The sequence below is a fragment of the Phaenicophaeus curvirostris genome, chromosome 23, assembly GCF_032191515.1.
Source record: "Phaenicophaeus curvirostris isolate KB17595 chromosome 23, BPBGC_Pcur_1.0, whole genome shotgun sequence".
NCBI classification, from domain to species: Eukaryota; Metazoa; Chordata; class Aves; order Cuculiformes; family Cuculidae; genus Phaenicophaeus; species Phaenicophaeus curvirostris.
The window spans coordinates 3,865,117-3,934,808 of record NC_091414.1 but is presented as its reverse complement, the minus strand read 5'-3'; the positions used below and the strand labels follow the sequence as shown (position 1 = coordinate 3,934,808).

Below are 69,692 nucleotides of genomic sequence, written 5' to 3'. Positions count from 1 at the left end.
GGAAGGGAAGGAGGAAGGGAGGAAGGAAGGAAGGGAGGAAGGAAGGGAAGGAGGGAGGGAAGGAGGAAGGGAGGAAAAGAGGGAGGAAGGAGGAGGGAAGGAGGAAGGAAGGAAGGAAGGAAGGAAGGAAGGAAGGAAGGAAGGAAGGAAGGAAGGAAGGAAGGAAGGAAGGAAGGAAGGAAGGAAGGAAGGAAGGAAGGAAGGAAGGAAGGGAGGGAGGGAGGGAGGGAAGGAGGAAGGAAGGAAGGAAGGAAGGAAGGAAGGAAGGAAGGAAGGAAGGAAGGAAGGAAGGAGGAAGGAAGGAAGGAAGGAAGGAAGGAAGGAAGGAAGGAAGGAAGGAAGGAAGGGAGGAAGGGAGGAAGGCAGGCAACCCACAGCCCTTTCTTCCCTCTCCCACTCCTGTGGGTGTGACGGACCCGCAGCACCAGCGCGCTCACCCCCGTGCTGGCATCAAGAGCCCCTTGGGATGGAAATAAACCCCCAGGCGGGACCCCCCGGGCACCCTGGGCACCGATACCCAGCGATGTCCCCGGGCTGCGTCAGGCACCGCTGCCGCGCGGCGGGGATGACGCCGGGGACTATATTGGTCAGTGAGAGACCGAAAAGGAATCCATGGAGGGATGCCAAGCGCAGGCTCCTCTTGGCTCTCCCCGTCGCCTCTTATGGAGAGGAGCAGGAGGGAAGAGGGGCCGGGAGCAGCTCCCGTTATGGAGAAACCCTGGGGAAGCCCTGGCTCACACGGGCACCCAGTGGGGCCCCAGCAGGATAACGTGGGGGACAACGTGCTTGGGACGTGCCATAATCCATGGGGACAGACCTGAAAGGTGGCTTGAAGCTGCAGGACAGGGAGTCCTGCATTCATTGAGCTGCTCCCCTAGGGTTTAGGGGTTTCCCCTAGGGAAAAGGACTCATTGCAATAAAGCTCAGAGGGATTTAAACACCAGGAGGACCATGGGCAGGGCTGACACTTTTTATACTACGGCTGATGCCTCCTGGAGAGGAGGAGGAGGAGGAGGAAGAGGTCAGACCAGGTGTTGGTGACCTGGCTGGGAGTAGCCAAGCCATTAACCTGGCCTCACCCTGGGGATTTCCCTTTTCCTAATATTCAATTAGCACTATTATTTGATGCTCAGGGGTCAACCAGTTTCTAGCAAGGACCTGATAGGTGGATACGGGGCACTCGCTGCCGCTGCATCAGACCTCGCCTTTCGAGTAGGCTTGTTCCCATGTGGATTCCAAGAAAAACTGGGAAGATGGGGAGCACACAGCTCCTGCAGTGATGGAGCAGCATCGGGCTAGTGTCACCATCCCCGTGGTGTCAGGGCAGGAGGGGTTTTTGGACCTAAGCCACGGTCTAGGATGGTTCTGGTTTATAAGTGATGGAAAATGATGCTTTGAGATACTGCAGCTACAGGGAAGATCCGGAGGATATGAACCCTGGAGAGACTAAATGGTATGTGGGACCTTCCCAACCACATCGTGGCCGATGACACCAGTGATGAAGGGTGGCCAGAGTCCAGTGTGCGATGCCCCGCTCCGGCCAAGAAGGCCAAGGGCATCTTGGCTTGGATCAGACACGGCGTGGGCAGGGCCAGGGAGGTTCTTCTCCCTCCGTACTCGGCACTGGTGAGACCGCTCCTCGAATCCTGTGTTCAGTTCTGGGCCCCTCACCACAAGAAGGATGTTGAGGCTCTGGAGCGAGTCCAGAGAAGAGCAACGAAGCTGGGGAAGGGGCTGGAGAACAAGAGGAGCGTCTGAGAGAGCTGGGGGTGTTTAGCCTGGAGAAGAGGAGGCTGAGGGGAGACCTCATTGCTCTCTGCAACTCCCTGAGAGGAGGTTGTGGAGAGGAGGGAGCTGGGCTCTTCTCCCAAGTGACAGGGGACAGGACGAGAGGGAACGGCCTCAAGCTCCACCAGGGGAGGTTTAGACTGGACATTAGGAAAAATATTTCATGGAAAGGGTGATTGGGCAGTGGCAGAGGCTGCCCAGGGAGGGGGTTGAGTCACCTTCCCTGGAGGGGTTTAAGGGACGGGTGGACGAGGTGCTGAGGGACATGGGTTAGTGTTTGATGGGAATGGTTGGACTCGATGATCTGGTGGGTCTCTTCCAACCTGGTGATTCTGTGATTCTATGATAGCTCAGTGCTGCAATGTGCAATGTTCAACTTCATGCACAGAATACTTTTGGGGTAGATTTGGGGTCCTGCAGGAGCTCTGAGCATCTTTGGCACAGGTGGAAGGACAGAGCCCTGGCAGAGCCAGGCACTGGTGCAGCCCAGGTCCTCCCTGACTCCCCTGCCTGGTGACCAGCAGGGCTTCCCAGGACAAGTTGAGAGGGAGGTCCTTTTGCTGGGGTGCAAATCAAACACCTCTTTGTGCAAACCCGCAGAGCATAAAGAGAGTTGAAACCTGGGCAGCTCAGCATGGTGACAGGTCAGGGTGTAGCTGAACCCCCCCCCACTCCCAGGATTGAGTCCAGCTCCCCAGGAACCTCCCCTCAGAGCCGGGGAAGCGAATGCCCCTGCTCTTTCCCACGTGTTATTGTGCTGTGCAAATATTTGCTTTGGAAAGTGCTGCCTTGCCCTGAGCCCCACAGCCAAGGCTGGACCTGGCAGTTGAGTCCCCTTCCCTGGAGGGGTTTAAGGGACGGGTGGATGAGGCGCTGAGGGACATGGGTTAGTGATTGATGGGAATGGTTGGACTTGATGATCCGATGGGTCTTTTCCAACCTGGTGATTCTATGATTCTATGAAACAACCATCCTGGAGCAGCCTCATGCTCCGGGGATGCTCTGTGGGGGCTCAGGACATTCCTTGGGGAAGGCTGTGGAGATGCTGTCGCAGCCCATGGGGCTTGTGGCTTCGTGGAGGCGACACTCCTCACCCAACCTTTCCTTGGCCACATCCACAGCTCGGACAGCACCCAGCAGAGCTGGAGAGGAGGTCAGCACCCCATCCCACAGCACCCTGGGGTGCAGAGAGCATGGAGACAGGCACGGGGAGCGCTCAGGGTGTCCACACTGGGCTCAGAGAGCCCAGATTCCTAGCAGATGGGCTGGGAAGAACCTTGGAAAGGGCTTGGAAGCTGCTTGAAGGTCTTAGAGGGGAATCCTAGCCTTATTTGTGCTATTTTTCACCCCCTCTTTGCTCTCAGAAAGGCCCTTTTGGCTGGCAGGCAACAGGAGAGGGGTTTATGGATGGGAGCGGTGAGCGGCTGGGGGGTTCAGGGCAGGATTTTGGGGCAGGGGCCCCTGCAGTGTCCGCGTTTCTGGCTCTGCTCGCGCTCCCCAGCCCTGGCCTCCGCGCTGCCGGGAGCCGGACCAGCCCTGGGTGTCTGGGACACTGGCCTTTGTTTCGGAGAATAAAGTTAGCGCTGTTACTCAGCCTGTCGCTATTCCAGCAATTCCTGCCTCCACTTTTTGCTCGGCAGCGAGAAAACATTCCTGCCTGGGGGCTGCCAAGAAAAATACGCACGGGAGGGGGGACACAGGGGTGGGAATTGTGGGATTGTGGGTCCCTCTGGACGAGCATCACACCCCAGCTGTGGGCTGGTGCCTGCTTTCCATCCCCTTCCCAGTGAGCGACACCAGTAACTCATCCCATTAACGCAACGAGTGGTCCCCTGGGTGATCAAACAGCACCCGGGGCACATGGGGACAAGCTGTGTCACCTCTGGTGTGTCCCAGAGGTGAAGCCTTATCGCCCGGTGCCACCGGTTTCCATGGAAAGTTTTGCTGATGCCAACAAGGCTCCCACAGCCCCACTCAGCCACGTTATTTTTCTTACCTGCTTGCGATAGGCAAAGCCAACAGCCCTGCCCTGGGTCATCCCCCCTCGTCCCCAGAACCTGCCACGTCCTCCCACTGCTCCCTCCTGAGTGGAAAAACCCTGATAACCCAGGATGAAAGAACCACCTCAAGAAAAAGCTGTGGCCACTGCTAGCTGAGTTCTGGCTACCAAGCAGCGAGGTGGTGGCTGCAGGCAGGGGATGCGGGTAAGAGCTCGGCGAGGCTGTAGACCATGAGCTGTGGAGCTTGCAATGAAATCGTCGCCTGGTTTCGCTGGGAAAGAGGATGTGGGAGGCTGTGGGCTGCCAGATTTGAGGGGTTCGGCCACTGGCTGCCTTGCCACAGCTGAGCGCATCCAGCCCGTCTGCGGCAATTCCTCTTTCAGTTCTCCCCGGTGCTGGTGGGACGATGAGCAGATGGAGACTTGGAAGTGAAACCCACCAGCAGTGGTTGCACCAGCACCCATCCCATCCTCTGCACGAGGGGAGCCCTAACAGAGAGATTTAGGTGCTACCAACCCCTGTCCTGGCTGGTACCTCCTCCCCACACTGGACTGGAGCTGTAGGACACATCAAACCTCGTGAGAGCTGAGAGTAGGTCCTGCTCCATCCTTTTTCTGGGGCATGGTCCTCTCCGCTCCGCTCCCTCTTATCCCTGGGAGATGCTGGCATTGCATCCTCACCCCATTCTCTGAAAAAACCCGGAGAACAGAACCCCTGCTGCATCCCTACTCCTCCAACCCACTGGAAAGCCTGGTGAGCACCAACAGTTTTGATGTGGCCAAGCAAGGACTCAGCGTTCAGCCCGGGGCAGCACACCCGCAGCTGGGGCTCCGCGCTACAGTGCCCGATCCAGGAACAAAGGGAATTCGGAGAGACCGGGAACGTCCCTTCCCAGCCCCAGGGACATTAAACAAACCCCAAGAGACCATTCTCTCTTTGACAGCCCCGCAGGTCACCCGAGGTTTGATCTACAGCCCAGCGTGGCCCATGGAAAAATTCCCAGTGAGTTTTTTGGATCAGGTCCCTGCTGTTTTCTCCCAGCGGGAGGGTTGCCACAAAGCTGCTGGGACACCACTTGTAGGGATGCAAACCCCCCCAGAGCCTCACTTGTCCTTTCAAAGCCCCTCTGGAGTGGATCGGGGGGTTGTATTTTCCCCACTGCCCTTCTTGCTAAAAGCTTTTAATTACTTCCTACATGTGAGAATATTTGAAGCGTGGCTGCTGAACCAGATGTGCTCAAAGCCTGGAACCATCCTAAATCGAAGCCCAAGGAGCACCGTGAGTTCCCAGGGTCACAACCCCCCGAGCCCCACCACTTACTCCACTTTCAGCTCAAGATTTTAGCCCAAATCAGCACTTGTTATCAAAATATTGGCCAAGGTGAAGCTGAACTTCCACTAGAGAAGAGCTGGTGAGCATTTTGGAGAGAAAATCTCCCAGCCTACGGTGCCCATGGGTCTGGCTGAGCGCGGGATCCACAGGGATCTGCTCATGGGTCTGGCTGAGCTCAGGATCCACAGGGATCTGCTCATGGGTCTGGCTGAGCTCGGGATCCACAGGGATCTGCCCATGGATCTGGCTGAGCTCAGGATCCACAGGGATCTGCTCATGGGTCTGGCTGAGCTCAGGATCCACAGGGATCTGCTCATGGGTCTGGGTGAGCTCAGGATCCACTGGGATCTGCTCATGGGTCTGGGTGAGCTCAGGATCCACTGGGATCTGCTCATGGGTCTGGTTGAGTGTGGGATCCACAGGGATCTGCTCATGGGTCTGGCTGAGCTCGGGATCCACTGGGATCTGCTCATGAGTCTGGCTGAGCTCGGGATCCACAGGGATCTGCTCATGGGTCTGGCTGAGCTCGGGATCCACAGGGATCTGCTCATGGGTCTGGCTGAGCTCAGGATCCACAGGGATCTGCCCATGGGTCTGGCTGAGCCTGGAATGCACCAGGACCCACGTGCAGAGGGAAAAAGCCACATAGTTTTCTTCTTACCACTCTAGCCTGTCAAAGCAGGCAGTAAAACGCTCAAAAACCCAATTAAAGATGTAAAAGCCTCACTTGGCTTTGCACGGCTGCAAGGTTTGCCTATCCTGAGCGAAGCAAAGAGCACGATATTCACATTTTCTGGGGCTTGTGCACTTTAGAAACCCACCAATTTAACTTTCTGATTGCATTATAGCCAAAAGTTATGTTAATATTTCCACCTCTCTCTCCTCAACTCTTTTGATAACCCCCAAGTTATGTACATAAATAACACTGGGATCTCCTGTACTGCACACAGAGCTGGGAGAAAGCGGCCAGGACGCAAAGGTTGCTGTAATCTTGAAATACCTGAAGAACAGGGCACAGTGAGGAGAATTTATTACCTGCTGTCTTGACCTGCTCTGGCCGGGGCTGCCTGAGCCGCAGAGTCACCAGCAAGAAATTCAAACAGAACCACAGAATCACTAAAGCTGGAAAAGTCCTCTCAGCTCAATCAACCCAACCGTCAGCCCAGCCCCACAATGCGTATTAAACCATGTCCCAAAGTGCCACGTCTACAGGGTTTTTGAACCTCTCCAGGGATGGAGACTCCACCACTGCCCTGGGCAGCCTCTGCAAGAGCTTCACCATTCAGTCAGTGAAGAAATTTTTTCCTAATATCCAATATAAACCTCCCCTGGTGCAACTTGAGGCCATTTCCTCATGTCCTATCACTTGTTACTTGGGTGGAGAGCCCAGCACCTACCTGGCTTCAACTTGCTTTCCAGGAGCTGAGGAGAGCGATGAGGTCTCCTCTCAGCTCCCTCTTCTCCAGGCTAAACAGCCCCAGGTCCCTCAGCCGCTTTCATAACCCTTGTTCTCCAGCCCCTTCCCCAGCTCCATGGCCAAATAATCCCACTGAGACCAAATTAGTTGGCTCTGCTGTGGCTTTCCAGGTTTTGGGATGTTTTGGCGCGGGGCACCAGTATGTCCAACCCAGCATGAGCGTGGCATGAGCCAAGTGGTTTAGTGACTGATGGGAATGGTTGGACTCGATGATCCCATGGGTCTTTTCCAACCTGGTGATTCTATGATTCTAAGCCTGGAGACAACAGAGTGGACTGGAGCACAGCACAGGGTCCAGGGACTGATGGGTCCTTATCTCGGCTGGGTCCACGTGCTGACTGCTGCTCCGAGGATGGGCACAGGCTGATCCCACACAGATCCAGCAGCTCCAGCTCCAGCAGCATCTGCTGCAGACGAGGATTTGGGCAGGTGAGTATCTCGAAGCACCTCATCACCTCCTTTTATTTTCCAGCCCATGTCCTGCAAAGGGACAATTAAAAGGTCTTCCCTGGGCGTGACACGTGGCGTGGGGACTCCCAGAGCCACCCAGTCCAGTTTGGGAGGGTGATGTTCCCTACCTGCCACCTGCTCCAGGCTGTCCTCCTGTCCTGGCTGTGGCAGCAGGCTGGTGACAGCCACATGCCCTGCTGATGTGGCTGAGAAGGCAATTCCCACCGGGATGATGCAAACCCTGGGTGCGGGATGACGAGGTGCTTAAGGGATGGGTGGACGAGGCGCTGAGGGACATGGTTTAGTGTTTGATCGGAATGATTGGACTCGATGATCCGCTGGGTCTTTTCCAACCTGGTGATTCTATGATTCTATGAACCTCTGGATGGAGCCATGGGTGACCCCTGCCACCTGGGAGAAGAGCCCAGCTCCCTCCTCTCCACAACCTCCTTTCAGGGAGTTGGAGAGAGCAATGAGGTCTCCCCTCAGCCTCCTCTTCTCCATGACTAGGAGCTCACAGAGCTGCTCCTGTCTAAACAAACTTCTTCATCCTTCCTGATGGACCTCCCTGTGCTGGAACTCCTGGAAAGCCCGGGCGCAGGAGGAGACCCTGGTGAGCGTCCCGTCATTCCAGGGAAAACACCACACCGGTGTCTCCTCATCCCGCAGCCAAGTCCTCCCTGGAAAAGGCCCCGAGAGCACCGGCCTAGCCCAGCCGGGCAGGGCTAATTGAGCTGGCCCGTCTCCCAGCTCCCTGGCCGAGATCACTCAGGGTCAGGCTCGGCTCCGAGCTGGAAGGGCACCCCCTCTCTGGGAACCCCCTCCCCGGCTCCTCCCCAGCCTGCGAGGGGCTGCCAGGGGGCTTTCATAGAATCATGGAATGGGTTGGGTTGGAAGGGACCTCAAAGCCCATCCAGTCCCACCCCTGCCATGGGCAGGGACACCTCCCACTGGATCAGGCTGCCCAAGCCCCATCCAACCTGGCCTTGAACCCCTCCAGGGATGGGGCAGCCACCCCTGCTCTGGGCAACCTGGGCCAGGGCCTCCCCACCCTCACAGCAAAACATTTCTTCCTAAGATCTCATCTCAATCTCCTCTCTTTCAGCTGAAAACCATTCCCCCTCATCCCCTCCCTGCCCTCCCCAGAGCCCCTCCCCAGCTTTTCTGGAGCCCCTTTTAGTACTATGAGGCTGCTCTAAGGTCTCCCCAGAGCCTTCTCTTCTCCAGGCTGAACAACCCCGACTCTCTCAGCCTCTCCTCATACGGGAGATGCTCCAGCCCTTGGATCATCATCGTGGCCTCCCCTGGACTTACTCCAGCAGCTCCATGTCCTTCCTGTGCTTTCAGTTGTAAGCAGGGGGCAGGAGAAGGGCCACAATTCCAGGAGAGCCCAGCACAGTTCCCCTCCTAGGCAGATGTGCCTCATCTGGAAGTCACTGGTGAAGCTGGACTTGGATCCGAGTCCTGTTACAGGCACACTCAGACACTGGGCAGATGATCAGGCTGCCCAGGGAGGGGGTTGAGTCCCCTTCCCTGGAGGGGTTTAAGGGACGGGTGGACGAGGCGCTGAGGGACATGGTTTAGTGATTGATGGGAATGGTTGGACTCGATGATGCGGTGGGTCTCTTCCAACCTGGTGATTCTATGATGCTGGAGCACAGCCCACTCTCTGCTCTCCGAGGGACACCCCGGCACACATGGGTGCGAAGAGAAGGCTCAGCAGCACTCGAGCTCCTTCTGGGAGGCGCAAACTCCTGCTGATGGCTCCACCAAGGAGAAAACCTTGTGCAGGCGATTAAGCTTCACCCCAAAGCAGCCCGGAGGCAAACGCAGGAAGCTGCCAACCTGCAGTTAGAACAGAGAGGAGAAAAGAAACCCAACCCAACCCCTTTTATACCGCAGCCCTCGTGGCATGAGCTGGTGGCCGAGGGAAGCCCTGTAGTCACCTTGCCGGGTTCTCCATCCCGGTGTGGAGCCAATGGCACCTTTGGTGGGGTTCGGGAAGAGGAGGGTGGTGAAGGGAAAAAAGGAGGAAAGGGAACAAGGCAGCAGCCACCGATGGGGCTAATGAGAGGGTGGATTTCCTCAATTATAGGATAATGCCGGTAATCCCGGCTTTCGAAGGTTTAGGCAAGTGACAACTGCTGTGGGCTGAGCCCGATTCCTCCCACCCACGCGACGGCTGAGGAGCCCAGCACCTTCTGTGCTGCGAACCGAGAAGTGGAGCAGCTCCCCGTCTGCCTGTGAACACAAGCCCTGGCACCCATCACCCTCTCTTCCCAGGGGATCTTCCCTTGGCACCTGCTGGAACCCACCAGCTGCCCTGGTGGAGATGGACCCCCCATGCCAGCCCGTCGTGGTGGCTCCTGGGTTCTAGCCGCTGGCGCACTCGAGTCAGCAGTGTCCTCTCACCTCTCCTAGAGGCAGCAGCTGGCTCTTCCCAGCTGCTGGTGGGTTTTCATAGAATCATAGAATCACCAGGTTGGAAAAGACCCATCGGATCATCAAGTCCAACCATTTTTTACACTTACCTGAGGCCACAGGGAGCTGCTGGAGCCACCAAGGAACAACTGCACTGGTGGGAAAGAGCAGCGAGCCCCAGAAACCAGGTGCATCTCAGTTTCTCCTGGGGTCATTGCCTTACGTGGTTGGAATTTCCTTTACTCCATCCAAAGCGATGCCATCGCTATTGCTCCGGCAGCAGGAGAGGCACTTATGGAGCCAGATTTGAAACCTCGTGCTCCCTCATAGTCCTAAAAAAGCCTTGAATGACTCTTTTCTTCTTCCCATGCCAAGGAACGAAGAAAGAGTTGTTTGAAGATAAGAAATGGGATGGATGGCTGAGAGATGGGGCTTGGTTTTGGCATCGGATAAACCACGTTCATCCAGCCAGGAGCCAGCTGGAAAACACCACTTGTCCCTGCAGACTCACCTGTGCAGCTCACGATGGCCTCGGGGTGGATGGGTTGAGGTTGGACATAAGGCAGCCTGCCTGGATCAAACAAATCATCAACTAAATAACTACCAGGTAATTATGGCTATTACTAATGTCTCCAATTCCCTGGGCATTAATGGGAGGCGGAGGGTAGCCAGCCCCTCCCAGGGGTAGGTCACCAGTGACGTGCGATGGTGGTGAGGATGTGCTAACTCACGTTGCTCTGCACCCTCCGTCACGGGCAGCCCGGCAGCACCCGCCGAGCACGAGCTGGACCAGCAGCATCCAGCCCCAGAGGAGCAGGTTGGGTTCAAAGGCTGCGTTCTTTGGGAACGCACGATAAAAAAAAAACCCTGAGCTTCGTGGTAGGAGCGAGCCCAAATCTGCAAAGGACACACACGTTCTGCAGTCCCTCGTAGGGTGGTTGGTGCTGCTGGGAAAGGCTTCATCCCTCCTGCATTCCCACCATCCCCAGTGGAGGGTTTCTTAGCCTTCCCAGAACAGCCGGTGTGGACTAAAACACCCTCAGCGTGACGATGATTCCTTCAGGGACTGATTCTTCTGCGAAAGGGCGTTACTGCGTGGATGCTCAGCCTTTGCAGGGACCATCTTCAGCTGGAGGGGAGGAGGAGCAGGGGAAGAAACTGGCTGAACTCGTTACACTGGTGATAGATGAAAAGGGTGGTTAGTAAGGGCACGTTAACATCATGTCCAGTCTTTAAGGCATGCATCCCGGATCCATTAGGGGAACAGTAGTTAGGTGAGTCACGCTGCGGACATGTGGATTTAACCGGGATTTCAAGCCCAAGCGACCTGTAATTGCATATTAGTAGAGGGATGCTTAAAGTAATCAGCTGTTTCAGCCACGCCAGCCCCACGGGGTGGGGGAAGGGAGGAGGGCTGGAGGGGTGTCCTGCATCCCAGCCCCTCCTGGGATTACAAGGCAAAAATATAGGCCATGCAAACACCCCGGGGAACGCGCTGCTTGGTGGCTTTTCCTTTGAAGGCAGGTTGACACTGCTCTTGCTGAAACCGGGAGGTGATAGCGGCGAGATAAGCAGGGTAAATATGCTGTGGTGGCAGGAGGGGGCAACGATCAACCGCCTGAGCCCCAGAGAGCTGGTCCTGCGCAGAGCGACTCCGAAGAGGGATGTCCCCATCCATCAGCGAAGAGAAGGAGAGGTGGGAACAGCCCTTCCGTACTCAACTCTGACACCCTGGAAAAACTATGTGAGCTCTTAGGAGTGCGAATGCATGTTCTCGCTTGTACGAGGAGAGAGATAACGCATCGCACACCGCCCCGCGCCTCCCCTGGCGCTGCTCCAGCCTAATCCCTGTCTCCAAACCACGGTCCCACCTACAAGTCGTCTTCTGTCCTAGAAATGCCATTATTTCCTCCCTCCGGCATCGCTGAAGGAATGTTCAGTGGGTTGGGGTAGGGGGACACATGGAAACCCCGTCCCATTTCATGTTGTGCAACAGCTCAAGGCTGTAGGGTGACATTTTTACTTCCTTTCCTAAGAAAACATGACTTCACGACCGCTGTCAGTCACTCTCCTTAATAACTTGGGGTGCCAGCAGATGATTTCAACCAAATTTGTCAGAGCCATCAAGTTTCTACAAGCTGAAATGGGTGGCCGGGCACAGGGATCCGCCCAGGCGAGGGAGCAGCACAGCGACCGCAGCTCCCAGCCCCACTTGGCACGCGTGCGGCTCTCATCAGCTACGACTGATGCCGTGACTCGCTCCACCAAAGCGGGAGCTGCTAGAAGAGAAGGAGCAGGGAAGAGCAGGCACCTGGTGAGCCCGTGTTGGCTTTTGCAGAAGCACGTAGGGTTTCTAGGGAGCTGGACGGCTGTCCCATCAGTCATAGAATCATAGAATAACCAGGTTGGAAGAGACCCACCAGATCATCGAGTCCAACCATTCCCATCAAACACTAAACCGCATCGAGCTCTTCTTGAAGGGAACAGGCTGCCCAGGGAGGTGGTTGAGGCACCTTCCCTGGAGGGGTTTAAGGGACGGGTGGACGAGGTGCTGAGGGACATGGGTTAGTGATTGATGGGAATGGTTGGACTCAATGATCCGATGGGTCTTTTCCAACCTGGTGGTTCTATGAACACCTGGGCTTCTGATTCAATGCTGGATGCAAGAAGTCAGAGGTGGGGGAATGAGGCTGATCCAGGGGATTCATGGAACTTCCCACTGCGTCTCCTTGCCGTTAGCCAAAAGCTCTGCAGCAAATCGCATTTGGAGCCGAACCGTGAGAATCCCACGTGTACAGGACAAAAAGAAAGCATTTTAAATGCTCCTCCACCTCCACAGCAGCTCTAACATGAGCTGAAATCCTATTTGTCATACACCCTCCTGAACCAGAACCTCCAGCAGCTGGAGCCAGGAGATAGGAGGGTTCAATGACAGCACATCTCGCACACTGCACAGTTCTATAAACCCTCAGCCCCTAAAGGCTCAGGACCGCGGCAAAAAGGACTGAGTTTGTGCCATCCTCCAGCAGCTCAGCTCCATCCCCACGCCGCAGGGAGCAAACTGCCCTCCCGGTATGTACATCTCAATGAAGCATTTGTCTCGTGCTTGGCACCAGGCACCGGAGCACAAGGGCCCGTGTGCTGCATCGCCTAAACACAGCTATAAATGGAAAGAGGAGCCGCACAGACAGACTGTTCTCTCATTCTGCATGAGCTCAAATAGCAGAGTTAACACCCGCGCTGCCTGAGCTGCTACCGAGGAGGATGGCAGCCGAGAAGAAACGTCTGCGTACTACAAGAGAGAAGCTAATTAGAGAGATTGAGATGCAATTTGAATGCCACGCTGGGTCTAGCTACTCGCCTGCACAGAGACGGTGCCACCCTCGGCATTGAGCTGGCAGATTAAGGACAGCTTAAAGCAGAAAGGTTGGAGCAAGATGCTTCTTGCGTTCTGGAGATTCAAGACAAATTCCTCCCGTTTCAGTGATTTTGGAGCTCTGCCAGATGTCATTCCAGGAGAAAAAACTGCTGTGGGCGAGTCTGCAGATGCAAACCCTGCAGCGCAAGCCCTGGAAACGACCTCAACTGATACAGCACTGAGTATTTTTGGATGTGTCTCAAAGCATCGATCACCCACCAGCTCTCTGCAGAGGTGCCGCAGGGCACGTGCCGTAGTGTCCTGCCCTGCTCAGACTGCAGGATGGGCTTCTCGGCTCCTGACCGCAGTCAGCCTGCCCCTATAACCCAGCCCAGAGCCACGGGCACAGCACCCATGGTCTAAATATAGGGAATTGCTGGGGCAGAGCCACAGACACCAACCCACATCTTTCCTCGGAGCAAAGCCCCAGAGCCAAGGCAGAGAGAAGCGCCCTGGCACCCAGCACACACCAACACACCCATCGCTAGAGTCCAAATCTCATCCAGCAGATACTCAGGCACATCCTGACTTGTTCATCACCCTCTGATCAAAGAGAGAAAGAAATGACAGACTACAAACTGTGAGAAAATATACGCGGGGTTTTTTTTTTATTCGACAATTAACAAAAGAGGGATCCAAATCTCAGTTGTAAACATTGATAGCTCCTTTCTGATCACAACTAGTACTTTCCACGAACATCCCTTTGTATAGTCTGATCCGCTCCAACAATGACAAGCCGACTCTGTCAGGGCTTTTGCTGCTCTGCTCAGGGTCACAAATCCCGAGGCAGCTTATTCACCAGAGCATCAACAGGACCCACCACTGGCACTGAGAAGACAAGCTGACAAACTAAGCAGATATTTCAGAGCCACTCCCATGTGCCAGACGCTCAGGGAAGGCAGGAGCTTCACGCTGGGTTGCGTGCCAGCAAGAGGTAAGCATCCCATTTCACTGCAGATAGGTTTAGGGAGCAATCAGCCCTGCAAAAGCAGAGTCTTAGCCCGAGAGGAAACAGGCACATGGTCTTAAATGGTGCCAACCCAGAAAGAACCACCCAGCCCTGTTGTCAGATGGAAGCTTGGCCCCAGACCGTAAAAATCTGGAGATGCAGAGCCAGCAGGTTTGTCCCAAAGAGGGACTGGCAGCTCATCAGCTCGATTGTTGCAGTGGAACCAGAACTGCCTGTAGCTTGACAAGGGGAAGTGAAACCTCATCTTAGGCTGGAGGGCAGCCAGAGTTGGAGGAGCTTCTTGCACCTAGCTACAGGCAGGCAGCTTCCAGCCATCACCCCAGCATCTGGCCTGGACATCAGCAGATCCAAGCTTTTTAGGGGGAGATAAACCTTTCAGAGCCTCTCACCCTCCCCTTTCCAAGAGGAACCACTTTGTAGGTGGCTTGGGTACACAGAATAAGTCAATTACTCAAGCAGCTTTTTGCTGCTCATGACCATCAGCAGAAAAGAATGAAGTCACAGAAAGGCAGCAGCAGCGAGAGGCTCCCAGCACCAGCCCCACAGCAGGGACCTCAGCTCAGCACCTACACCGAGCCGGCTGCCCCATTGGGCACCCTCCCCCACCAGCAACTTGAGGAGCTCCCAGGAAAAGGGAAGATGCACAACACTAAAGAACAGTGTTATAAATAGAAACCTCTCTCAGCCACCAGAGTGACCTGCCAACACGCTTCCCAGGCTCCACGGCCACTTCGGTTTGAGGGACTGAGCCCGATGGACAAGCAGCACTCAGCCAGGTCCAGAAGCAGGATCCCAGCTCGCTCCTCTCGAGGCAACCAGCTGGTTCAGAGCCTGGTTCTTGGTGGGAGTAGGGTCACCCCTCTCAACATCACACTACCCAGAGGAACAAGGAAATAAAAAAAAAAAATCTGACAGATTTGAATACACTGTATTTATTTGTAACAGATTCTAAAGAATCTAGTGAGTCTGTCAGGCCCATTGCATGACAAGTGATACAGGTGTAGGAAAAAAAAACATTTAAAACAAAATCAAGTGCCATTCAAGCTACTGGAATCTTTCAATTGCCCCCTCACAGGAGGAGGCAGCACAGTATCACTGCAAGGTCTAGAAAAATTCAGATTCAACCCATTCACAAGAGTCCCACCACACACACGCTGTAAATCAAAAAGTGCAATCTCAACATAAGTTGCCCTGCCGAGCTGTTGGCTGTAGGGAATCTTTTTTGACATCTTGAACGGGAAGGAGGGAATCTCAGTTTAGTGCGTCTACGTGGGTAGAGGGTAAGCAGCCTGTAAAAAGCAAGCCACATGTCATCTCTGTTCATCTGAAGTTTAAAATGCAGGATAAAATATCTTCCCTTGAAGCCATGAAGGTGGCACACTTTGGATCTCAAAAGCAGCCCTCAAACCAGTTGTACCTTGCGCTCTGAAGCTCCCACCATGGGGATCAAGCTCCAGAAGCCAGGGAGTTATCGGGCTGCGGCAGAGTCTGCGCCAGCCTTGTCCATGAAGACAAAGCTGTTCTACAGGCAGGCAGTTAAATCTGTAAGAACTAAATTGTTAGTGACACTTCATCAGCTCTGACTGGGTAGGAAGCAAACTGGACCAATTCCAAACGGGTTAGTCCATGTCAAGAGCCCCGAAATCGCTTCCCCCCATCCCCTTACTCCCATTCCACACTGCCCCTACCCCAAAAACAGGAGCAATCTGGCTATACACATTCCAAGGATCTAATCTTTATTAGAGCTTTCAGTCTGCCCAGCTAATACAGTTTCATCACAAAAACAAAAAAACCCAAGTCGGTAAAGATTCTCAAGTAACATCAGCCTGGGAAGAAGCACCAGGAAGCCGTGGTGTTCCCAGAGCAGCATCTCTAGGGAGAGCCTGCCTGCTCGCCCAACTCTGCCTCTGTGCATAGTTAATCTGAGATGATGCTTCCCGAGAATGGGCACAGCAATCCAGGCACCTCAATCAAAGACTCTTTGTGCTCTGGACACCCAACAGCTTCAAAGCCACACTGGACTAAGAGAGCCAAACCCTCAAGACAAGAGGGTTTGTTTAGAAAAGACATAACTTCTTCCAACGGCAAACTAACTTTTCCACACATGCACCCCCCAGCTCCATTTCTGGCTAGAGAACGAATTTCAAACACTATCAGTGGCTCACATGTGGAATCATGTAGCTGGAAAGAGGCTGCTTTTGAAGATAGGACCTGCCTGAGGGCAGAGGGAAGATCTCCAGCCACCAGAGGCTGGAAGAGGTCTGCAGTTCTCCTAGAAGGACATAAGCTCCAGCACCCATCACAGCAAGAGCTGGAGATAACTACCTAGTGAACTAGGTTTGTGCTTCAAAGGACAAGCCTCACCTTCCCAGATAACCCAGTCAGCCTCTGACTTTGTGCATTAAAACCACACTGCATGCCAAAAAAAAAAAAAAGAAGTAGCATTTCAAATTTCCCTAGAAAATACAGGATTAGGGTCAGTAGCCTGGGGCAGGCGCCTGGGCAGACCTTCTGCCTCCTCGTTTATGTACATGATTAGTTTGGCACTGCAGACTTGGGAGCTTGAGTAAATTCATGTTAGGTCCCTCCTGCCTTTTCTCCGAAGCTCTGCACAGCATTTTCCACCATGCACTCCCCTCCCTCCCGCCCCAATCCCAGTTTTAGGCGTTTACACGCAGTCATTCAAAGCCCTCCCCGTTTACACAACTCTGATTTGACAGCTCTTTGCAACAGCTGGTCCTTCACAGGCAGCAAAAGCCATGCCAAAAGTCCTCAGCGATACAGAACCTGCCATCCCTTTCTTGCTTCAGCGAGGTTATTAGAAATGATCTTACGACAACCCACCCCACCCCAAACAAACATCTTCCTCTTTCGGACATCCCCACTCAAGCTTTTGGGATGTCAATCCCTGCAAAAAAAAAAGAAGGTTTACAGTACAGTTGTTTATATTGTTACAGGCACTTAAACAGGATTCTTTGGTCCTTCAAAGGAATTAACCACTCTGGCTTGTGGCTTCAGAAGCCACAAGGCTGGACACCCAGAACACCTCCCGCACTAAAAAAAAACCCAACCAATTCGGATCCATATCAGGGCAGCGCAGCTCTACCTTAGTATAATTCTACAACCTCCCCCCTCACGCACCCCCCACCCTCCCCCCAGTTGCCTCCAGAATTCAATAAAGCAATCGAGTCTTCCTGTAAACGTCCAAGTCATCCTAGTTTCCATAACACTGCACTTCCCATCACAGTGTACAGCAGACAGGTCTCGTTCCGACAACCCCAGGAACAAGACACTCAAAGAGTCCAGGAAGTTTCCTTTTTGTTGAAGTTCTAGGAAGGTTTTTTTTTTCTGTATTCTTTTCTCCCCTCCTCCCCATCCTCCTCCCCCCCCAAGGCAAGGAAATACCTTGGAGGACAGACCCTGAAGTTTGTCCTGGCTCAGTTACAGGGAAGCCACGTTGGGTAGGACTGATTGCAAGGCAGGAAGGGTTGCACGTGGGTGACGTAGTAGTTGAAGTTTATTTCACTGACGTAAGGAGCTGGCTGGTAGTAGCAGGTAACGTTTGTGACCGTGGGGATGATGTTCTGCTCAGCCAAGACTCTCACAGCCAGCATGGCAATGAGGTTCAGGGTCTGCCTCCTTTCGTGTCCCATAAGACAGACTGTGCTCTCATTGACCACCCTGTGGAGGGTCATCAAATAGTCATATCTTTTGCTCTCCATCCCAACAAAGTGGCTCTGAAGGTAGCATTCCAGCTTCCTCTGCTGCTCACCGATGTCAGAGAAGTCTATGAAAAACCTGGAGCACATGTATCTCTGTAGTGCCTTCATATCCACTTCCGACTTGGGCTTAAACCCCCTCACCAAGAGGTTGCAGTATTTCAGAAGCCCCCCACCTCTGATCTCCTCTGGGTTCCTTGTGGCGATGACCCTGTTCCGGAGATGGTCCATTGCCTCCTCAAAGTCCCCATACATGCTCTCCCCGGTAACCGTGGGGTGAAAGTTCTCCGCCATGGGGTTCTCTGAACACTCCCCAAACAGCAGAAGCGAATCCAGGATGATCTGGAAGGAGTCCACGCTGAACTCGAACTGCCGTCTGAGAGAGTCCACGAATTTGAGTTCCACGTTCTTCCCGCTGTTGTTGGAGAGCGAGATGAGGCTCCAGCGGTCGGTTTCATTGCACACCTTCACAAGCTTCTGCACGTAGGCCTCCTTCAGAGTCATGGGGGTGATCTTGTCTTTGTTGACTCCTTCTGGAAGGAAGTCTAGAAGGCAGTCCATGACCACATCTTTAACGAGCTGGAAGACATCTTCAGTCTTTAGATCTACACCAAAGATGAGATCTAGGTCTTTGTACCCCAAGCCACTGTCCTGATGTAGAACATGGCTGGCTGCTGAGCCATTCAACCTTACGTTATGGACTGCGATTCCTTTCTTCTCCAGGCGACTACGAACAACCTGAGATATAAAGAGAGGCAGTGAGAAGCAAGAAAGCATTCTTGGGACAGCTTGGTTATAGCAGCAGGATTCACTCCCTGTGCTTATATGGGTCACTCCAGTGCAAGACAGCGAAATAAAAAGCTAATCCATTAGAAATAGGTCACTTTGGAAAGCATCCAGAGTCTTGCCAGCAGCTGGGGGTGGCTCGCCTGTACTTATTCTCTTGCATTAGAGGGCTCTTACTGCACAGGAACAGCTGTTTCTGCTTCCAGTACAGCTGTTTGCCCTTCTCTTCCTTCCTCCCAAAGGCGAGAGGTCATCCAAACCCATCCTTTGGGTTCATCTCTGCCCCCCTTCATCTCCCACGGTTGCAGCCAGCCCTGCCAGCCATCAAGTCAAGACCAGCCAACCCAAAAAGGACCCTAAATACAAGGTGGCAGCACAGTCTGCAGCAATCCCTGCGGATTTAATCAGGGTGGCTCACTCCTTTTTGCCAGCTCCTTTGCCTTGTCAAGATTCATTAATGCCAAATCAAGATGTCAGAAGAGCTCAAAAGCTGCAGCCAGGCGTATGCAAGTTCAAGTCCTAACTAGTAAGTGTATCCTAACAATTTCCAGTGTGTCAGAGCTTCGTGCTGGACTTGGCACGCTATCAAGCACAATAGGCGGCTTTCATCTTACGGGTGTTACTCCAGCGATTTCAACGCTGCCTGCTCAGGCCTGGCACACCCACCAGTGCCTCCAAAGCTTTGTTCATTTAGAGCAAAGCTGAATCATTTGCCCGATTACTTAACATGCAGGAGGTCGAAATAACCCCAAGACCATAAAATAAACAATCCGGACACCAGCTTATAATTTGAGTTTAACTGAGCTCAAAGATCCCAGGAAGATTAAGTTCACGTCTTCCACCAGAAGCTCTTCCCATCTCTCATCCTGCTTTCATGTTTCTCTAGCAACTACCCATTGTCCTAGGAGTCCCAGCGAGCCGGTCTGCTCACCCATTGCTTGAAGCATGGTTAGAGCTTGAAAGAGCCAAAGCTTGGGATATAAGATGGACAAATTATATCACCAGATGCCAGTTTGACCGGGCTATTCAGCCCTGCAAGGCTGCCCTAGATTGAGAGGCACAACCACAATTTAAAACCTTATCAGTGGGGCTGAATCCCCTGTGTGGCTGACACAGCCCTGAGGGGTCCTCGGGGACATCAGAGCAGGGCAGCTCCAGTCTCGGGAGCTCCAAAACAGCCCCTCCGTGAGTTTTGTTTAGAAGAAACAACACAAAGGTGAAGGATTGCAGTTTGCACCCTTCAGCACAACACAAACCCCACCAGCGAGCTCCTGGAATGCCGAGGTGCCCCTGCAAACAGAAGATACCTGGATGCAAGTTTAGGGATGTTTTTAACTTGATAATCAGGATTTCAGGAGGCTGTTAAATCTCCTGATGCAGCTTCTCTGCTGGTATTACTCCCTGACATGAGCCACTCCTGCTCAGGCTAGAAATGCACCCGGGCTCCTTGCCAAGGGAATGGTGACAGTCACATGTCAGGCAACAGTTCACCACGAGCGATTCACCATCGGAAGCCCCAGGTCCCCACCAGCACACTCAACAAAGCCACAAACACTGGTGTGGCTCAAAGGGAAACCATCTGAAAACGGAGTTTACTCCTAAAAAGGAGGCACCGGGTTATTCTCCCACATAGAACAAATCTCAGCCAGTCAATCCAAGGGAGTTCCTGGTGTACGGTTGCTGCCAACCGATCCCTGGAGTCACTCACCCAAGGCACAGCTCCAGCACCACTCAGGGAGTGAGTTTTGCGCTATCAGGCTTGGAGCAAGACAAGATATAGGTGACAATGTCAGATCCAGAGCTAGGACCAGCACTTGGAGAAGATCTCACTTCAGACCGATTTCCTAGCCCCAAAGACTCCCTGCTTAACGCCCTTCTGGGAGGAGCTCAGGAGCTGCACATTTCAGACCCATAAGCTACAGAGCTTCCCAGGTTTACAGGTCCAACCAAACAAGATATAGCCGGAAAACAGGGGGAAAAAAATCCAACTGCTCAAGTCACTCTTCTCCCAAATCACCCAAGGAAGTGCCAACCTGCCTTGCTGCTCCCCCGAGGCTTCAGCCAGTCTCAACCTGAAGCACGCATCTCTCCAGCTGCAGCCAGTGGGCTCAGGAATGCGTTTTCCCCAGAGGGTTGGATATTTCCAGGGTTAGGCAGCTGCTGACCTGCTTCCCAAAACAGCAGCTCATGTTCCGTGCGGTTCGGATAATTGAGTCTGACAGCCAGGCAGGAGCAAACCCTGCCTGCATCCTGACCTGCCACTTCCCACCTCCCACAACAACAAGAGCAACACAATAAATAACTGCCTTTTAGGTTACTCGTTTCAGATTAGTCAGCCCTAAATACAGGGTCTGCCAGCATGGTTGGTCAGCGTTACGGCCCTCAGTTATTTGGTGTTTGAAGTTGCTAGTGGCAACGACATCCTTTTCAGCAGCTCTGAGACCAAACTGTGGAACCAAAGAGTCATAACTGGTGGAATATTTGATGCTGAGGTTTTACCAGTGCCGAGCTTCGCTGGCCTTGCACAACCCAAGGGCAGCGTCCCGACGGTAGCTCTCAGCTGTCACTCAGCTCAAAGCTTTCCAGCCAAGATCGAGCGCTTCTGCCCTCCTCCTGCAGCAGGAACTCGAGGAATTTGGAATCAGCCGACGCTTTCGTACAGCAGCGTCTTTCAAATGTCACCTTTCTGCCTTCCACACTTAAGCAGAAGCATATCTCGAGCAGCCAAAGCTTCAGAAATCCTAGCGATCAGTTTATTGTGAAAGCCAGCTCAGTTTTAGCTTCGCAAACAGCCTTTCTAATTAGAAGCTAACATGCCCGATTTTACATTTGATGAGTCATTACTGAGGAATGAAGTTGCCTCCCAAATATGAATATGCATTAGCTTATTTGAACGACATTGTTAGTTTAATATTAAACACAGTTATTACTTTATGGTTAAACTAACAGGAACTCTTTAACAAGACCAAGTCTCAGGCAGGCTCTGGAGGACACAGGCAGCGTGACGAGAACCAAAGGACACTGACATTTGATCTGGCATTTAAATTAATAACCGGCCTCGTACACTGCACAGCCCGACATGTTCACCGGCATGAAGCCATTTCGTGGAAGCAGCTCCAAAAAACCATTTTTCCTTGCCCACCCCCACTGAGGGCATCAAAATCAACTCAAACCAGGGAGGAACACGGGATGGGATGAAGCCAAAAAGCCACTTTTCCTTGCCCACCCACATGTAGGACACCAAAATCAACTCAAAAGGAGAGGGAACACAGGATGGGAAGAAGCCAAGTGGAGTCCACAGCACAAGCTGCAGCAGCTCCAGGGATTGGGCGTGAATTTTAAATGCATGGGATTTTTCTGGAAAAGGCCTTTTCCAGGAGGCTCCCTCCAGCTTTATACATGCTTGCTGGAACACAGGCAGAGCAGAAAGAGGGATGCAGCCCCCAGCCTCATTAGGACCTCCAGGGCTGGGAAATGGGGCTGATGGAGTGCAGGGCATCCCCTGGGGGGGATCTGCACCCCAAGAGCTCAGCCCTGACCTGGAGTTGGGAAGGCAACGATGCCTGGGCTGGCCTTGTTACCGCCAGGGCAGAGTCCAACAGGGCAGTGGAACGCAGCCTGTACCCACCACCTACCCCATATCTTATTCCCTCTCCCCACTCCAAAGACCTTCCAACGCGTGAACCCAGACCTGCTACACCATAACCACTCCCCCAAACCTATAACCAAATCCTCTTTACTCTACAACACCCCTTCTCCATTGCCTGTGCCCTCCCCTCCCCACAGGCCCGCACCCCATAACCCCCCCACCCCATAGCCTACCCTCCCACACCACAGGCTGACCTCTCTCCCATCCCATACTCCCCACCAACCCCGTAACATCATCCCACACCCCTTATCCACCACACACCAAAACCCCCCCAACCCCATATCCTCACCCCTACCCCTGAGACCCCATAACCCCCCCACCACACCCCATAAAGCCTGCACCCCATAAACTCCACTGCATAACCTACCGCCTCCTACCCCGTAACCCCCTGCCCCATAACCTCACTCCCTCACCCCCAACCCCCTGCCCCACAGCCTCACTCCCTTACCCCTCAACCCCCTGCCCCACAGCCTCACTCCCTTACCCCTCAACCCCCTGCCCCACAGCCTCACTCCCTTACCCCTCAACCCCATCAACCCCCTGCCCCATAACCTCACTCCTTAACCCCCCAACCCCCTGCCCCATAACCTCACTCCTTAACCCCCCAACCCCATCAACCCCCTGCCCCATAACCTCACTCCTTTACCCCCCAACCCCATCAACCCCCTGCCCCACAACCTCACTCCTTTACCCTTCAACCCCATCAACCCCCTGCCCCATAGCCTCACTCCTTCACCCTTCAACCCCATCAACCCCCAACCCCATAGCCTCACTCCTTTATCCTTCAACCCCATCAACCCCCTGCCCCAAGGCCTCACTCCCTCACCCCCAACCCCCTGCCCCAAGGCCTCACTCCCTCACCCCCAACCCCCTGCCCCAAGGCCTCACTCCCTCACCCCCAACCCCCTGCCCCAAGGCCTCACTCCCTCACCCCCAACCCCCTGCCCCAAGGCCTCACTCCCTCACCCCCCAAGCCCATTAATCCCCTACCCCATAACCTCACTCCCCCACCCCTCAACCCCATTAACCCCCTACCCCATAACCTCACTCCCTCACCCCCCAAACCCCGTGACCCCGCCGTACCCCCCGACCCCCTCACCCCACAGCCTCCACCCCACAGCCCCCCCCTCACCTGGACGATGGTCCGAGGCCTCACGGAGAGCGTGGGGAAGTTCCCTCGGCCGTGGATGGGCACGGCCTCGCCCAGGATCTGATCCAGCCGCTGCACCTGCTCCCACGTCAGGACGCTGAAGCGGCCCCCGCCTCGCTCCGAGCCCCCCGGAGCGGGCCCCGCCGCCGCCGCCGCCAGCATCGCCCTCCCCTCAGCCGGAAGAGGAGCCCGAGGCACCCGGAAACGGCTCGGAAAACAGCCGGAAGTGCCGGGATGGGGAGGAAAAAAAAAAACTTAACAAGGAGGGGGTGAAGCGTGGATTAAAAAAACAACCCAAAGAGGGTTAAAAGGTTTCTGAGAGGAGGGCAGCCGCGGGGCGGAGGCGGGAGGGGTGGTGGGTGCCCGGAGGGGAACGCTGAGACGAACGGGCCCGGCCTCTTCGCTCCGCGCCCGCCGCCGGCTGCGCTGAGCACTGCGGGGTCTCTACGCGCCGCTGCCTTTTATAGGGCCGAGGGGCGCGCGCCCATTGGTCAGCCCCACGGCCAATCGCCGCCCGGCAACGCCCCCGCCCCCGCGCTCCTATTGGTCCGCGCGGAGTGAGCGGCGGGGAGACGGACCAATCAGAGGAGGGAATTAAGAGAAGGGGCGTGGCTTGAAGGGAGCCCCGCCCCCACGGCGCGAAGAGCGGCGCGGGAATCCCGGCTGCGATTGGCCGCGGCGGGTTAAAGGGGCAGCGCGGGGGGGGCCCTCGGGGTCCCTCTGAGGAACCACCGCGGCCCCTTAGTGCCCGCTGGGGCCACATTGAGCACCTCTGGGTTGCCCATTGGTAGCCCATTGGGGCCCCACCGACACCCCATCGGTGCTGCATCGTGCCCTGTGATGGACCATTGGTGACCAATGGATGCCCCATTGATAGAATCAGAGAGTTATAGAATCACCAGGTTGGAAAAGACCCTCCAGATCAACCATTCCCATCAATCACTAACCCATGTCCCTCAGCACCTTGTCCACCCGGCCCTTAAACCCCTCCAGGGAAGGGGACTCAACCCCCTCCCTGGGCAGCCTCGGACACTGCCCAATGACCCTTTCCATGAAATATTTTTTCCTAATGTTCAGCCTGAACCTCCCCTGGTGGAGCTTGAGGCCATTCCCTCTCGTCCTGTCCCCTGTCCCTTGGGAGAAGAACCCAGCAACCTCCTCTCCACAACCTCCTCTCAGGGAGTTGCAGAGAGCAATGAGGTCTCCCCTCAGCCTCCTCTTCTCCAGGCTGAACACCCCCAGCTCTCTCAGCCGCTCCTCTTCTTCTCCAGCCCCCTCACCAGCTTCGTTGCTCTTCTCTGGACTCGCTCCAGAGCCTCAACATCCTTCTTGTGGTGAGGGGCCAGAACTGACCCCAGGATTCGAGGAGCGGTCTCCCCAGGGCCGAGTCCAGAGGGAGAAGAACCTCCCTGGCCCTGCTGGCCACGCCGTGTCTGATCCAAACCAAGATGCCATTGGCCTTCTTGGCCACCTGGGCCCCTGCTGGCTCCTGTTCAGTCGCTGTCAACCAACACCCCCAGGTCCTTCTCCTCCAGGCAGTTTCCAGCCAGACTTCTCCTAGGCTGGAGCTGCTCAGGGTTGTTGTGCCCCGAGTGCAGGACCTGTTTATGCTACACTGACAATCCATTGATGCCCCACTGATGATGCGTTACTAACCCACCGATGCCTCATTGATGCTCCACTGATGCCCCATAGTTGCCACACTGGTGCCCCACGGATGATCCATGAATTCCCCATGCCCTGATGCCCCACATCCTGATGTCCCACTGATGCTCCACGTCCTGATGTCCTGTTGATGCCCCATGGACTGTTCCCCCAATGCCCCCCAGCTTGATGCCCCTCAAAGGACCCACCACCCACACTGGCTGCCGGGAGCACCCCATGGGCTGACACCCCGTGGTGACAGAGCCCACGGGCTCAGGAGGCTGATGCCAGGTATTCCCAGGCCTTGGAGCTCAACCCCAACCCCCAAACTCCACCACGTGGCCTCCCTGATGGCCTCTCCACCGCCTCCTCCCCAGGCCAGCCGCGTTCCCAGCCACAGGCCACTCATTTCCTTTCATCCCAACAATTCCCATCACCTTAAAGAGCTCGTTTCTCTGCAGCGATTAACCCCGCAGACATTTCCAGCAGGCGCCTCCCTGCCGAGCCGGTGCCCGATGCCCTGCAGCCTCGCGGATGGAGGGATGGGCACCACTCCAGGCTCCAGATCTGCAGCCGCTGCTCCCATTTCCCCAGTTCCTGCTGGGATCCATCCTTAAAAACCATGAACCGTGCTGGGAGGAATGCCAGCACCGGTCTATTTTAACGTTCTCACAGGGATTTATTGCAAGAGCAGCCTTGAACACCTCCAAACCCCCAACTGAAGGCATGTTGGCTCAAGGATGCTGTTGCCGAGCTCTTCCAAGCTTGGTGCTGAACCTTGAGGCTTAGACTCATAGAATCATAGAATCACCAGGTTGGAAAAGACCCCCAGGATCATTGAGTCCAACCATTCCTATCAAATACTACACCTGATGGTGTCAAGGTGTCCTCTCCTGCATCCCAGGGTTCTGCTGCTGGAAGCTGGATCTGGCTGAGGAAAGGGTAACTCAGTGATGAGGAGCTTTGGGGTTGGGGGCAGTTTAGGAGCATCAACAGCTGCGGTTGGAAGGGAAAAGGAGGTACCCGGAGCCCTGGTCTCCTCTGAGATCTTCCCCACCCTGAGATGCTCCGAGAGGGGTCTCTGAGGGGGATGGATCCTCTCTGCTGGGGTCCCTGCTTGAGGATAGTCCTCACGCTGCGGTGCTGTGTTCTCTGGCTCCCACCCGCATCGTTGAGTGGCTCCATCAGGATTAAATCTCCATCTCCATCGGGATTAAACGCTGCTCCTGGTTACACCCCACAAGGCTCCCAATCGGGATGCAGGAGGAGGGATGCCTGCTGGAAAGGAATTTTCCAAAGAACTTGATAAAAAAAATCAGCCGCCTCCCATTGCAAAAACCTCTTTGATCCTATTGCCAAAGGAACTGGATCGAGAAGAGTTTCCCAAGAGACTGAGAGGAGCCAAAGGGCTTTGGGGCTCCAGATCCACCCCGAACCGAGCATCCAGCTAGGGGGATTGAAGCATGGGAAGAAGGGTGAGCTGAGCACCCCACGGGCAGGGCTTGGGGACCCCTGGGAAATGAGTTTGTGGAGCTGATGGGATGAACGAGGCGCTGCAGGTCCTTGAGCGACGAGCCTGGTGTCCTTGAGGGACGAGCCTGGTGTCCAGCCAGGGGATAGATCCCCGCTGGCACTACCCAGGCTGAGGGGGACAGGCGTGCTGAGAGCAGGGGAGAAACCATCGGCTCATTAAAAAAGAGCTGATGCGCTCCAGCTGGGCTGGCTGAGCTGCTCCTTAACACCCAGCACCAAATGATCATCCCAAAGAGCCGCTGGCAGCAACCGCGAGTCCGAGAATGGCACCCAGGCTGCTTCCTTCCTGCTCAGCAAGGGCCAGCCCAGGTTTTATTCCTTTGTTGTGCTGGCAATTAAGGAATAATCCTCGTCTTGGGGTGAAACAGGGGCGGATCCTGCCTCAGGGGGGATGGGATGAGGGTGGCAAAGGCCCTTTGGGAGGGTGAAGGTGAACCAGGGGCTGGGCTGGGGGCTCGGGGATGCTGCGACCCCACACTCTCCATGGATCCAGGGTTGGCAGCATCCAGGTTCTGCCTGGAAATACGGCTTTGCCCTGCTGGGAAATCACCTGGCGAGGAGCTGGGATGCGCCCTGGCGTGTGTAGGGAGGAACAGGGCACCCTGCTGCCAGGGGGCATGGAGAGGGGCAGGGGGTGCCCGTGGTTCCCCGCTATCTGAGCGGAGCCTCTCAGGGTGTCGGGGACCTTGTCCAGCTCTGAGCACCCATCCTGGGCGACTCAGCAAGGGGATCAGTAGGAAAGGGCTAAAGGAGATGAGGGAGTGGGGCAGGGGATGAAAGCCCAGCCCAGGGGGTGAGGAGAGACCTCAGGGACTCCTTGATCCGCGTGGGACTGGCTCTGTCCCACCCACCATTAGGCAGGGTGTGTGCCAAATCCCTGAGCAAGCAGGAGGGACCAAGCCCTTCTCCTGAAGCCACCAACGTCACCCAGCATTGCCCAGGGAGAGTTGCATTCCTCCTGCCCCGTCTCCCATGACAGCCACCTCTGGCGTTGCCACCACGTACCCACCAGCCGTGTCCCACGCTGTCCCCATGCACGAGCTGGATGTCCCTGTGCCCACGGGTGCTGCCCCCGTGCATGCACCCAACGTGCTGTGCAGCACCAACCATCTCCGTGCACACATGCAACCGTGACAGATGCCTCCACGCTGCCCCTGAGCAGATGCCAGCTGTCCCCATAGAATCATAAAATCATAGAATCACCACATTGGAAAAGAACCACTGGATCATCGAGTCCAACCATTCCCATCAATCACTAACCCATGTCCCTCAGCACCTCGTCTACCCGTCCCTTAAACTCCTCCAGGGAAGGTGACTCAACCCCCTCCCTGGGCAGCCTCTGCCAGTGCCCAATCACCCTTTCCATGAAATATTTTTTCCTGATGTCCAGCCTGACCCTCCCCTGGTGGAGCTTGAGGCCATTCCCTCTTGTCCTGTCCCCTGTCCCTTGGGAGAAGAGCCCAGCTCCCTCCTCTCCACAACCTCCTTTCAGGGAGTTGGAGAGAGCAATGAGGTCTCCCCTCAGCCTCCTCTTCTCCAGGCTAAACACCCCCAGCTCTCTCAGCTGCTCCTCTTGTTCTCCAGCCCCTTCCCCAGCTTGGTTGCTCTTCTCTGGACTCGCTCCATCCCCGTGCACTGTCTCATGCACAAGTGCCACTGTCCCCCTGCCACCGTCCCCACGCTGCCATCCCCACTCAGGTCTTGCCTCCCCACGCCCGCTGTGGGTTTAGGAGGTGGAGTCCTTTTCATTGTCTTGTGTCCAAAGCCTCCTCCTCGGGGTCACTGGCATCCACATCAAGCCCTGCTCGCTCCCACTCAGCCCATCCCAGAGGTGCCACCGCTGGGTCCTCACTGCCGGGACGCGTGTGTCCCCAGGCTGGGCCACTGGCTGCCTCCGTGGCCCCAAGAAGCCGTGGCCAGGCCAAATTCAGCATGGCAAGCATGATTAAAGGGGGGTCCAGGAAAGCTGGGGAGCAGCTCTTGATCAGGGAGTGCAGGGATGGGATGAGGGGAATGGTTTTCAGCTGAAAGAGGAGGGATTGAGATGAGATTTTAGGAAGAAATGTTTTCCTGTGAGGGTGGGGAGGCCCTGGCCCAGGTTGCCCAGAGCAGGGGTGGCTGCCCCATCCCTGGAGGGGTTCAAGGCCAGGTTGGATGGGGCTTGGAGCCCCTGATCCAGTGGGAGGTGTCCCTGCCCATGGCAGGGGTGGGACTGGGTGGGCTTTGAGGTCCCTTCCAACCCAACCAACTATGGCACAAGGGCTGTCGTGGCTCTGTTCTCAGCCAAGGGTCCTGATATCACCATCCAGCATCCCCAGCTGTTGCCACATCCCCAGCTGCCTCCTGGAATTAATGCTAAGTGATGACGCTGGGGCACCCTCGTCCCGGAGAAGGCTCCCTTGGAGGTGCTGACATGAAAGGGAGCGCAGGGTGTTATTACTGCGGGTGACGCAGAGCTGGGGAATGGGACCTGTCACCTCTTCGGCTGCTGTAAAATGTTGCCCGGGGAGCGTGGTGGCGACACGGCACCTCTGGGGCACGGGGAGGGGGAGCCCCCAAAGCTGTGCAGGGGCTGAGCTGCCCCCCTGAAGCTACTCAAGGTCCCACCACCTGGGGAGATCCTTGTCCCCCACACCCCTGTGGCATCAGCAGCCACCTATGTGTCCCAGCTGGGTGGCTTCCCAGTGACATGATGTGCTGTTTTGCTTGACACAGCTTGTGCTTTTACAGACGTGGCAAGGGATGACCCACCTCAAGGCCACTAATTTGAACCTGGCAGAGAACGTAGATGGGCCCTTCGCTTTGGATTTTTGGGCCCCGGGTGACAGACGAGAATAGCTGGAGGAGGTGGCGGCTCTGGCACACCCTGTCCCATCACCCGCCAGCCGCTCAGCATCGTCGTGCTGGCCACTCCACTTGGGAAAGCTGAGACCTGGCCATGAGCTCCCAGGTGGCCAAGAAGGTCTTGGCTTGGGTCAGAAACGGCATGGCCAGCAGGTCCAGGGAGGTTCTTCTCCCTCTGGACTCGGCACTGGGGAGACCGCTCCTCGAATCCTGGGGTCAGTTCTGGGCCCCTCACCACAAGAAGGATGTTGAGGCTCTGGAGCGAGTCCAGAGAAGAGCAACGAAGCTGGGGAAGGGGCTGGAGAACAAGAGGAGCGTCTGAGAGAGCTGGGGGTGTTTAGCCTGGAGAAGAGGAGGCTGAGGGGAGACCTCATTGCTCTCTCCAACTCCCTGAAAGGAGGTTGTGGAGAGGAGGGAGCTGGGCTCTTCTCCCAAGGGACAGGGGACAGGACGAGAGGGAATGGCCTCAAGCTCCACCAGGGGAGGGTCAGGCTGGACATTAGGAAAAATTTTTCATGGAAAGGGTGATTGGGCACTGTCAGAGGCTGCCCAGGGAGGGGGTTGAGTCCCCTTCCCTGGAGGGGTTTAAGGGCCGGGTGGACGAGGTGCTGAGGGACATGGGTTAGTGATTGATGGGAATGGTTGGACTCAATGATCCGGTGGGTCTTTTCCAACCTGATGATTCTGTGATTCTATGATTTGGGTGGCTGCTGAGTCCCGAGCTGGTGGCGCTGGGGGTGATTTCATGGCCTGTCCTTGAGGGTCTTGATCCTCACTTCTTGTGTAGCGCTGTGGGGCCATGGGGCCATTCACCCTCCTCCTGCTACTAAATCCAAGCTGGGGCTTCTTACTGGACCATGCAGAGGGAAACTGAGGCACGGGGAGCCCAGCATCCCTGGCTGCAGAGGCAGTCGCTCTTTAATCCCTATTGTTGGGAATTATGAGAAAGCAGACAAAGCCTTGGCACACTGTCATAGAATCACAGAATCATGGAATGGGTTGGAAAAGACCTCAAAGCCCATCCAGTTCCACCCCTGCCATGGGCAGGGACACCTCCCACTGGATCAGGGGCTCCCAGCCCCATCCAACCTGGCCTTGAACCCCTCCAGGGATGGGGCAGCCACCCCTGCTCTGGGCAACCTGGGCCAGGGCCTCCCCACCCTCACAGGAGAACATTTTTTCCTAAGATCTCATCTCCATCTCCCCTCTTTCATCTTTAAACCATTTCCCCTCATCCTCTCCCTGCCCTCCCTGATCCAGAGCCCCTCCCCAGCTTTCCTGGAGCCCCTTTCCCTGCTGGGAGGCTGCTGTGGCTTTTATGCGCTTTGGGAGGGAGAGAGGGGAGCTGGGGACCCAGGAGGGTACAGGGGGACTGCACACAGGGAAAATTCATCACCATGAGGACTGTGAGGCTGGGGGCTCTTGCTGGGACACATCCCCCCCCCAGCCTTGATGCTGCGTGTGCTTTGGCAGTTGCTCAGCGGTGACGGACCATCCCTGCAGGGATCATTAGTTGTCCCTCATTAAAAAAAGTTACTCACCCTTTAAGACAGAAACAGGAATATCCTGGAAATGCCTCGGTTTGATGAGTTCTTGCCTTAAAGGGGTGACGGAAATCAAGAGAGGCTCTGCATGTGACGTGCCCTGGCACGTGGGGTGGGTGAGATGCTTGGGCAGCAGCTCCGCGCTCCTGCTTTCCCCTCCATGCCTGGGATGCTCCTTGGGGAGGGATTTTTTACAAGAATCTATAGTGACAGGATGAGGGGGAATGGCTTTACATTGGAAGGGGGAAAATTTAGAGTAGACATTAGGAAGAAATTCTTCACAATGAGGCTGGGGAGGCCCTGGAACAGGTTGCCCAGAGCAGTGGTGGCTGCTCCATCTCTGGAGGTGTTTAAGACCAGGTTGGATGGGGCTTGGAGCCCCTGAGCCAGTGGGAGGTGGCCCTGCCCGTGGCAGGGGTGGGACTGGATGGGCTTTGAGGTCCTTTCCAGCCCAAACCATCTATGACCCTACAATGGCTGGCCATCACCTGGCTTCTGGGCTGCAGCCAGAACCTCTTGCTGCTCCCTCCCTTTGGGATGGGATGGCAAAGCTGCTGCTCTCCTGCAGCGAGCACAGAGCCAAGGCTTGTCTTTCCCCATTCCTGTCAAACCCAGGGTCCCTTCTATCAGCACCACCCCCCCAGGGGTCATAGAATCATAGAATCACCACGTTGGAAAAGACCCCCAGGATCATCGAGTCCAACCGTTCCCATCAATCACTAACCCATGTCCCTCAGCACCTCGTCCACCCGTCCCTTAAACCCCTCCAGGGAAGGGGACTCAACCCCCTCCCTGGGCAGCCTCTGCCACTGCCCAATGACCCTTTCCATGAAAAATTTTTCCTAATGTCCAGCCTGAACCTCCCCTGGTGGAGCTTGAGGCCATTCCCTCTCGTCCTGTCCCCTGTCCCTTGGGAGAAGAGCCCAGCTCCCTCCTCTCCGCAACCTCCTTTCAGGGAGTTGGAGAGAGCAATGAGGTCTCCCCTCAGCCTCCTCTTCTCCAGCCTAAACACCCCCAGGTCCCTCAGCTGCTCCTCTTGCACCCCAAGCTCCACACAGGGTGCAAGGAGGGCACCCACCAAAGCATCATCGCCATGGGGTCCACGGCATCGCCTGCCCCACGTCCCCAGCTCCTCGTCCTGCCCAAGGACTCCTCAGCAAGGGGGGAGCCCCAGGGGTGCGGTAGCAGGGCCACGTCCCAGCCTGGGGCCATGGGGGACCCTGGGCTTCAGGTATTTTGAGCATATGAACAACACCAGCGATTATTCACTTGCTGGATGGTGAGGGGGTGAGTCAAGGCCTTCTTGAATCAGGGCTTTAATTTGCAGTGATGAAACACGCTCCCACTGCAACTGCCCAAAAGTGAGGAGCTCCAGCCGCCTCGGGGCACCCGTGACCCTGGGGAGCTCCTGGAGGGGGGAAGGAACAAGCGTTGCTGGGGTTGGGAAGGTCTTTCCTGGGTGATTTGGGAGTTAGGGGGCAGCTCCTCAACCCAAGCACCACCCTGAGCCTCTTCCCTCTCTCTTGTCATGGGATGCTGGTGAGAATCAGTTCCTCCCAAGGCCTTGGATTCTGGAGGAGACAAAAAATCACAGGGCTCAAATGTCCATGAGCTCCTTCCCTTGTGGATGGAGCAAAACGGGTCATTGGGCAGTGGCAGAGGCTGCCCAGGGAGGGGGTTGAGTCCCCTTCCCTGGAGGGGTTTAAGGGACGGGTGGACGAGGCGCTGAGGGACACGGGTTAGTGATTGATGGGAATGGTTGGACTCGATGATCCGGTGGGTCTTTTCCAACCTGGTTATTCTATGATTCTAAGAAACCCTGCTGGAGTGCAGGCAGTGACCCAGGACAGGCAGGTGCTGGTTCCTTCCATCCTGGGGACAACATCTCCATTCCTGGAAACATTCAAGGCCGCGTTGGATGGGGCTCTGAGTGACCTGGTGAAGTTGAAGATGTCCCTGCCCATGGCAGGGGGCTGGACTGGATGGGCTTTAAGGTCCCTTCCATCCCAAAGCATCGTAGGATTTGATGATTCTATGACAATGTGGGCAGCTCTGGGTGGGCAGAGGTTCCCTGGACACCCAGTTGGCACCTCAAGGACATGATGCTCTCCCATCTCAAGGACATAGAATCATAGAATCACCAGGTTGGAAAAGACCCATCGGATCATCAAGTCCAACATCTACACTCCTGCCACCACGGGACAAACTCTCCATCCCAGCAGCGTCGGGAACAAGATCTCACAGCCACCTCGTTCACCCGGGATGGCCAGGACCCTGCATCAGGAGCCCAAACAGGCGGAGAAACCCCCACTAAAAATTAACATTAATTTATTAGAATATTCATGATAAAAACCAAGATTCTCTTTACATGTGTGGGTTGTTCTTTTTTTTTTTTTTTTTTTTTCTCTTCCCCTCTCTTTTTATACAAGAGAATTCTCATTGCTGTTTTCCTCCTGGAGACAGAGCAGGGCAGGCAGGCAGCGCAGGCAGCGACGGGGGCTCTTGCCCTGGTGTGTGACGAAGCTGCGTGGACGCCGGTTCCCCCGGGGGTCCCAGTTGGGACCCGGAGAGGGTGGGCGTGTGGGATGGGTGCCCAGTGGGGCAGAGACGGCGCGCGGCAAGGCACGGGGACCGGGAAGCAGCCCAGGCTCCCCGGGGAGGGGACGACGGGCACCCCACAGCGAAATGTGGCACGTGGTGGGAGCTGGCGGACAAGGTGAGACGCTTGAGCATGACGCAGGACATCCCTGAGCCCAGGGAGGGCTGTAAGCCACCTGAACACCTAGCTCCTTGGAGAAAGATAGATCCTTCCAAGCTCAGGACCCCCCGATACACCCTCCTGCCAACCTCCTGTGTCCCCACGCCGGGCAAGCTGGCTCCCAGCTCTTCCTGAGCTCCTCTTGCACGCAAGGAGAGAAAAATAATCCTCTTCATGTAGCAGATGCAACCCCCCGTCCTTGCAGCCAGGGAGTCCGGACGCCGTCTTTGGTTAAGGAGCAGCCGGTGCTGCTGCCGCAGGCACAGGGCGAGGGGTTGAAGTTGGCTGAGGGTCCCCATGGAGATGGGGGGCAGGTAGCAGTTCCAGGAGAAATGGAGAGGCCCAGGCTGGCGGGGCCGCTCAAAGCGAGGGGGGACCCGGCTCCCCCCTTGCATGGCTATAGGATATTATTTAACAAGACCTGGCGTGAAATGCGTGGCCGGAGGAGAGGTTCCCGCAGGGAAACGGCTGAAACGGGGAGCAGTGGCACGAGCCCAAGGTCCCCGGGCCGGTGCCGGCTGAGGTGGTGGCTGTGCCAGCCCCGGCACAGAGCTTGGCTCCCATTTTCACATCTCTCTGATGAGGAGCGAGGCGAGGAGGCCAGTAAAACACAAGCTGAGGAGCAGCCTCCATGCTTGCCCCCAGCTCCCTGGCCAGAACCCACGCTGCGCTGGCCACAGCCGCCCCGAGGAGCCGCTCACAGGTCCTGAGGGGGTGGGCAACCTCCGAGAAAGCCCCCGCCGGGGCTGTGAGACACCTGCAAATCCCAGAGCTGGGCTCTAAATCGTCCGTCACCCCCAGGCCACGGTGTTGGAGGAGCTCGGTGCATCCCGAGGCTCCTTCTCCGCTCCTCGGGGTCAGCCCAGGGCTTGCTGGGCAGAGCTGTCCTGGCAATCCCAGTCCATCCAGGATGGTCTCCCCTTCCCGAACCCGGTGTGTAGTGACAGAGGAAACCAAAAAAAGGAGAGCGAGGAAAGAAGAACAAATGAAGAGAGAGAGAAATCGTATGGAGCATCGCGTGAGGCTTCGTGCGTCAGCTGCTACTGCCCCTTGGGGATGAAGGGCTCCCCCTCCTCCGGCTCCGGCCGAGGGCCCGGGTCGCTCAGGCATCGCAGCATCCGCTGGTTGCTGGAGCTGTCACTGGTCCCTGGGGTGAAGACGTCGTCAGTCCCCGGGGAGGAAGGCTCCTTCACCCGCATCACCAGCCCCTCCTCGTCCTCCTCGGGTGAGGGTGGGAGGCCGACACAGCCCTTGGGCTCCTCGTTGACCAGGTCCACGGACTCCGGAGACTGCGGGGAGGCTGGGTCGATGGTGATGATTGGAAGGTTCTCGGAATCCGTCTTGGGTTCGTAGGCCAGAGGGTCTGGGGGGGCAGAGAGAGGTCAGGCAGGGTCTCAGGGTCTCATGGTTGAGTCACCTGCCCTGGAGGGGTTTAAGGGACAGGTGGATGAGGTGCTGAGAGACATGGGTTAGTGATTGATGGGAATGGTTGGACTCAATGATCTGGTGGGTCCTTTCCAACCTAGTGATTCTGTGATTCTATGATTCTGTGATTCTATGATTCTATGAACAAACTGGGCCACAATAACTTAGGGAAGGGGGTGTCAGGAACCCCCAGCTAATGCAAACATCTGGGACGCCGGGGCTGTCTCTCTAATTGCTGTGTTTAATTCCTTTCTCTGATTTCCTCACCCCATCTATAGTTGCTCCAGGCAGCCCAGCCCTGTTTCCCAGGACTTTGCTCTTTGCAAGGGCTGAAGCTGCCCTCTGCTGCTGAACCACCGGCTCTGCAAGGGCTGGCAGCAGCCTCACCCCCTGTCACACTGTCCCCAAAGCAGGAGAGGACACCCAGGACAGCTGCAAGAGAAGATGGAAGAGCAAATGCTGCTGGAGAAGTCAGGAGTGGAGGGGCAGATCTTGGGATGAGCAGGGCAGGGAGAGGCACAGCCAGAAACGAGGCTGCACGGATCATAGAATCATCACAGAATCACTAGGTTGGGAAGGACCCACTGGATCATCGATCCAACCATTCCCATCAAACACTAAACCACGTCCCTCAGCACCTCGTCCACCCATCCCTTAAACCCCTCCAGGGAAGGGGACTCAACCCCCTCCCTGGGCAGCCTCTGCCACTGCCCAATGACCCTTTCCGTGCAATATTTTTTCCTGATGTCCAGCCTGACCCTCCCCTGGTGGAGCTTGAGGCCATTCCCTCTCGTCCTGTCCCCTGTCCCTTGGGAGAAGAGCCCAGCTCCCTCCTCTCCACAACCTCCTTTCAGGCAGTTGGAGAGAGCATGAGGTGAGCTGGGGTGAGCTGAGCTCTGGAGACACTTATCAACCGGCCAAGCTGACTTCCCAGTGGGAACCGTGCTGATTCTCAGAGAGCTCAGGCAGAGCCCACCCAGGCTGCACACAACGGAGCTCAGGCCTGAGAACAGCAAACTCACTGGGGCTTGGCTGCGTTTCACACCAGAAATCAGGACAGGACAATCAGGTCTGCAGGACAACACAACCTCCGAGTGCCCCAGCACCAAACTGTTGATGATGCGCAGTGAGATGCCACCAATGGTGTTCCCAAACCTACCTGAGCCGATGCGAGCCCGGCACATGGTAGGAGAATCGACCTTGTGAGCTGGCACTGTCAGGTAGTTGTTCATCTGGAATCATAGAATCACCAGGTTGGAAGAGACCCACCTGATCGTCGAGTCCAACCATTCCCATCAATCACTAACCCATGTTCCTCAGCACCTCGTCCACCCTCCAGGGAAGGCGACTCAACCCCCTCCCTGGGCACTTCCCTTGCACTGGAGCAATCAGAGGGCAGTGACCCTCAAAGCTTGAGGTCTCCCACTGAAATCTGAACCTCAGCCTCTCCCCACACAGGACAGCGAGGTCCTTCCCAGGCTGGGGAGCTCCACTCAGCCCCCTCATCCTCCCCAGCCTGCAGCAGCATCCCTGCTCCAACACCCCTTTGGCACCTTCTGTTTGAGCTGCCGGGCCTTCTGCCTCCGCAGGAGCATCTGGTTCCAGGCTTCCTCGTAGGGGTCGGCCACCAGCGTGTGCCGGTTGTAGGATCGCAACTGGGAAAAGACCCCAAGAAAAGGAGACAGGTTAAATAACACCACACAGAAAGGCAGAGGAAGGTCATGGCTCTGTTTCCCTCAGAGATGGATGAAACGGCCACCAGTGGGCAGAGCACGTCATAGAATCACAGAATCATAGAATCACCAGGTTGGAAGAGACCCATCGGATCATCAAGTCCAACCATTCCCATCAATCACTAACCCATGTCCCTCAGCACCTCGTCCACCCGTCCCTTAAACCCCTCCAGGGAAGGGGACTCAACCCCCTCCCTGGGCAGCCTCTGCCAGTGCCCAATGACTCTTTCTGTGAAAAATTTTTTCCTAATGTTCAGCCTAAACTTCATCCAGGCAAGCTGGTGGTTTATCCCTTGTGTGCTACCATGGGATGCCTGATCTGTAGCCCAGCGAGGGTTTAAACGCTGGGCTCAGCCACTGACAGAACCAGCCTCCCTCTCAGGTCTATCCCAAGAGGAAAAGCCTCCTTGGGATGGGGAACCAGACCAGGAACACAAGGGGCTGCAGGGCAGAGACATCGGGGGTGAAGGGCTCAGCTGGCCCTGAGGGCTACTGGTTGGAAGCGGTCCTGGTCACACACGGAGCCAGGGGACACCTTACCCTCTGCCTAGTTTTCTGCAGGTTGTTGCGAAGGATTTTCCGGATCTCCTCCTCCTTGTCCTTGGACAGGGCTGGAAGGATGCGCTCCACGGGGAGGGTCTTGGGGTTGATGTTCCTGTGTGGACAGACAGGACTCACAGTGACACTGCGATGGCCACGACAGGACCCAACGGCTGCTTGTCCTGCGGCCACTAGCAGGGAGCATTCAGGGGATGCCAGGGTTGCGTAGGAGGCACAGGTCAACTCACTGGATAGAGACGGTGGAGACAGCAGAGGGGATCTTGCCTATGCCCCCACTCTCCACCAGCTCAATCGCCTGCTTCATCTCCATCTTGTGATAGAAAGCGATGAGCTGGGGCTCCTTGGACCTCTCTCCTGCAATCAGGCACTTCTTCACGTACTTCTTGTTGAAGCGATTCAGCCTTCCCGAGGACGTTGGAGAAAGGAGGAGCAGCGATATGTCAGATGTCCCCTTGCCCCAGCACCCACTCCCTGCTCCCCATCCTTAGCCCAGGCCAGGTTTAAGATGGTTGAGATCCCACCAGTGCAGGTCAAGCCAAGTTTAAGATGGTTGAGATCCCACCAATGCAGGTCAAGCCAGGTTTAAGATGGTTGAGATCCCACCAGTGCAGGTCAAGCCAAGTTTAAGATGGTTGAGACCCCACCAGTGCAGGTCAAGCCAACCCAATCCAGGGCTGTAATTCATCGAGGGGAGTGAATATGGATATTACGCCCTGGGAAAATCCAGCACAAGGCTGGAAAGCTGACAGGTTGCGATTCAAACTCTCCCCCTGGGTCTCCTGAGTTATCAAACCTCCACACTCACTTGTCCTTCCAGTGGTGATGCCCATAGTGACCACAGATATCCTCGATCCCTGTCAGAAGGTGATCCAAGAACTGGAAGAGAAGGTCCAAGGTGTAGACACCTCGCAGAGCTGTTGCCCCCCCTCTCCCCACCCCGACACCCATGCTGACACAGGGGTGAGGGCACTCAGGGGGTGCAAAACCAGGGCTGTGGGTCCAGGATGGGCTTCAGGAAGGCAGCACGGTCCTACGCAACCGGGCTGCTGCTCTACCAGGCGTAGGGGAAGTCTGGGTCGGAGCGAGCATCGGACGACACAGATAGGGGAGAGCCCTTGCTCCGTCCCCCCTTACCTTGGGCACTGATTAAAGAGCAGCTCCCGCTCTGTAAACCTGCCTGGTTACAGCGGTGGAGGTGGCAGAAGCAGAGAGAGAAGAGGGCTAAGGCAGCGAAGAGAAGCGCGCGGGAAGGGCCGGCCAAGCGCAGGGGGTTACCTGCGTGTGGATCTCTTCATTGATGGAGCGTTTTGTCTCTTGCTTCTTCTTCACGGCCAGCAGGTCCACCAAGGGCCGGATGGTCATGCCCTAGGGAATGGAGAAGGTGGGTTAGACCTCTCCCCAAGGCACAACGGGGGGAGTAGGATTGGTTCAGCATGGCCAAACTTCAAGGCTTAGCAGCCTCAAGGTCTTTTGGAGAAGGGAATGGTGATAGGGCCAGGGATGGAGGCTGGGGACGTGCTCCTCACTCTCCACACACACATGAGGCTCACTGAATAACCCCCTTTCCCTCTGAAACCCCACTGTGACCACTTGCGTGCCACCAACCTGCACGAAGACTGTGAAGAAGATGACTGTGATGATGGCCGTGAGGAACATGTCTCTCATGCCAAAGTGCTTATAGTCCAGGAGGTAACAGAGGGAGAAGGCGATGGCTCCCCGCAGGCCCCCGTAGGCAATGATGAACTGGTCCTTCGGTGTCAGCTTCACAATTCGGAACTTGTTGATGAACCAGGTGAGGACCAGGACGCCTGGGGGAGCGGGGCAGGGCCTCGTGTGAGAGGACGGTGAAGGACGCCCTCCAGCCCTAAAGAAGATCCCCCCAGGAGCCCAGCTTGCAGCCCAGCACCGTGTCACTCCCTCGGGGCCATGGGCACAGGAGGCTCGCTCATCCCATCACCCCTCACCAGCTTCAACCTTGTACATAGAATCATAGAATCTCCAGGTTGGAAGAGACCCACTGGATCATCGAGTCCAACCATTCCCATCAATCACTAACCCATGTCCCTCAGCACCTCGGCCACCCGTCCCTTAAACCCCTCCAGGGAAGGGGACTCAACCCCCTCCCTGGGCAGCCTCTGCCAGTGCCCAAGGACCCTTTCTGTGAAAAATCTTTTCCCAATGTCCAGCCTGAACCTCCCCTGGTGGAGCTTGAGGCCATTCCCTCTCGTCCTGTCCCCTGTCCCTTGGGAGAAGAGCCCAGCTCCCTCCTCTCCACAACCTCCTTTCAGGGAGTTGCAGAGAGCAATGAGGTCTCCCCTCAGCCTCCTCTTCTCCAGGCTAAACACCCCCAGCTCACTCACATAGCTCAAACTCGGTCTCAATCCCATCTCCCCACAAAACCAGCCATCAGGAAGGCTGATGCCCACAGTGGAGCAGAGCCACCCAGCTAATTCCAGTCTCCTCATCAAGGCAAACAGAATCACAGAATCACAGAATAACCAGGTTGGAAGAGACCCACCGGATCACCGAGTCCAACCGTTCCTACCAAAACTTGAGCCTCGTGGCCCTGTGAGTCACCCACTGCCCAGGACTGTCGCCAAGAACATCCCCACCACAAAGACACCTCACCTAGAACTCTCGCGATGAGGCAGAAGAGCAGCGTGCTGATGACAAAGGTCCAGTTCCAGTAGTGGTGGCCAGCCACGGTGGAGACTCCCAGGAAGATGAAGATGAGGGTTTCACTCACGCTGCTCCACATCTTGAGGAAATACTTGATGGTGGTGTGGGACTTGTGAGAGATGTTGGCTTCCACGTAGGGTCGCATGACCACGCCGGAGGCGATGAGCCTAGGGGCAAGACAGGGGCACTCAGCAGCCATGGGGACGTGGGGACAGCCCCAAGCCCCAGCCCTGCAGCAGCATTTTGTGATCTTATACCAAACCCCTGAGCAGGACAGGGCTTCTGAGACACCAGCAATTACTCAGGGTCTTCAGAGAAGGCACCACAGGGTTCCTCCTTCCCCCTGACAGGGTAGGATGGAGGATCAGAGCCAGGTAGCACAAAACCAGGTCACCTTGAGTGCTCTGCGGGGCTTACCTGCTTCTGTGAGCCCAGGAAGATGGGCAATGAGCTACCAGCACCCCAGAATCTGTGGGACAACTCAAGAAAGCCACGTTCCTCATCTGCAGCCCTGCCCATCCTAGCCCAAAGGCACCTCTGGCACTCATTGGGCATGTACTGGCCATGCTGGGACAGCCAGAGGGCTGTGGTTACATCAGAGTAAATCCTCCAAAAGGTCCTGGGGACAGGAGAGCATCTCATCCCACCCATGCCCAACTCACGCCATGATGCCGGAGAGGTGGAAGAGCTCTGCGGAGAGATAGGCCATGTAGCTGTAGAGGAAGACGAAGAGGGGCTCAATGACTCGGATGTGGGAGGTGAAGCGGGATGTGAAGGCAGTGATCACCCCGTAAATGACGCCCACGAAGACACCGCCCAGCGATACCACGAAGAAGCTGAGGAAGCCGAGGATGATATCGATAATGGTCACCTGCTCGAAGGTGGCAAACTCCTCAAAGAGGTGGTAGAGGACCTGGGAGGGAGAAGGGAAAGGGGTTCAAACTGCCTCACTGGCAAGACTCGGAGGAGACCCGCGTGGAGGAGACCCGTCCCATCCCTGGAGGTGTTCAAGGCCAGGCTGGATGGGGCTTGGGAAGCCTGATCCAGTGGGAGGTGTCCCTGCCCATGGCAGGGGGTTGGAATTAGATGATCTTTAAGGCCCCTTCCAACTCAAACCATTCTAAGATTCTACGGGGGAGCAGCAGCAAAGGGACCCAGGCAGGTACCCAGCACACAAGACGAGGTACATCAGCTCTTGGTGACCCTGAGCTGGGTCTTGTGCTTGACCAAGCTTCATGCCAAAAAAAGCTCATGGTACTTTGCTGTGAGACACAGACCCACAGGGACTTGCTCCCTGTCCTCTGTGGCTCACAGGGACATGGTGCCACCAGAGATGTGCCTGGGAGAGCTCTGCTCTCCAACACAACCCCAACTGCTGTCCTAGGAGGGGTTTCAATCAATGTTTGAACCAGCCAGAGCAGGTCAGGACAGCTTCAAGCTAGAAGACACCTGACAACTGCATAGAGCGAAAAGCCAACATCTGCCCTGCTCAGCCCTTGGAACCCTGAATGCAGCTTTGTAGCTAAGAGGACAACCTCGCAGGAGCTCACCCTGTGCTGCATCACCTTCTCCCACCTCCAGACACGTTTACTGGAGAGATTTTAAAGGAGAAGCCAACAAGGGAATGTCAGGATGGGAAACGGGCTCCAGGACATCCTGCAGGGGTGGCAGCGCTTGTGAGGTGCCAGCTCCTGCCTATCAGGGCTGGGTCCTGGGACGTGGGCAGGGACAGATGTAACAGCAGAAGGCAAAAGCCTTTGCCGGGGTGGGAGCAGGGACACAGACCCTGCAGGCAGCCCCTCTGCTCAAAAAGAGAGGAGAACCACCTGGGAAAAGCCCTGAGGTGGAAAAGCACATTCCTCATCAGCCTTTGTGGTGCAGTGAGCAACCAGCTCCGAAGTGGACAGCTGGGATGTGGGAGAGGAGCCAGGAAAAAGCAGTGGCTTAGACATAAACATAGAGGTCAGCTCTGCAGAGACGAGGACACCACGCTGCCTGCCAAGCCAGCATCTGGACACAGGCGTCCTTTGGAGACAGCACGGCCCCAGAGCAGGGTGGCCTGGCCCCTGGACCTCCCAGAACTGCTGCTCAAAGATTAGGGTTGGGGTGGGATGCAGCCCCCACGGCTCTCCCCTTGCCTTGGGGGACAGCAAGGGTATGGGAGAAGGAAGGAGACAGAAGGGAGCAGGAGCTCCACTGCCTGACCCAGCACCAGCCCCTCCACGTTCCTGCTCACGTTCCCTGCCAGGACAGGCACCAGTGTGGCAGCAGGCAGCAATTCCACCCAGGAGAGCAGATTTCCAGAAGACCAAGGTGCTGGGCACAGATCTGCTCTTCACCGAGAGGTGGCAGCTGGCTGGGCACATACACTCAGCCTCCCCAAACTGCCAAGTCAAACGCTTCACCTTAACCCACCGCTGCAGTGTTTTAAGCCGCTATATTTAGCTTTGCACCTGGAAAAAGGTTAGGAGAAGCGGAGCTGCTGCAGCTCAGCTGGCAAGAAGCACCTAGCAGCCTGCAGTGACCCATTCTACGGTCCTGTCTACGGGGCTTGACCAAGAGCTACCAGTCATAGAATCATAGAATTATAGAATCACCACATTGGAAAAGACCCCCAGGATCATCGAGTCCAACCATTCCCATCAATCACTAAACCATGTCCCTCAGCACCTCATCCACCCGTTCCCTAAACCCCTCCAGGGAAGGGGACTCAACCCCCTCCCTGGGCAGCCTCGGACACTGCCCAATGACCCTTTCCATGAAAAATTTTTTCCTAATGTCCAGCCTAAACCTCCCCTGGCAGAGCTTGAGGCCATTCCCTCTCGTCCTGTCCCCTGTCACTTGGGAGAAGAGCCCAGCTCCCTCCTCTCCACAACCTCCTCTCAGGGAGTTGGAGAGAGCAATGAGGTCTCCCCTCAGCCTCCTCTTCTCCAGGCTGAACACCCCCAGCTCTCTCAGCCGCTCCTCTTGTTCTCCAGCCCCTTCCCCAGCTTTGTTGCTCTTCTCTGGCCTTGCTCCAGAGCCTCAACATCCTTCTTGTGGTGAGGGGCCCAGAACTGAACACAGGATTCGAGGAGCGGTCTCCCCAGTGCCGAGTCCAGAGGGAGAAGAACCTCCCTGGCCCTGCTGGCCACGCCGTGTCTGATTCAAGCCAAGATGCCACTGGCCTTCTTGGCCACCTGGGCCACTGCTGCCTCATGTTCAGTTGCTGTTAACCAAGACCCTCAGGTCTTTCTCCTCCAGTCCTGGTGCTATCACCCAGAGATTCTCCCCCAAAGGGAACCCCATCCCCTTGCGGCTCCCCTTCATCCACTTACGACCGTGACGGCGTCATTCAGAAGGGACTCCCCGAAGACCAAGATGTGCAGCAGCTCATTGATGTGGATCTCCTCAAAGACGGCCAGCACGGCCACCGGGTCCACGGCTGAGATGATGCTGCCGAAGAGCAGGTTGGCCAGGAGGCCGATGTGATTCAGGCCGGGGCCGCCGAGCTGGCACACGGCGTACATCAAGCCACCCAAGAAGAAGGCGTTCCAGAGCGTCCCCACCACGGCAAAGATGAGGATGGTGCCCAGGTTCTCAGTGAATTGGCGCAAAGGGAGGAAATAGCCAGCATCCAAGATGATGGGTGGGAGGAGGAAGAGGAAGAAAATTTCCGACTTGAGGATGGGGGGCTTTTCACCCACCCCTTTGATGAGCCCCCCAACGAGAAGGCCAACCACGATGAGCAGGCAGCTCTCAGGAACGATGTTGGACACTGAAGGGATCACGTGGAAGCCTGGAAAGGAGGAAGAGAGAGCAAGACACATGTTGGCTATGTGGCTGGATGACGGTGTCTGCAGGAGGACACCCCTGCGGGAGCCAGGAACCAGTTCATAGAATCATAGAATCACCAGGTTGGAAGAGTCACTTCCAGAATCACTGGATCATCGAGTCCAACCATGTCCATCAATCACTAAACCATGTTCCTCAGCACCTCGTCCACCCGTCCCTTAAACTTGGTTCCCAGCTCACTCTGCACCTTTCATTTACTCTTTGCATGCCTCAGTTTCCCCTCCTTCCCCAAACTCCCATGCTGTAAACTGGGAAGTGCAGCTTCTTCAGGCCCCCAAACCCTGGCATCACTTGACCCCAGGCTACAAAATACCAGTGTTTCCCAGTTCAACAGGGGCAGCAGCCCCTCTGGGCACACTGCGGTCTCCCAGGGGACCCCCACGCCCCGGCGGCAGCTGCCTGCGGCACAGGCAGTTCTCACAACACAAGCTGTTGCTGGCTCTGAGCTCTTCCCATCACAGCTACTAATTCTGGGCGCATGTAGGCGCTGGCATTTACCTCCCGTCAGACGGCAGCGTGCCCACCCAGCGCCGTCCCAGCCAGCGTGCCAGGCTTGGCAGGAGGCAGCAGCACAGCACTCATCCCCGGGTGTCCCTCACACAGGGGACAGGGAGGGGAGCTGGTGCCCAGAGGGTCTGAGGATGGATCAGAGCTGCTCCTCCTGCAGCTTCAGGAACAAGGTTTTCATAGAATCAGAGAATCACCAGGTTGGAAACGACCCATCGGGTCATCGAGTCCAACCATTCCCATCAATCACTAACCCATGTCCCTCAGCACCTCGTCCACCCGGCCCTTAAACCCCTCCAGGGAAGGGGACTCAACCCCCTCCCTGGGCAGCCTCTGCCACTGCCCAATGACACTTTCCGTGAAAATTTTTTTCCTGATGTCCAGCCTGAACCTCCCCTGGTGGAGCTTGAGGCCATTCCCTCTCGTCCTGTCCCCTGTCCCTTGGGAGAAGAGCCCAGCTCCCTCCTCTCCACAACCTCCTTTCAGGGAGTTGGAGAGAGCAATGAGGTCTCCCCTCAGCCTCCTCTTCTCCAGGCTAAACACCCCCAGCTCTCTCAGCTGCTCCTCTTGTTCTCCAACCCCTTCCCCAGCTTCGTTGCTCTTCTCTGGACTCGCTCCAGAGCCTCAACATCCTTCTTGTGGTGAGGGGCCCAGAACTGAACACAGGATTCGAGGAGCGGTCTCCCCAGGGCCGAGTCCAGAGGGAGAAGAACCTCCCTGGCCCTGCTGGCCACGCCGTGTCTGATCCAAGCCAAGATGCCATTGGCCTTCTTGGCCACCTGGGCCCCTGCTGGCTCATGTTCAGTCGCTGTCAACCAACACCCCCAGGTCCCTCTCCTCCAGGCAGTTTCCAGCCAGACTTCTCCTAGTCTGGAGCTGCACAGGGTTGTTGTGCCCCAAGTGCAGGACCCGGCATTTGGCCTTGTTAAACCTCCTGCCTTTGGTCTCAGCCCATGGATCCAGCCTGTTCAGATCCCTTTGGAGCCTCTCAACCCTCCAGCAGATCCACACTCCCACCCAGCTTAGTGTCGTCTGCCCAGGTAGCGAGTAGCTCAGGTACCAATTTGAGGTCTAATCCTGCTCTCAGGGACCTCTGTGGGTAGCTGACTCGCTGCCCATCCTTAGGGTGGGATTGTGGAAGGGAATGTTTTATCCATCAGAGCTGGATGTTTGCGGCTCCTACTCCGCTCGGCTGTGCAGGGGCAGGAGGGATGAGCCAGCACCACGGTGCAGATGTGGTCCCTGCAGGCTCAGCAGAGGAGGAGGGGGGGTGATTTGCCATCGCACAGAGTGGCTCTGATCATCAGCAGGATGGTGGTTCATTAGTTGGGGAGGGTGGGGGGTTAATCTGTTGTGAAAGGACGTGCAGATGGCACAGCCGCCCGGCCGGAAGGAACGGAGGAACACGGGATGCCAAGGCAGGGTTCCTTATTTCAAACCGCTTCCTTTGCCAGGGAATAAATGCCTTGCACTTCCAAATAATAATTATAAAGCCTGGGAGAGGATCCAGGGAACCCAAAATCCTTCTGTGGGTACCGGTGCGTTGGCCAAAACGTTGCTTTGATTTTCATCGTGCTGCCCGCCCGACCCAGCAGGCGGATGCTGAGAGAGCACTGGGCTCTGAGCAAAGCACCACATGGCCCTCACCTTCGGGCACGAGGAGAAGCTGGGAGGAGACAGGAGGCAGCTGAGCTTTCTCCTAATCATAGAATCGCTTGGTTAGAAAAGACCTTTAGGATGATCAAGTCCATTCATACCTGTCTACTACTGAACCCTGAGCACCTCACCTCTCTTTTAAATCCCTCCAGGGATGAGGACTCCACCACCTCCCTGGGCAGCCCCTTCCAGTGCTGAGAACCCTTTCAGTGAGGAAATTTTTCCTGATGTCCAGTCTGAACCTGCCCTGGTGCAGATTGAGGTCATTTCCTCTCACCCTATTGCCTGTCATGTAGGAGAAGAGCCCAGCACCCACCTCTTCGCAATCTCCTTTCAAGTAGTTGGAGAGAGCAATGAGGTCTCCCCTCAGCCTCCTCTTCTCCAGGTCCCTCAGCTGCTCCTCAAAAGGCTTGTTCTCCAGCCCCTGTGGGGTTTTTCTTGTGCCTCTGGTCCCTCCTGGAGCTCCCAAGGCAGCTCTGGCAGAGTTCCCCATGGGAGAGGAGGTGATAATCCCTTTTCCAAGCAAAGCTCATCCCTTTTTGCAAGCAAAGCTCACGCAAACACTGGGAAGAACTGGTCTTTCCAGCACACCGGGCAATCGCCTGTCCCAGCACACACCAGCCCTGGCTGGAATAAGGTTTAAAGCCACACAAGCAGCGAGAAGCTCACAGCAAATCAGTTTTTGCTCACTAAGTATGTTCAATCATGAATAAAACACAAACAGTGACAATTAAGCATCTCTCGGTTCTTCCCCACAGGCCCCAGGATCCCATTAAACTGGAACATTCGCGTGCGGATGCGAATTCAATGTTTCAGAGCCTTTTTGTAAGGCCCTAAAAATACACACGGGTTGCATGTTAATTATGCCTTTGATTTCACTGAATCTCAGCCATTTTTTCACCCCCCACTTTCTCCGCTCAGTATTTTTAGAGCACTCCAAGGCTCATCAGTACCAATCTGTTGCTGGGATCCTGCTGGGATCCTGCTCCGAGCACTGGGCTGGCATCCTGCTTCGGGGTGGGGATAATTAATGGGAAGAAACGTTCTCATCGCAGGGGTGATTCCAGGCAGGGGAGAGCCCATCTGATCCCAGCTCCGTGCCTGAATTTCCCTCCTGGAGGAAGAGGGAGGGTATGGAAGGATTCTGGGCAGTGAGGATGCTGGGTTGAGGATCTTGGGTGATTAGGATGCTGGGTTATGAGGATCCTGGGTGATAAGGATGCTGGGTGATGAAGATGCTGGGTGATGAGGATGCTGGGACAGTGAGGATACTGGACAGTGAGGATGCTGGACAGTGAAGATGCCAGGGAGCGAGGATGCTGAGCCATAGGCACATCCAGGGGCAATGAAAAGGGGAGTAAATCTTGATAACAGCCATAATAATAATAAAAATAATAATGATAATCCTTACTAACCCCCAGGCTCCTGTTCCTGGCTGCTTTGGTAAGAGGTTATTTGCACACAGCCGTGCCGCTCGCCCACCCAGGTACCTGCTGCTGCCACCCAGGTGGCCCTGCTGCAAACTGGGACTCAGCTACTGCAGCGGGTGCTGCAAATCCTCGGCCACCAGCACAAATCCAGGGCAAGTTGGGAGGTGCTGGGGGCACAGCAAGACTCCCAGTGCTCCTTCATTTCCCTCTGTTAAGCAGCAAGTGCTTTTTGCCACAGCAGAAGGGCAGGAGCTGGTATCCGAGGGCTCCGCATGACTCACACCAGCTGCATGGGAAGCAATTCCCTAAGCAGCGAGGAGCAACAACAGCCTCCCCGCACGCTGCTACCAGGACCCCCTGAATAAACAAGTGATGTGGGAGCAGAAGGGATGAGGCCACGCAGTCTCCAGCACACCAGCATCTGGAGAACGAGCAGGGATGCCCAGGAGCAGATGAGCACGCAGAGCTGCTTTTCCCACAGAGAATCAATCACCCACTGGGTTTCTGCTGGTTTTCTTGAATCCCACCAGGAGGGAAGTTCCTCGAGACCCCATTTCCCTGAGAGCAACCCACGATCCCCACATCACCAGCACAGGGCACACAAAGTCACGGAAGTTTCTTCCTTTGGAAAACAAACTCCGTGGGAGCAGTTCCTCTATCAACAGTATCAAACACCACCGAAACTATTAAAAGCAAGAACAATTGAGTAAACATCAACCCCAAGAGCTTGAGCAAACAAGGAAAAGGAAATCCAGAAGTTAATAGTTCCTATTAAAATGGTTCCTTGTCCACATCATGCACTCCAGCTTGTGGTCCCAGCTCTGCTCTCCACCAGTGGTCAGCTCTCCCCTGGGTTACAGCAGAAAGGAGCTGGGAACTCAGTTTCCACAACTTAAGCACTTGGAGGACAGGAAGAAATCACTGTCATAGAATCATGGAATGGTTTGGGTCGGTGGCTAGTAAACCATGTCACATCTCCAGGCTTTTTGAACCTCTCCAGGGACGGAGACTCCACTGCTGCCCTGGGCAGCCTCTGCCAGGGCTTCACCACTCTGTCAGTAAAGAAATTTTTCCTAGTGTCCAATCTAAACCTCCCCTGGTGCAACCTGAGGCCGTTTCCTCTCATTGTATCACTTGTTACCTGGGAGAAGAGACCAGCACCCACTTCACCACAACCTCCTTTTAGGTCGTTGTAGAGAGCGGTGAGGTTTCCCCTCAGCCTCCTCTTCTCCAAGCTAAACAACCCCAGGGTGCTCAGCCGTGACACTTCGCAGCAAGGCAGGTTATTTCCTCCCTTGGTGCATCAAGCAGGCTTGTATTTCAGAGGTTTTGGAAGCTGAATGAAGATGTTGGCAGACCATAAGGCACCTTTGGCTTCCAGACTTTGCAAGGACTGGTCCTCACCCCAGCTAATGCGAGGGCTCCTGTTCCAGCTGCTAAAGGTTCATCCTCCTCCTACCAAGGGGGTTCCTTTTCCCAAGGCCCTGGCTGCTGGCAGATGCATTGCCAGCAGTAAATATTGTAAATATTTACTCCTGATTAAACACCTCAGGAGAGACTCCAACCTACGTGTGGTTGGTGCCTTCCTCGCCTGTGACTGGGTTACCACGGGTCAGATGCTCGCCTGGCGTTACGTAAGTTCCACCCAGCAGCGCGTCTTCCTTCGAATGACTCAACCCCATCATATCTGATCTACCACCATCCTCAGCCTGGGTGGGAAGAGCCTGAAGAGACACGGAGGGAAGGGTGCTGGGCACTCAACCAGACCCAGCATCCCCACCCCAGGGCAGCGCTGATGTCAAAACCAGCCAGGTCCCATGCCTGAGGTGATGTTTCTTGTGCTGCGGCTAAAGTAGAAGCACTCTCCACGCAATGAGCTTCTCAAATGATTTGGAAAACCTCTCTCAAGGCTACAAGGGGATGACTTGCAGCTCTCAAACCAACAGCAGCTCTCGAGGAGGCTCCAGTGCTGGGAACCTACTGCAAAAGAATGCAGGGAGCACCTCGCTTTGCTCAGCCCAGCCTCATCCCACAGCAGAAAGCCCTGAGGATCACAAGCACTGTGTCCTACAGCATCTAAAAGGTCTTCTTGCTCCCTCTCTGATGGTATTCCCCCGTCCCACCCATGCGGGGCTTCTCTCCCTTCCCATCACCCTGGCTGCTGCAATACAGCTCCATATGGCACAGGACTCAAGGTCAGGCTTAGTCAGAGCTATGGCAGCGCTCTCCTGCTTTTAAAGCCCTCTCTTGAAGCAGTGTGGAAAGAACATTTTAATTAAATGCTGCAGAAGCACATTTATGATGAAAGAAAGGAGGCAAAGCCTTCATGCACTTCCCTGCTCCAGGTCAGATCTGGGGGATGTCTACACCTCCCACTCTGGTTCCCACCAAGGGGACATCGCTGGAGTCAGAGCCGCAACCACAGAATCATGGAACGATTTGGGTTGGAAGGGACCTCAAAGAACACCCAGTTCCAGCCCTATGGGCAGGGACACCTCCCACTGGATCAGGGGCTCCAAGCCCCATCCAGCCTGGCCTTGAACCCCTCCAGGGATGGGGCAGCCACCCCTGCTCTGGGCAACCTGGGTCAGGGCCTTCCCACCCTCACAGCAAAACATTTCTCCCTAAGATCTCATCTGAGACTCCCCTCTTTCAGATGAAAACCATTCCTCCTCGTCCTATCCCTGCCCTCCCTGATCAGGAGCGCCCCCCGCAGCTTTCCTGCAGCCCCTTTCAGTGCTGGAACCTGCTCTAAGGTCTCCCCAGAGCCTTCTCTTCTCCAGGTTGAACATCCCTATAGTCTTAATACTGGTAAGAGATAAATAAGAAATGCAATAACATGACATTTAAATATATACATAAAATACATATAGACATATAATGGTGATGCTGGAGCAGTCTGTGCCATGAGACAGTCTGCCAGCCCTGGAGAGCAGCGCTAGGGGCTCCCAGAGCCACTGCACGCTTGTCCCCAACCCCTGCAGATGGGATTGTCACCAGCCATCACGTCCTCCTAGAGCTGCACGGAGAAAGGAGAAAAGAAACAGGAAGGAGGAGGGAAGAAAACCCACTTCATGTGCTCAGCTTGGCCAGCTGTGAGTCAGTAAACGGGAGGAGGTGGCTGGGAGGGCTCCGCACGTTCACGGTTAAGCAGGATGCTCCTGCGGCTTCACCCCAGCTTCCCACGCACCCACGGGAGCATTTCGGGAAAGCCAGGCTGCTTCCAGGAAGATCTCAGTTAGCTAAGAGGAGGCACAAGAAACGAGAACGGTTATAAAAACACCTCATCCTCCCAGGCTCCAGAAGTTTATGAGAGCGGCTGCAGGCTCCAGCAGGCAGGAGGCAGCCCCGAGAGAGAAATCACACAATTATTAACCAGGGATTAGGCAGTTTTTCCACCCCTTGGATGATTTTATTCTGAAAGGAGGTAGAGGAGGGTTGGATGAGGGGGAGATGAAGTCCCCCTGGGTGATGCTCGCTGCAGCCCCACGACCTGTGTGTGCTTGCTGGGGCTGCAGGGTGGGACCCAGCATGGCTTGGCTGTGGATGCAGGGCTGGAAAAGCCCTGGGAGAAGGCAGGGAGCTGGGAAGGAAGCAGCAAGGGGGAGCAGGCATGCTCAGAAGGGCTGCCCTTCTGAAGGACACTGCAGAGAGCACCAGCAGGAGCGGATGGAATGGCTCAACAGCACCAGGGCCCCTCTTTAAGGCCACTTTAACCCTTTAGGACACCAGGGTCGCAGGGTCCTGGTGGGCCATATGCAGCAGCCCCACGTCACCACCAAATCCATCAACCTGTCTGTGAGGGATGCAGGGAAGTGTGGACAACATCCCACGCTCCTGTGGGACACAGGGACCACAGAGAGCCCTGACGCATGGAGGCTTTGCTGGATGAGCCACAAAGTCACTGATGTGTCACCAGTCATCTGCAAAGCTGTATCCAACATCATCCTCTTCTTTTTTCCTTGCTTAGAAGAAACCCTGGGGCAGAGAGGATGGCTGGGGCTGGGCTTCAGGGTCCGAAAGCACCAAGACTTGGCTTTCATGCTCTGTATTTCAGGGTGACAAAGGGTCATAGAATCATAGAATCACCAGGTTGGAAAAGACCCATCGGATCATTGAGTCCAACCATTCCCATCAATCACTAAACCAAGTCCCTCAGCACCTCATCCACCCGTCCCTTAAACCTCTCCAGGGTAGGGGACTCAACCCCCTCCCTGGGCAGCCTCTGCCACTGCCCAATGACCCTTTTGGTGAAATATTTTTTCCTGATGTCCAGCCTGAACCTCCCCTGGCAGAGCTTGAGGCCATTCCCTCTCGTCCTGTCCCCTGTCCCTTGGGAGAAGAGCCCAGCTCCCTCCTCTCCACAAGCTCCTTTCAGGGAGTTGGAGAGAGCAATGAGGGTCGAGGATGTGGAGCTAAACCCCGAGCAGGGTCAAAGCACTGCGAGGATGGTGATGCAGGAACAGGACACTTTGCAACCAGCTCCCAAGGGGAAAATCTATCTCAGGCTCCCAGATTTTGGCTGCAGCTTCTCTCCATTGATCCCCTTCCCTCCCAAAAAAGGCACTGGATTTCTCTCTTCTGCTCAACCATCGACCGCTGCCATTGCCCAAAGATCAGCCAAGCTTTGCTGATTGCTGGTGGCCTCCAGCACAAGCCTCGTGGGAGGTCTCGAAGCTGCTGGGAGCATCTCAGCCCTGCTGCGCGGCCGCCCTTGTAAAACGGAGCTGGATCCATCAACCTGCCTGCAAAACAGGGAGCGAAGAGCCTGGGGAAGGGCACGCAGATGGAAACGGTTGAAGTCTCGAGGGAAGGGGATTAAAATTGAACTTGCTAGAAAGGAATTAAATAGCTGGCGATTGACATCTAAAAACAGAGCGAAGCCACAGCTCGTGTCACCCTGCAAGGGGAGGAGGTAAACCCATGGCGCTTGAATTACATCCATTGCGTTTCGCTGCTCCAACGTCACCACTTGCCCTGAAGCTCCAGCCCTCGAGAGCACCTTTACCAGAAGTACCTCGTGGCCTCAACGTTCAGAATAAATCCTAGAATCACAGAATGGTTTGGGTTGGAAGGGACATCAAAGCCCATCCAGTTCCACCCACCTCCCACTGGATCAGGGGCTCCAAGCTCCATCCAACCTGGCCTTGAACACCTCCAGGGACGGGGCTTGAAGCCCTTGATCTGGGCAGCCTGGACCAGGACCTCCCCACCCTCACAGCAAAACGTTTCTCCCTAAGATCTCATCTCAATCTCCCCTCTTGCAGCTGAAAACCATTCCTCCTTGTCCTATCCCTGCCCTCCCTGATCAAGAGCCCCTCCCCAGCTTTCCTGGAGCCCCTTCCAGTCCTGGAAGCTGCTCTAAGGTCTCCCCGGAGCCTTCTCTCCTCCAGGCTGAAGAACCCAAACTCTCTCAGTCTGTCCTCACTCAAGAGCTGGTGCTCCAGCTCTTGCACCATCTCCATGGCCTCCTCTGGACCCATTCCAACAGTTCCATCTCCTTCTTATGTTGAGGATTCCACAACTGGACACAGGACTCCAAGTGGAGTCTCATAAAAGTAGAACAGAGGGGGAGAATCCCCTCTCTTGACCTGTTGGCCAATGGAAAAGCTTGGATTTTCCACTCCAAAATGACATTTTGTGGTTAGGAGTTGACTTTTTTGTTGTTTTAAAGATAGAGGTACAGAAAAAGCTCCTAAGCAAAACAATTTCCTCAACATAAACCCAAATGTTTCATTCAAGCCTCATTATTTTCTTGTTGCTAATTACAAAGAAAAGCCAAGAACCGGGAAAGCAATTAATTTTTGTGACTCACTGAGTTAATGCAGATACCACACAGGGTACAGAGCCGGCGCCCACCCAAACCTCGCTGCAGGCTTGGTGCACAAAGCAAGCACAGGGAGAGAAGGGAAAATCAAGACACATCCAGCCTGAATTTCAGGGATCATTATTCTGCATCCCAGCCAGTTGTGGCTGCTCAGGACTCGCGTTAATATCCCCGAGCCCCCAGCACTGCCTTGCAGCCTCCAGACTTCTGCATGATGTGAGGACCGACTACAACCACTTAGCCTGCTTGGAGCAGGGCGCATCCACGTGGGATGAAGCCCCAAGCTGCACTGCAAAGCTCTGCCAGCTCAGAAGCACCACGGCCACGCTGAGTCCATCGTCCCTTGCCCTGCAGCACCCAGGCTGAGACCCTGCAGGGTCCATCCACCTCACCACGAGGTGCCTGGCACAGCCCAGCTGGGATCGTGACCAACTCCCAGACCTCGGTTCCCAGCTGGATTGCACACAACGCCCCTACAAGTCACGTTGCCGCTGTCGATAACCGTTAAGACCCGTTGCTAATTGCCAAAGGTCCAGCTTTTATTTTCTTTCGGTGTGACGTTACCCTCCTCCTTGCCTACAAACCTTGCTCAAACAGCTGGGTCCCACCTCGCAGCTGATGCCCCTTGGTTTCCTTCTCTCCCCCCTGTACTGCAAACAAACCAGGGACAAATGGAAAGAGATTCCTGCGATAGGAGATCAAGAGCCACCTGGTACAGCCTGCAGCTCACTCAGTCTCGTGTATTCAGCCCTGACGCCCACGGCGAGGCAAGCGTGCAGGAGAAGGTGACCTGCCCGGTCCCTGCCTGCTTTGCAGAAGATAAGAACAGCGTTGATAGCATCGCACCAGCCCACGAATGAGTCAAAACCTGCAAGCTACAGGACAAAAAGCAGACACTGTCAGGTAGCAGCATGCGACAACCTTGCTGCAGCTTAGCCAGTCTGCACCAGTGACTGGGCTGGTCCCCGTAGACCTCGGAAGGACTCATGCAAACTGGCTTGGTCAAGCCCTTCGAGTGCAGCCACGTTCGCAAAAGCATCAGGGAAGAGTCCTTCATCCCAGGCAAAGGTCAGCCTGTCACTCCACATCTCTGCTGTTGGCGGGGGGTTTTGCAGCAGGGCTGCAATGTCTGGTGATTTCCCAGTCACAGCAGTTTGGAACCAGTTCCCACTGGCAGATCCTGAATAAATCCTCCGATGCGAAGGGAGACAAGGTGGCTGGAGAGGGCAGATCCGCACTTGCTTTTCCCAGATCTCACTGTCCCCTGGCGACCTTAGGGGAGCAATGTCCATGCTCCAGAAGAGGATAAAGAGAGAAAGAGCTGCAGCCAGAGCCTTCATCATCAGGAAGATGCTGAGAGCTCCCCACGCCCTATGCACACACGGGACAGATGCCAGAGCGTCAGCAGGAGCGATGCTGCTCCATCACTCAGCAAAGTCAATGAACAAGGAGAGGGCAGGGCTGGTTTGGGGTACAAGGCTGTGTGATTTCACGCCTGGAGCCCTTCAGAAAGCAGCTCCTTAGAGCCATTTTGTGCTGCTAGGACGAGCAATGACCACGGGTGAACACAGGAACAGGTCTGACCTGTTGTTGAACCAACCCTTATGGCAGGGACTGGCAGGGTGAGCAGGCAGGTATGGCTCCTCTGGCCCTCGCACTGGCCACTGGCACCACACGGCTGGGAGCGCAGAGGGTGAGAAGCTGAGCTACGTTGCCCACAAGCCCTCATGCAGGCAGCAATAGCCCCAAAGGAGCTGTGTCCCCCTCTCTTCCCAAGCACCTGGTGTGGTACAGCTCGGGGAAGCCCTCTGAGACCTTGGCATGGGCCAACAGCTCAGGTAACCTGAGCAACATGAGGTAAGAATCATAGAATGGTTTGGGTTGGAAGGGACCTCAAAGCCCATCCAGTTCCACCCTCTACCATGGGCAGGGCCACCTCCCACTGGATCAGGGGCTCCAAGCCCCATCCAACCTGGCCTTGAACACCTTCAGGGATGGGGCAGCCACCCCTGCTCTGTGTAACCTGGGCACACCCTGTGAATGCAGCCCCCTCCCAGCTATGGGAACACAAGCAAGGAAAAAGCCTCAGGTGATGACAGCACTACCAGAAAACCTGAAGGTTGTCCCTTTAACCTAAGGTTGGCTTTGGAGATGCAGAAAGGTCTCAAGAAGATGAGCAGCCTGGGCAACACAACCAAAGGCGTCACCGCATCCTGCAGCAGACGGAGTCACGAGCCGCATGCAGATGAGCCCAGCTACCTACTTGCCCTGACACAACCCCCCCCAACAAGAAGCAAAACGCTCCCCTTGGCAAAGGGGAAACTCATTTTCTCTGCCTGGAGCCCTGCTGGAAGGTCGCAGGGGAGGAGGATGCTGCGCTGCAGCCAAGTGAAACGCCGGCGTGGCGGGACCTGGGTGGCAGCGCTGCAGTGCTGCAAAGCAGGAGGAGGACACAAGGATCCCAGGCACGCAGGCTTGCTCTGAATCATCCGCAGGCACCCTGGATATCAGCCTGCCAGGATGGGCGGACCCCCTTGCAGAAAAGCTGCTGTATACACGTACAAACAAGCTGTTTACGCAGACCAGAACTTCAGCTCTAACAAGGAAAGACCATGGGGCTCACCACCTACTCACTTGGGGATGGAGGGGCTGCTCCTTGCTTTGTGGTTTACCTGCTCAGCTGCTCCTCACCCAAAGGGGCTGTGTCCCCCTCACTTCCCAAGCACCTGGTGTGGTGCAGCTCAGGGAAGCCCTCTGAGACCTTGGCATGGTCCAACAGTCACCACTGATAGAATCATAGAATCATAAAATCATAGAATCACCAGGTTGGAAAAGACCCACCGGCTCATCAAGTCCAACCATCCCTATCAAATACTAAACCATCCCCTGCAGCTCTGCAGAGCAGACAGCGAACGTTTGCGCCGCTGAGCCTGCAGCTTCGCAGACAAGCGCCGGCAGCAATTCCTCCTCCAATTAAACCTCCCTGCCCTGACCTAGATGGTCTGGACAGCCAGGCGAGCCAGCGACAGCCCCAACGCTGCCTAATCCTCCACCCTCCAACTCGAAAAGATACACTGATTCATTAAGATCAACCCAAACGAAACAGTTGGCTCTGCTGTGCTGCATGGAGCAGCTTGCAGCAAACTCTAATTGTGGCGCTGGCATCTATCAGCGAGAAAGGGACTCATCCTGCTCCCTGTCTGCACCACTCCAGCTGGTGCTTTCACTCTCCTTACGCTTAGCTTCGGATTAGGCTTCGGTTTAGGAATCAGAACCTCCTTGCAGAGCTCACCCTGACCTGGGCACCCACTACAAGAAGAGACCCGTGTCCAGGACGAGCAGAGAAGGTCCAGGTTGCAGGGAGGGCAGGGCAGGAGCAATCGCTGCCTCCACAACTCCCCTGCCTCCACAACTCCCCTGCCCCAGATTCAGCTGGCGACTCACAGGCAAGCCCCCAAAAGCCCATTTTTTTCCCTCCACATCCTTCACACCAGTTTGTCTGCATGTTCCCACGAGTCACGGAAAGCAAGTGGTGTGGCTGTGGCTGGTTCCTAAACCTAAGCCTGAATCGGTGCCAGCAGGGTCCCAGCATCCACGCTGGGATGTCCCCAAGGGCTCACTTTTCAGGAGGTTGATCAGCACAACAGAATCGTAGAATCATAAGGTTGGAAAAGACCTTTGGGATCATCGACTCCAAGCACACCTGCCCACTACTAAACCAGGCACCTCATCTACCTGCCTTTTAAGCACCTCCAGGGATGGGGACTGAACCTCAATTGCTGCCTTCTGGGACCAACATCCCTCTCCAACCAGGCTGGGAAGAGATCGCAGCTTTCCACTTGCTCAACATCACCTCAGCGGGGCTGAAAGTGATGGTGAATCCACCAGGGGAACAGCATCAGCCTCCTGGGAGAAGAAGGTGTCCAGGCACTGCCGTAACGTTCGGAAGAAACGCTTGAATGTGTATTTTTTTTCACGAGCAGGGAGAACTGATGCCGCAAAGGCACGTACCCTCGTTTTATCTCTGAAGCACTCACAAGAAATTAACAGATCAATTGGGAGTCTTTTATAGAGCTGGTATTAATTTCCTCCCAGCTGTAAAAAGGAAACGAGATACAAAAGACATTAAATGGACTTGCCCAAGTCCCCAAGTGAATGGTGTGAGTGCTGGCTGAGAACACAGCAGCTCCCAATTTCCAGTTCTATGTTTAGATAAAGCTTCTCCTTCAAATCAGAAGAAAAGCCAAGGACACTCGCAAAGAAAAGCAGATATTAAGAAGGACCTAATTGCTATCAAAGATCAAGAAACCCACGGCACCCTGGACTGTCACCCAACAGTTACGGCATTTAAAACAGGGAGGAAACCATGGAACCAACTGGAGACGGTGCTGGAACAAGCAGTGACGGCTTGGGAAGCCTCAAGGCTTGGTTCCATCGTGTCTTGACGAAACCTCTTCCAGATCCAGCTGTGCACACTGTGAGGAGCGCAGCTCTCCTTCACCTCTCTCCAGCTCCAGAGCTTCCCCACAATGAGATGCTGCCAAACCCAACGTTCTCCCACACAGGAGCTTGGAGAAACCAGTGAAGGCTTCGTCGCTATGTGCCAAGCTGGCTATTAAACACCCCCAGGGACTTCAAGGAACTCCGGTAACCCCGTTCCCCGCTGACTCGGGGACTACATTCCTCTAACGGGCACGGTACGAGGCCGCTCCCAAACCACAGGGTGAGATTAGCAAACCTGTTTAAAGCCTTCAGGCAAGCTCCACACACAGTTTTTCTAAGGCGGGATGGGATGAATGTACCAGCTTGTGCCGTTTACCCAGCAGGAGCCAGGCACGCAGGTACAGAGGCACACGGGGACAAACTGCCATGGAAATCTCCGCTGCTGTTGCTCCAAGATTCATTTTGACTCCTCTCCACCAGCTCTGGATGGGTGAAACTTGCAGCCAAGCCACCAGGGCTGGGCTTTCCCTGGCACAGCTCATTTACCCAAAAAAACTTGAGTTTTCTACAGGGCAACAGCATCCTCATTTGGATTTCTATCCTTCAATAGCATCAGAACAGTGACAGCAGCTGGACTCGAATGTTTTGGGGAAGCCTAATAAAAGAAAGTCTAGAAGAACTGCTTATGCTCCAGGGAAAGGGGCCAGGAGCTAAACATAACCACTCACCAGCCATGCTCTTCCCAGATGGTTTCTGCTGTCGTAAGATGCACTAGATGCCATGAATAGCTGAGCTAGGAGGGGTCAGCACAGCACATCTGCCTCAAGCTGGGGGATTTCTACAATAAACCCCTCTGAGCAACTTTCTGCATGGTGCAAAGCTAAAGGACAGGCTGAGAGAGATGAGCTTGTTCAGCCTGGAGAAGGAAGGCTCGAGGGAGACCTTAGAGCAGCTTCCAGTGCTGGAAGGGGCTCCAGAAAACCTGTGGAGGGGCTCTTGATCAGGGAGTGCAGGGACAGGATGAGCGGGACAGTTTTCAGCTAAAAGAGGGAAGATTGAGATGAGATATTAGGAAGAAATGTTTTCCTGTGAGGGTGGGGAGGTCCTGGCCCAGCAGTGGTGGCTGCCCCATCCCTGGAGGGGTTCAAGGCCAGGTTGGATGGGGCTTGGAGCCCCTAATCCAGTGGGAGGTGTCCCTGCCCATGGCAGGAGGTGAAACTGGATGGGCTTTGAGGTCCCTTCCAACCCAACCATTCTACAATTCTAAACTTTACGCTGTTTAATGCAGAGACTGAACTGCTCTGGAGCAATTCAGTACTCAAGGTACTCAATGAGATGTGAAGACACAATACCTGGTCATCAAAAATAAGGCTCCATTTGCTCTCCCAGTTCTGTGCCCCCAACCACACGGTGCAGCATTTAACACGTGGTTCCTGCTGGTCCTCAAAGCCTCGGGAAGAGTTAAAGCTGCACCAGCCCAAGGTGACCAGGGACAAACTCCCCAGGCAGAGCAATGCCAATCGCTCTTCCCAGGAAGGGCAGATTTCCTCCCAGGAACACGAGCAGGAAAGACAAACAAAAGCTTTTCAGGAAATAACCTGTTGGTCTCCACTCTGACGGGAGGGAGGAGGTAATTGCAATTATCACTGATTACTACTGGGCTTTGCAAACCCAGACAAAGCAACACCCCTCGCAGCACACACGCTGGCAGCGAGTCGAGAGCCAAATGGAGTACCAAGTTGTCTTTGTCTCTTCTGCAGGTTTTGGCAGGAGCTGCCAGCGTGCGGAGACCCCCGTGGCTAACTGCAGCGGTAGGAGATCTGGGGGCTGGAGAACCATCTTCGTTGGATGCTTGTACAGCCTTCCATCTCTCAGCTGGGATGCAGGCGATGCTGTTTCACACCCACCCAGGCTAACAGAAGAACTCCTGGGAGCAGATGCTCTTGAGGCTGCCGTGGGAAAAGCACTCCCAAGGGAAACTGAGGCACTAGCAGAGCTGGATACACCAGCTCTTCTCTTTAAAGGCCTGGGCGTGCTTAAGTCTGCGCCTGCGGCATTTGAGCTGTTCAAATTGCCAGCAGCAGCCTGGGAAGCCGCCTTCTCGCCAAATCCATCATTAAGATTTAGCATGTTGTGACTCTGAAATGCAGGATAATTCCAGGCACTGAAACAAAACCCGCTGCAAAAAGGAGTCGGGTTCTGCAAATGTGCGTCTTGCAGGCTTGATGGAGAGCAGGGAATTATTTCCCCCCCGGCATCCTCAATTAAGTGGAATTTAAGAGCTGTCCCTCAAGGCTGATTGTATTGCGACTTTCTGGAGACAAAGTCCATTGACGCTATGATGTTTATGAGTTACTCCAGGGCAACTCAAGGAAACGCATTTGCTCTCTTCCGATTACAAGAAGAACTTTGCGTTCTCCAACTTTCCGCTCAGGGGTTGGAAAACATCACCCCGACTTCAAACGAGCCTCCTATCCCTATCAAATCCATCACAGAGGTGGGAGAGGCACTGCTGGAAAGGAACCCCAAGCCATGGAATCATAGAATCACAGACTGACCTGAGTTGGAAGGGACCCACAAGGACCATCGAGTCCAATTCCTGACCCTGCACAGGACAAACCCAACACTCACACCATGTGGCTGAGGGTGTTGGCCGTGTACTTCTGGAATATTGTCGGGCTCAGTGCTGTGACTGCTTCCCTGGGAGCTGTTCCAGAGCCCCACCACCCTCTGGGGGAAGAACCTGGTCCAATGTCCAACCTAACCCTCCCCTGGCAACTTCCTGCTGTCTCCTTGGGTCCAGAGAGAAGAGCTTTTTCACAAGGGAGGTGGAGGAGCAGGTGCTGACCACGATGAGGTCTCCCCTCAGCCTCCTCTTCTCCAGGCTGAACAGACCAAGTGATTTTATCCACTCCTCATATGGTTTCCCCTCTGAACTTTTCACCAACTCCGTGCCCTCCTCTGGATGCTCTCCAGCAGCTTTAGATCCTTTTTATTCAGCGACACCCAAACCCGCACCCAGTGCTCAAGGTGGAGCTGCACCAGCGCGGAGCAAAGCAGGACAATCCCCATCGCCTTGACCTGTTGGCAACACTGTCTTGGGGTGACGCACAACCAACGGTGACACACCAGGAATGGTGACACCACCAAATTTGTTCTCACTGCTCCACTCCAAGCACTGATCAAACATGCAGCAACGTGTGTGTGCGTGCCCGTCTGTACAGCTCGTAATTTCATTTCTTCCTTCCCAAGCAGGGTTCTTCTGCCCAAGGAAAAAGCAGAAGAACAAAGCATGACAAGATAGTCATCCCTCAATTAACACACAACTGGAAGACGCCGGAAAATTAGAGAGATAAGCAAGATATCAAACACCAAGTAGGACAGATGGCAATCACACAGCTTGCCTAAGGCGATTTATCGGCCGGCACCGTGAAGTGAGAGGACCAAGCATTGATAATTGGTCCAGGTTAAATTAAACCATCACCACAACTTCCTTGCTCCTCTGCCGCTCCCTTTGAAGGTGCTCAGCCCAGAATTCAAGCCAGCAAGGCTGTTATCAAACCTGCACCTGCAGCTTTGAGCCCTGAGGGTGAGAAGAAACCACCAACAACACAGGGAGCCCAGCGGAGACAGCGCAGGGGAGAGGCTGTAACCAGCTCTGGCTCTGCTCAGCAAGGCTGCGTTTTCATAGAGTACTCCAGATGGATTTCAGTTTTTATTGAACAAATTAAGACTTGAAGATCCAAAAGAGAGGGGGGAAAATAAGAAATCAAACATTTATGAGACAGCTGCAGTAACTCATCTGCATTAATGCTTACTTTGAAGTTCCCCATCTCGGTACCCCCAGCTCCGATGATGCCCGCGTGAAGGACTGACCCTGGGACAGTATCTACAGCCCCCATCATCTTCACAGCCTACAGCCAAACCTCGGGGCTTGCAGAAGGAAAAAGGGAAAGGACTATGTTAATTAAATATTCTTTTGCAAGCCTAACAAGCTTCTGGTTTATCCAAGTGCCATTGAGATGTCTGTCCCTCTTCTGCAGGAGTGGGGCTCCAGTCCCTAGGTGCTCCAGGTTTATACACTCATAACCTAAAGAACGACCTTCTCTTCCCTCCACCACCACCCAGGTTCCCCTTCTCCCACATGGACTTCCCAAACCACAAAGGACTCTAATTGGAGGCAAAAGACTCGTTCCCCATCCCACTGATTCCCAAGGGAACTCCAGCACCTTTCGGGATCATCGTGGATAAGCCAAGCTGGGTGCCCAGGCTATTTGGGATGGAGAACATCAAAACAAACAGGTCAAATATGGTTTATGGTTGGATTCGATGATCCAGTGGGTCTTTTCCAACCTGGTGATTCTATGATTCTATGTTCTGCTCCTGCCCCACAAACCACTTCTACTGGAGGTCTCAGGGGAGAGACAACATCACGGCACGTCCCTGTAAGCAAAGCACCCATCGGGGCTCTGGCCATCGCAGGACTCAGTGAGGCAACACCCAAATCCCACGTGCCACCTGCAGACTGTGTGGGAAGCCAGCCCGTCCCCAGCTCCTTGCACACGGCATCCAAACCTTTGTTAATAAACGGGATCATAGAATCATAGAATCCCCAGGTCGGAAAAGACCCATCGGATCATCGAGTCCAACCATTCCCATCAATCACTAAACCATCCACCTCAGCACCTCATCCACCCGGCCCTTAAATCCCTCCAGGGAAGGGGACTCAACCCCCTCCGTGGGCAGCCTCTGTCACTGCCCAATGACCCTTTCCATGAAAAATTTTTTCCTAATGTCCAGCCTGAACCTCCCCTGGTGGAGCTTGAGGCCATTCCCCCTCGTCCTGTCCCCTGTCACTTGGGAGAAGAGCCCAGCTCCCTCCTCTCCACAACCTCCTTATAGGTAGTTGGAGAGAGCAATGAGGGATGAAAGTTCAGCTTTGGTTCCTGAGTGTCCTCCAGGTTCAGAACACAGAGCAGTGACGTGGGTACCGCTGCAGGCGACCAGGTCCCCATAGGGACAAATCCATGGCTACAAACCAAGCACAATTCTGCTTTAATGGCCATTAAAGCTCACCGGGGAGGTACAGGCTGTGATTACAGGCAGGTTCAGCTTTTCCCACTCCATCACCATCCCATGTTTCACAGCAGGAATCTTTCACCCTTCCAGCCCTAATTAATCTAATGGATTTCTCACATCCATGGAGGGACCAGTTTGGGTGGGTTTGTGCTCAGACACCAGCAATGGGCAGACCAGAGAGGAAGAAAAATGCTGTGGCTGCTCTTTCTCAGATGGCAAAGGAGACAGGAAGGGTAACCGCAGCATGTGTTTGGATCCTTCCCCAACAAGGAAGCACAAATTCAACAAGTCAGCATTAGAAAGGGCTGTTTAGATTCATTATTATGACAATTCACCCTCTTGCAGCACCAGTATTCCAAACCCATTCCCTGACAGTTCTTCATGGAGCCTCAGTTTCCCTGCAGAACAGCCACCAGCTCACCAACCCAAACGAGGAATGTATGGTGTGATCCCAGACCGTGTCCCACCTCGGTATCTGCAGCTCATGCACAAAATAAGCCAGGGCTGCTGCTTGTGATCTGGCAAGTTTTAAGACAAACATTTCCCTCTGGCTCAGGGAAGGAAACTGCATCAACCAGTCCCACAGATCCAGCTGGAACAGCCCAGGAAACCTTTGGCAGCCCTTCTTACCAGCCAAGCTTTGCTGATGCCTGTCCCCTGTCTCCTGCCTGGTGCGCAGGAGAAGCCAGCCTTGCAGTGGCACAAGGGAATGGAGACAACCTCCAGCATGCTCATCCTGTACGTCAGATACATGTACTTCCAACATGATGACGAACGCTGGATGATGCACGTCTTCAAATGATTCTTTGCTGTCCCTTTTCCAAGCCTCACAGGTGGCACTGGCAGTGGTGTCCCCATGCCGGTGGCTTTGCTCTGGTCTCAAAATCCAGTTCCTGCATCCTGTGCCACCTCCACAACCGGTTTCATAGAATCATAGAATCAACAGGTTGGAAGAGACCCATTGGATCATCCGAGTCCAACCATTCCTATTAAACATTACACCATGCCTTTCCTACCCTGCTTATCACCCCTCGCCCTCAGGAATCCTCAAGCCCCTGACTCACAGGCCTCTGTAAGAGCTCTGGGGTGGCCCCTCCAGAAGCCCCAATTTCAGATGAGGGATGTGGGCTGGTAAAAGCATTTGAAAAGCATCCAACTGTTTCAGCACCCAAGTCATGCTGCCAGCCAGCAGCTGCTAGCCTCTAAAAATGTATCTCAGGCAATTCTGAAATCATCTCTGCTCTTACGAGGAGCGGCTGAGAGAGCTGGGGGTGTTTAGCCTGGAGAAGAGGAGGCTGAGAGGAGACCTCATTGCTCTCTCCAACTCCCTGAAAGGAGGTTGTGGAGAGGAGGGAGCTGGGCTCTTCTCCCAGGTGACAGGGGACAGGACAAGAGGGAATGGCCTCAAGCTCTGCCAGGGGAGGTTTAGGCTGGACATTAGGAAAAACTATTTCATGGAAAGGGTCATTGGGCACTGTCAGAGGCTGCCCAGGGAGGGGGTTGAGTCCCCTTCCCTGGAGGGGTTTAAGGGACGGGTGGACGAGGTGCTGAGGGACATGGGTTAGTGATTGATGGGAATGGTTGGACTTGATGATCCTGGGGGTCCTTTCCAACCTGTTGATTCTAAGATTCTTTCCAGCACAGGAGCCACCTCAGCATGCCCAGAGCTGTCCTCACCCTCCCTGTGGCTCTACAACTCCCCTCACATCAGTCGTGTTTCGCTCTGCTTTTTTCCAGCCCCTATCAGCAGCCCACAGGCACCAGGAACTTCCTTAATCTTGTTCCTCCCCAGCCACCAGCAGCAACGAGGATGACCAGCACTTGCCAAAGCCAACCAGCTTTGAACACAGCCTGATGCTGAGACGCCCCATGACCATTAAACCTAACTGAGATCATCAGCTTTCCTTTTTGCTTCGCAAAACCTCTCTCCCTGGCTCGCTTTACACCAGCCCGACAACCCCACAGTGGTGACGGTTCTGCGAGCACGGGGTTGGCGCTGGCTGCCGTCAGACGGTCTGGAGGGAGGGGGAACACCCCAAGCAGCAGCTCCAACACAGACACATAGTAAAAGGACCGCTGCAAAGGGGGAAGAAGAGACAGAGCAATGACTCAGTGATTGCTACAGGCTCCAACCCCAACTGGAGTGCAGCAGCAGACAGCGAGCTAGTGTCTAGCATGCATCAGCGAGCAAAAGCAGGCTAAGAGCTCAATTTTGAAGTAGTGCCTCACTGGGACCCTCTGCAGATCTCTCCAGTGTGGACATGTAGGAAATAAAGTGCTCTGTACTTGAGCTGTGAGGTGGAATGGTCAGGATGGTCCAGGGAGGCTGGGATGTTCTCAGATCCTGAGGAGCAGTTTGGTGCAGACAGATAGTCTTGCAGACTGACACAGGGCATGCCTTGATCCAAGGGGCTCCTCATCACAGAATGGTTTGGGTTGGAAGGGACCTTAAAGCCCATCCAGTTCCACCCCTGCCACGGGCAGGGACACCTCCCACTGGATCAGGGGCTCCAAGCCCCATCCAACCTGGCCTTGAACACCTCCAGGGATGGGAGAAACCACTCACAGGATTGAAGACTCAGTTTTGCAGCAACATGTGGCTCAACCACCAGCTCTAACCTAGCAAAGGGGCAGAGAGCTGGAGGAGGAGCTGGGGAAGGGAAGTCAGGAGGTGCCAAACTGTCACTCACAGCCCACGCCGCACCAATTCCCCTTCCTGGAGAAACGATACTTGTCCCCTGCACCTCAGGTTTTTGCAGGGTTACGCCAATGCATCAGTAAGCGCACAGTAACAGGACAGGGGAGAGAGAGGAAGCGCGGCAAATTCCTGCTCTGCTCATGATTCCCTTTTCCTTTCTATACGGAAACTGGATGTTCCAAACTCAACCCGGTTTAGGGAGCTTGGAGATGCGTGTGCCTCATCCTGTGATCAGAGCCTGCCCTGCACAGGCATGCAGCACTGCTCAGTTGTGTAAGACCTATTCCCGGGTGGAAAAAAACCCTTATTTTGCTGCTCCTGCACAACCTCCTCTGATCCAGGGTAGGATTGATGGGGCTGGTATTTAAGACATTGAGCAGGGAGATGTTTTTGCAGGTTGTGAACTGAGGGAGCCTGAGTATTCAGCTGTACCAGCAACTTGAGAACTACGTACCAAGAGAACAATGTGAACAAGCGACACTGTCGCCTCCAAAACCCTGGAGAGGAGGCCAAGGAAAAGGATGCTCTAGGACCGCTCTGCAGCTGAAGGTGCTAAGAGATGTAGCCGTGGATTTGGCATAATGAGCATCCCTGGAGCCCTGCAGAGCATTTGTCATCTCCAAAGGCCCCTTGCCCCTGTTAGAGGTATTGGTATGGATTTTGGCATAACCAGCATCCCCGGAGCTTTGCAGAGCACTTGCCATCTTCAAAGGCCCTTTGCCAAACTTGCAAGACAGCTCCTCCTAAAATATATCCCTTAAACCTTGCATAATGCTTTGAACACGTAAGAACCACCAGAGCTCAGCTCGCTGCCAGAAATAACTTTTCCTGCAGCACAAACGAACCCGAACTTCAGGCCGAGGTGACAAGAAGAGCTTCCCGTGGCACGGGTGACAGAGGGTGCCTGTGGGAGGGGGGTGACCTGTGGGTAGCGATGGCCCCGTGCCCCTCACCACGTCCGTCCCGCTTTGCGTTGCCCATTCTGGTGTTTTCCAGCGATGGGTTTTTCTCAAAGCACGCCCCAAGCAGGGACGCAGGCCGGCGCCGTTAGCCCCTCCTTTCTCCACCAGCTTCCGCACTGATACTTCTGATTTCATCACTCTTTGCTCTCCAAGACAGGAGGACTGAAAACGCAGTGCAATAGCCCCGAACAGCTAGCAGAGGTCGCTTAACATGCGCTGGGTGAGCCCTGGGAAAGGAGATTTCGCTCTGTGGTTCCTATAGTGAGGCACCTTGTCGCTAAAGGTGCCCTTAAATCATTTTTGGGCAAAGCCAGGAAGGGATAAATCCCACAGATCCCGCTCTGCCCTGACTGCTTCTCTGCCAGACGAGCAGGAAGGCTCCAGGGCTGAAGTGTTTGCTCTGCTGCACCCACATGCAAATAAAACACCCAGGAGGGATTGTGATAATGGGGCTTTACCTGCCTACGCACACTCACAGCGGGCTGGGACAGGGATGAGGGATTGGTAGGAAAGGCTGGGCAGGGAGGATCTGAGTTCCTGGGGTCTCTTGAACCTTTCCAGGCATGGTTTCCAACAAGCAGCAGCTCAAAACCAGCTCCCAAAGCAAGATTTCAACCAGCAAGCCGGAGCGCTCGGTAAGGAGAGCGGCCGTTAGTGCTATCAAACCGCTGACAGTAATTAAGGAGCAAAATGAAGGAAACGCAGAGCTTCCTTCCCTCCTGTCACCCGCTCTAAGGGAGGAACAGGGAAACATTTCACCTGCCCCCTTGGCGTTCCCACTACCGATGGCAGCAGGGCCAGCTCAGCCTCCGCACTGCCGGAGGCCACGGGCACGGAGCAGTTACATCACGTCACAAGCTTTGGGGTAATTCGGTTACTATTGATCCAGCTGCAGAAGTTTGGGAAACACTTTGTCAACAACCCCCTCCCTGGCAGACTGAAGCTTTCCCAGAGCAGGTCATTCTAGCGGGTGACTTCCCAGCCCCTGCTGCTCCTTATCCTTAACGCAGGGATGCTCTGGGTGCTTTGCAGCAGAGCTGCCAACCCTGGTTTGCTGTGGAGGGGGAGGAAGGGGAGGCTGAAGCAGTGGGAGATTTTTTTAAGTGACTCCTCCAAGGTTACAGAAGGCATCTGTGGTTGAGAAAGGAAGCGAAGAAGCAAACCGGACGCTTCCTCCCTGAGAGCCAAAGCAAACCTGGTCCAACGAGGGGATGGGCAGGGGTCGGGGAGCGTTTTCAGTCCCGCTGCTGGGGGGCGAGATGAGCAAGGCTGTGCTAAGCAGAGGTCTCACCCTGGGATGCTCCAAGGAGTCCCTTCCTGGGATGCTCAGGAGTGCCTGTCCACTCAACCCGGGGGTCCCACCCTGGGATGCTCGGCTGGTCCCTCCTTGGGATGCTGGGGAGTGCCTGTCCCACTGAGCCGGGGGGTCCTACATTGGGATGCTCAGAGGGTCCCACCCTGAGATGCTCAGGAGGTCCTTCCTTGGGATGCTCAGAAGCACCTGTCTGCTCAGCTGAGAGGTCTGACCCTGGGATGCTTAGGGCGTCCCACCCTGGGATCCTTGGGGGGTCCCACCCTGGGATGCTCAGGGGGACCCTTCCTTGGGATGCTCGGGAGCGCCTGTCGCACAGAGCTGGGGGTCCCACCCTGGGACGCTTCATGGGGTCCTTCCTTGGAATGCTCAGGAGGTACCTCTTTGGGACGTTCCGAAGGGTCCTTCCTTGGGATGCTCCAAAGTCCCCATCCCACTGAGCTGGGGGTGCTACACTGGGATGTTTGGGGTGTCCGTCCTTGGAATGCTCAGGCATTCCCTCTTTGGAATGCTCCAAGGGGTCCTTCCTTGGGATGCTTGGGAGTGCCTGTCGCACGGAGCTGGGGGTCCTACATTTGGATGCTTGGGGGGGTGCACCCTGGGATGCTCGGGGTGTCACCCTGCAATACTCAGGGGGTGCCACCCTGAGATACTCAGGGGTGTCACCTTGCAATACTCAGGGGGTGCACCCTGGGATACTCAGGGGTGTCACCTTGCGATACTCAGGGGGTGCCCCCCTGGGATACTCAGGGGGTGCCACCCTGCAATACTCAGGGGGTGCACCCTGGGATGCTCGGGGGTGCCACCCTGGGATACTCAGAGGTGTCACCCTGGGATACTCAGAGGTGTCACCCTGGGATACTCAGGGGGTGCCACCCTGGGATGCTCAAGGAATCGCACCCCAGGAGGCTTGTTGGGTCTCACCTCGGGATGCTGGGGGTGCTGGGGTGTCCCCCCTACCCCCGCTCCCCCCTCCCCCCCCCCCCACCTACCCAGCTTCATGAGGCAGGCCAGGAGGATCCAGAGGGAGATCTCGAAAGGGATGCGGATGCGGTTGTAGTCGATGTCCAGGACCGGGAAGACTTTGCGGGTCTTGCCGTGCCCCTCGGCCGAGCCGTTGCCCGGCACCTTTCCCAGCGGGTGGATCTCGTGGGGGGAGGCGGGGGGCGCGGGGGTGAAGCCCCCGGTGTCCTCCCCCGGCGCCGGGGCCGGGGCCGTGGGGGTGAGGGGCCGATCCGCCTGCAAGCCCTGTCCGGGCAGCAGCGGCCCCAGCAGCAGCAGAGCCCAGGGCAGGGCGCGCAGGGCCCCCATGGCGCCGGGGAACCGCGGGGCGAGGGGCCGCCCCGCTGCAGCCCCACAACGGCCGGGCCGGCAGGCGGGGAGCGGCCCCGCAGGGAGGGGCGGCGGAGGGAGGCGGGAGGAGGAGAAAGAGGGGGAGGAGGAAGGCCGGGAGGGAGGAGAAGAGGGATGAGGGAGGGGCGGGGGGGAGAGGAGGAGGAGGAAGGCCGGGAGGGAGGAGGAGGAGGAGAAGGGCTGGGAGGGAGAGGGAGAAGAAGGAGGAGAAAGGCTGGGAGGGATGAGAAGGAAGAGGAGGAGGGAGGGAGGAGGAGGAGGAAGGCTGGGAGGGAGAGGGAGAAGAAGGAGGAGGAGGAGGGCTGGGAGGGGGGAGGAGGAGAGGGATGAGGGAAGGGCGGGGGGAAGAGGAGGAGGAGAAGGAAGAGGGCTAGTAGGGAGGGAGGGAGAGGGAGGAGAAGGGCTGAGAGGGAGGAGGAGGAGAAGAAGGAGGAGGAGGAGGAGAAGGAGGAGGAGGAAGGCTGGGAGGGAGAGGGAGAGGAGGGAGGGCTGGGAGGGACAAGGAGAAGAGGGATGAGGGAGGGGCAGGGGGAAGAGGAGGAGGAGGAAGGCTGGGAGGGAGAGGGAGAAGAGGGAGGAGGAGAAGGAAGAGGGAGGAGGAGGAGAAGAAGGAGGAGGAGGGAGGGGGAGGAGGAGGGCTGGGAGGGAGGGAGGGAGAGGGAGAAGAAGGAGGAGGAGAAGGGCTGGGAGGGAGGAGGAGGAGAAGAGGG

At 55.5% G+C, this 69,692-nt stretch overlaps 2 protein-coding genes across 2 annotated transcripts; both read right to left on the bottom strand.

Moving 5' to 3' along the window:
- Window positions 1-14,772: 14,772 nt before the first annotated feature.
- TENT5B (terminal nucleotidyltransferase 5B) lies at window positions 14,773-23,583 on the bottom strand. The gene is made up of 2 exons (XM_069875571.1): window positions 23,143-23,583; window positions 14,773-18,313 (listed from the first exon to the last, which is right to left on the bottom strand). The coding sequence occupies exons 1-2, from the start codon at window positions 23,320-23,322 to the stop codon at window positions 17,294-17,296; spliced, it is 1,200 nt and encodes a 399-aa protein (XP_069731672.1). The 5' UTR covers window positions 23,323-23,583; the 3' UTR covers window positions 14,773-17,293.
- A 9,453-nt stretch (window positions 23,584-33,036) lies between these two features.
- SLC9A1 (solute carrier family 9 member A1) lies at window positions 33,037-68,958 on the bottom strand. The gene is made up of 12 exons (XM_069875546.1): window positions 68,622-68,958; window positions 43,199-43,659; window positions 40,544-40,794; window positions 39,831-40,048; window positions 38,808-39,010; window positions 38,478-38,567; window positions 38,008-38,078; window positions 37,430-37,603; window positions 37,182-37,296; window positions 36,462-36,563; window positions 36,068-36,140; window positions 33,037-34,846 (listed from the first exon to the last, which is right to left on the bottom strand). Exons 1-12 carry the CDS (start codon window positions 68,938-68,940, stop codon window positions 34,524-34,526), a joined length of 2,400 nt encoding a protein of 799 aa, XP_069731647.1. The 5' UTR covers window positions 68,941-68,958; the 3' UTR covers window positions 33,037-34,523.
- Between the last annotated feature and the right edge of the window lie 734 nt (window positions 68,959-69,692).

Coding starts and splice junctions, on each gene's coding strand:
- TENT5B (XM_069875571.1), bottom strand. CDS start 23,322: ATGCTGGCGGCGGCGGCGGCGGGGCCCGCTCCGGGGGGCTCGGAGCGA. Junction 18,314..23,142: donor GGCCTCGGACCATCGTCCAG/GTGAGGGGGGGG, acceptor TTTATATCTCAG/GTTGTTCGTAGTCGCCTGGA.
- SLC9A1 (XM_069875546.1), bottom strand. CDS start 68,940: ATGGGGGCCCTGCGCGCCCTGCCCTGGGCTCTGCTGCTGCTGGGGCCG. Junction 38,568..38,807: donor TCTTCACAGTCTTCGTGCAG/GTTGGTGGCACG, acceptor TCCATTCCCTAG/GGCATGACCATCCGGCCCTT. Junction 38,079..38,477: donor ATGAAGAGATCCACACGCAG/GTAACCCCCTGC, acceptor CTTCTCTTCCAG/TTCTTGGATCACCTTCTGAC.